This window comes from Zosterops lateralis (genome assembly GCF_965231275.1).
Source record: "Zosterops lateralis genome assembly, chromosome: 28".
NCBI lineage: Eukaryota > Metazoa > Chordata > Aves > Passeriformes > Zosteropidae > Zosterops > Zosterops lateralis.
Genome location: NC_139788.1, coordinates 5,306,886 through 5,358,218, shown reverse-complemented (window position 1 = coordinate 5,358,218; position 51,333 = coordinate 5,306,886). Strand labels below are relative to the sequence as shown.

Below are 51,333 nucleotides of genomic sequence, written 5' to 3'. Positions count from 1 at the left end.
GTGAGAAAGATGCATTTGGTGCGTTAATGGACTTGGGAGTGTTTGTAGTGATTTATGAGAAGATGCTCATGGTGATTAGCACTGACCCAAGAAGGAATTGGGTCTGCTTAACTGATAATGGGAATTGTGTAGCCTTTCCTTAGGACATGGGTTTGATGCTGAAAATGCTGTAAAATACTTTCTTTACCTCTTTTTATTATTCGACTACTTAATAGAAAGATGTTAAACTTCAAAGCCCTGATTGTGTCTGTACATTTGGCATCCTCACCTAAATACAGCACTTGGAGGAAAGCAACTCTGTAACCTCCAGTGCCCCGAGCATAAATTTCCTCAACTCAGGAAGTTAGGTAGTTGCTTGTCATAGGGATTTCAGATGGTGACAGGTGTTCCTCCCCTAGAAGGCGACCCAGCCCGCGGCGCCGGCCGTCCCCGCGCAGGAGGAGCCCGCCCCGGAGAATGCCTCCCCCACCCAGGCACAGGAGGAGCAGATCCCCCGTGAGGCGGTAAGAGCCCTGCTTTTTGAGACAGCTGCAAGTGCTAAACCTGGAGAGTTAAAGGGAACTGTAGCTGTGTTAGCAAAATCCCCTCATTCATCTCACCTTAGCGCTGGCAAGTGTGTGATGAGAGTGATGGAAAAACTGCGCTGTCACAATTCCTAAGTGTGTTGTGGGGGAATGCAGTTGCAGCTGTGAAATGGTTTCTTCTGAGTTAAGGTAGTGATGAGAATTCCACCTTTGTGAAAAGTGGCAATTTCAGAGCTTTTTTTCTTCTTGACTTCTTCAAATGGCTTTGGGTAGCTCCCAACACAGATTGACATGACATCTCTTAGGGCTTTTTTACTTAAGTTTAAGTACTTTTCTTTCCTGCCTGGGGAAAAAAATGAGAACAAGTAATTGAATTTTACTCCTTGGGAATTTTTAATTATGACTTGTATTTCTATCACTTAAAATTAAATTTCTACTTGAAATATGTTTCTTCTTCATGTTCTCTTACTTAAGATTCTTCAAGATTTGCCCTTTGGTGGTGAAAGTCACATTTTTCACAGCATAAGAATTGTTCTAGAGGCAAAGCTCTTAGCTGCCTTGCAAAGTAAATTATGTGCTTTTGGCAGTGTCAAAGTAGACATTTATCTTCATGGGGAGAGAACAGATTCTGATCCTCTTGATAGGAAGAGAATCAAAGTGATGTTTCTTGTGTACAGCAGTTGTTTTTGAGGAAGGAACACTTCTCTTCCTTTTTGTGACAAGGTGATGACTATTTCCTGAGTTTGTCAATATGTTCATTTCACACAGTTACTGGGAAAACTGTGAAAAGTATCAAACATGTATGTTGCAAGATGTACAAGAGCTCCCTTTCAGCAAATGTTTATCTCACTCAAGGTAGGGTTTCTTTTTTCCAGGTTCTCAGGAATTCTGCAGCCAAAGGTGGATTCTGCAGGTACACAATTGCAACAGAACTTGCCACAAATTTTGCCGCAGAATTCTGAGGCCCTACCTTTTAAAATTGCAAAGTAAAGATGAAAGACTAAAACATAAGGATGGATAGATGGATCCTGAATTGTTAAGTTGTTAAGTTGTCTGAAATTTTCACCTCCTGGTGTGAAACATTTTAGTGTCCTTGCACACTAAACTCTTACCCAGACCTGCTCTGGAGATCATTAAGTCACACGTGCTAACACAGACAATTCTCTTAACCGCCCAGAAGTTAGCAAGCCCAACCAAAACTAATTGTTTCCAAGGTTAAAGCTTAGCTGTAGCCTGTAGATGGACAGAAAGCCAGTGAAGGTGACACTAACAATTTTTAGCTCACTATTGTAGTTTAAGAATAACTGTGAAAGATTGGTCATTATCCTCCTCTTCTCCAAACCGAATGTCGCAGGCTGTCCACCATGTTTGGGAAGTGCTGTTGTTTGTGGCTCAGTGTCTGTGCTTGCAAACAACTGCAGTTCTTTGTTCTTTGTGCTGACATGTTCCCCTCTGTGGCCGGGCAGGACCTGATGCGAGCTTTGATTTGCAGGAGAAGACGCTCCTCGGCCTCGCTCTCCGGCAGCAGCTCCTCCTCATCCTCGTCGCGGTCCCGCTCTCCACCAAAGAAGCCTCCCAAGAGACCCGTGTCCAGCCCCCCCCGAAAAACGCGCCGGCTGTCCCCCTCAGCCAGCCCCCCCCGGCGCCGCCACCGGCCCTCGCCCCCCGCCAGCCCCCCGCCCAAGCCCCGCCGCTCGCCCACCCCGCAGCAGTCCAACCGCGCCCGCAAGAGCCGCGCCTCCGCCTCGCCCAGCAGGCCTTCAGGTGAGGGACCCCTCGGGGCTTCAGGTGAGGGACCCCCCCCGGGGGCTTCAGGTGAGGGACCCCCCCCTGGGGGCTTCAGGTGAGGGACCCCCCCCGGGGGCTTCAGGTGAGGGACCCCCCCCCCCCCCCGGGGGCTTCAGGTGAGGGACCCCCCCTGGGGGCTTCAGGTGAGGGACCCCCCCCGGGGGCTTCAGGTGAGGGACCCCCCCCTGGGGGCTTCAGGTGAGGGACTCCCCCTGGGGGCTTCATGTGAGGGACTCCCCCTCGGGGCTTCAGATGAGGGAACCCTCTCGGGGCTTCAGGTGAGAGACCCCCCCCGGGGCCTTCAGGAGAGGGACCCCTCAGGACTTCAGGTGAAAGACCTCTAGGGGCTTCAAATAAAAAAACCCTCAGGTGAAGGACCCTTCGGGTCTTCAGGTGAGGGACCCCTCAGGGGGTTCAGGTGAAGGACCCCTCGGGGCTTCAGGTGAGGAACCCCTCAGGGCTCGAGTTCCACATGGGGCTTCTGTTCCCTCAAAGAGCACGTGTGTGTTTTGTTGGGATGGGAAAATGTGAAGACATGGCGTGGATTGCAGCTGAGCTGTTTGGTTTTGTCTTGTAGCGCCCAAGCATAAGAGTACTGAGAAAAGAGAATCTCCTTCGCCAGCACCCAAGCCCAGGAAAGCAGAATTATCAGAATCAGGTACGGCTCTGGCTTCTCAGCTCTGCTCCTGGGTAGGGTTTTCAGTCAAAAATACTCAGTGCTGAGTCCTCCTGGAAGCCTGGCATTGAAAGCAAGAGTTTTCAGAACTCTAAAGATGAGCACTCCTACTGCCTCATTGTGGCCAAAATTGCTCAGAATAAAAGTTCAGCCAAAGTGTTCAGCCTTATGTTATCCTAAGATTTGAGTGGAGGAAAACCCCATACTTGGTTATGTGCTGTCCATAACTTTGCTTCTGCCTGCATAAGACAAACCTGTATCCTTGGTTTAAGTGGCCTGTCCTTGTGTGTCCTTTCAGAAGAAGACAAAGGAGGCAAAATGGCTGCAGCAGATTCTGTCCAACAGAGGCGCCAGTACAGGAGGCAAAATCAACAGTCTTCATCTGGTATGGAACACAGAAATTCCCTAAAACTGAGTTGTAGTTTACTTTTGCAAGAAGTAGTTAAGTTCAAATACAGATTAAAACTATGTGATCCGTGCTCTGCAGTGCTATTGTAAACTTAATTACAGATTTGCCACTCGTAATGAGGTCACTTTAATTATTGCTCAGGAAGAATAAAAGTATGACTTTTAAAGGTTATTACATCTTTTGTTAATGGGTTTTTTTATCTTTAAAGTCACGCTTCTAAACTCTCAACATCACACACAAATATTGTGTGCTGTGGATTACTTCATCTGTCCTTACTTTGGACTGTTATCCTTAAGATCAGTAAATTAATCTGGATATTTTTGTCCACATAGTTTCAAAAAGTAACTGCAGTTCACCTGTTAAATTATCCATCAAGCCAAATTTTATGGAGACAGTTAGCTCAGTGCAAGTATCTTTACCCATTTCTGGTAGATTTATTTATTACTTTAGTTCAACCTACACCTTTAGTTGATCTGCTTTTAAATTTTGGGCTCTCGTTTTGCGAGAGAGGGGGTTGCCTTGAACTGCAGCATTACCCTGTTAGTGAGCAGTGTCACAGGGATCATTTTGCAGAGAGTGATTCTTATACATTTGCAGATTCTGGTTCTTCGTCTTCCTCAGAAGAGGAGAGGCCCAAGAGGTCGAACGTGAAGAACGGGGAGGTGGGCAGGCGCCGCCGGCACTCGCACTCACGCAGCCCGTCGCCCTCGCCCCGCAAGCGCCAGAAGGAGTCCTCCCCTCGGTAACTGCCCAGCTTAACCCATCCCTTCCTCTTACTGAATGTTTATCTCTCTGCAACTCTCACCCAACGCACATTGAGTCATGCCCACTCTGCCCAGTCTTCTTTCAAAATTGCGTTCCCATTATACTCATTTGGTAAAAGTTGCTGTGACCTTTGATAGTGTTCATTTTTGCCTCAGATCCGTGGCAGATCTGTTTTTTGTTTTGTTTTCCCTCCACTGCTCTCAGGATGCAGATGGAAAAGAGGTGGCAATCACCAGTGATGAAAAGGTTGGTTAGAAATTCATCTCTTGAACAGGTTGTCATTTATTTTGGCATTGATATGCATTTGACATCCTTTGTCCTTTAGACTTGCACACTCACGGTGAGGGAGATTCAGACTGACCTGTTGGACCTGGAACCATTTCACTGGCAAAAAGAGAAGGAGCAGCACCTGCTCTGTTTCCCTCACTGCTCACCCCTTATTAATTCACATCAGCCTGTGACATCAATAACTTTGATGTTACATCTCACTGATAGCTGAAAACAGCTGAACACTTGTGTTCCTCAGGGGCTTCTCACTCCAGACACCCAGCTTTGGGTGAGCAGTGTTGGATTCCTGCTGCCACTGACTCACACCCTCCTCCACACTTCCAACAGGCAATTAAGATCTTGATCTTCTAGGTCAGAGATGATTGGAGTTTTCAAAACTCTCATTCCTCAGTTCATGAGATATTTGGAACTGCTGGAAGTAGACAATCAGTAAAACAGAAATGTCTTTTTTATTCGTGACACTTTTTGTTCTGTGTTGATCTAGGAATATAGAAAGGTGCAGGAAGCTTGATGGGTTTATTAATTGGATGTAATGACCCTTGAGCAGGCTGTAATTAAGCCCTAACTAGCAGATACTCACAGCACACATCATGATGTAGGAGATAAGGATGACTCCCTCACCAGTACAGACCTTCCTAATTATGGATCCTGTCAAACATTTCTATGGAAAACAGGTTGGGATTCAAAGGCTTTGGTCTTGTTTTGCAAAACACTGAATTCACGTACTGCCTGTTGCATAAATACATGTTTAATTAGGACAGTTAGTACATTTGAAGGCTGGGGGTTTTTTGGATCATAAAAGAACATTGTATTTTGGAGCAAACTCTTATCTATAAAAATGTGTTTCATTGCCTTGGGGAACAATACCCAGATATTTGAAATCAAATCTCACTTCGTGTAAATGAGCTGCTTTGCTTTTTAATTGCTCTCATTTTTCCCTTATCCAGTCATTTTATCTTAATTGCTTAAAAAAAAAAAAAAAAAAAATTCACTTTACCAATATTCCTCTCCTTTAAAATTCTATGCAAGTATGTGTTGGATTAAAATTCCCCCTTCCAGAAGTCTGTTGTAAACCCTGCAAAGCAGAAAATGGCTCATTTGGTGAGCAATTTTAATCCAGAGAGCTGCGGTTTAGAAACTGCTCTGGTTTCTTTCACTGCATTTCAAGAAATAAGTCATTTTGGATTTCAGATGGAGCACAGTTTCACACTGTGAAGAAAATTACCTCTACCCAAGGCAAAATCAGCACGTGATCCATCACTTATTCCAGCCATTTGGTCTTTCTCTGGCTACAGGGTGGTGATGGATCAGGTTGTGCAGATGTGGAATTGTGTCCTGGCTGATGTGGTGGGCTCAGGGTCACAGTGAGACACCCGTGGTGGGCTCAGGGTCACAGTCAGACACTCATTGTTTCACACTCCACAGAAAGATTTAAGCCCATTTCTTCCCATTAGCACTCCTGGTAGAATTCTATTTTAAGTTGCATAAAAGGAGCAGATTTTGTGCAGTGAAAGGAGAGCACGAAGCAGCTAGTGGCTCAGCTGGCAGTTCCCTGACCAGTGCCTGTTCTTTGCAGCAGGAGGAGGAGGAGCCCCTCGCCGCCTCCTGCGCGCCGGCGCCGCTCCCCTTCCCCGGCGCCCCCGCCCCGGCGCCGCCGCTCGCCGTCCCCGCCTCGCCGAAGGTACCACCATCCCGGGCAGCTCCTGCCTGCTCTGGGCTGGGGGAAAGGGCCCTGCTCCCAGTGCCTTCACTGGGAACCTCAGGGGGATGTCTTGTGCTGGTGAGGTTGGGGGTGGTGGGTGCATGGCCTGGATGTTGTTGGGTTGCTGGTGCAACTTCGGAATCGGGGAATCACAGGGTGGTTTGGGTTGGGAGGGTCTTTAAAGATCATCCAGTCCCATCTCCTGCCATGGGCAGGGACACCTTCCACTGGCGCAGGTTGCTCCAAGCTTTGTCTAGCCTGGCCTTGGACATTTCCAGGGATGGGGCAACCACAACCTTTCTGGAAAACAGCTTATAAATATTTTTATTTTAAACTCTTAAAACTTCTCAAGAATTCTAGTTTAAATTTTGAGAAGTTTAAAGAACTCTTTAAGAGTCCTTTTGCCCCTCTTTGGTGCACTGCTGACTGATTGCCATGCCTGGGTGGGCCCTGAACATTTGTTCTCTTTGCAGGTCTCCATCACCACCCCCGCGCAGACGTTCTCCCTCTCCACAGAGATACTCCCCCCCGATCCAGAGGCGATATTCCCCATCTCCCCCTCCCAAGAGGAGAACAGCTTCTCCTCCTCCCCCTCCCAAAAGAAGGGCCTCTCCTTCCCCCCAGTCCAAGCGCAGAGTCTCCCACTCCCCACCGCCAAAGCAGAGGAGCTCCCCTACTGCTAAACGGCGCTCCCCTTCCGTATCTTCCAAGCACAGGAAGGGGTCTCCTCCCAGCAGATCCAACAGGGAAACACGTTCTCCACCACAAAACAAAAGGCATTCACCTTCACCACGGCCTCGAGCTTCCCACCCCTCCTCCAGCCCTCCGCCGCCACGCCGGGGAGCGTCGGCGTCACCGCAGAGGAGACAGTCACCCTCACCCAGCAACAGGCCCATCAGGAGGGTGTCCAGAACACCAGAACCCAAGAAAACAAAGTAAAAAAAACCCTCTTGGTTGCTTTGGGTTTTATATGGGGTTGTTGTTTAGTTTTAATGCACTGAAAGTAGATGGGGAATCCTAGAATCCCAGGATGGTTTGGGTGGGAAGGGGCCTTAAAGCCCATCCTGTGCCACCCCAGGGACACCTTCCACTCTTCCAGGTTGCTCCAAGGCCTGTCCAGCCTGGCCTTGGGCACTGCCAGGGTTCCAGGGCAGCCACAGTTTCTCTGGGCACCCTGTGCCAGGGCCTGCCCACCCTCACAGGGAAGAATTCCTTCCCAATATCCCATCTAATTCTGCCCTCCGGCAGTGGGAAGCCATTCCCCCTTGTGCTGCCTGCATGAAAAGCCCCTCTCCCTCCTTTTTATATATATAAAAAAAAGGAATGCTGCCACGAGGTCTCCCCAGATCCATCCCTTTAATTGCTGGCTTTAAAGAAAACCTAACTTTGTCCTTAAACTGACTGTGGAGAGGACCAGTGCTTCTTACTAGCTCAGAAATAATTCCATAAGTGGTCATTCATGATAAACTGCTAAAATTCTAAATACTTCTGTCTTTAGTGAGATGCTGCTTTTCTGAGCTAACAGTGAAAAGTGTGGTGCTGGTTACTGATTTTTTTCAGAAGGGAAATGTAACTGGAAGGAAAGCCTTGCCTAATAAAATAGCATTGCTGTTCCCTTGACTTTTAATGTGATTATAACTTGGTTAAACCAGAAAAGCAGCAGTCATTTCTGAGCAGCAGCAGGGTTGTTTAACAGCTTTTCAGGCTGCATTATGGATCCATTCTGCAGTTGAATTGTTTTGCCTTTTATTATCTATTTTATTTTTTAAAATCAATTTAAATATTCTAAGTGCAGCTTGACCAAGTTAAAGCTCAGGTGTTCATTTGGCTCTTGTGTTGATACTGCCTTGTTTTGTGTCTCACCTGTGACTGTGACCCTTGTGTTCCCCAGGGCTTCCACCCCCAGCCCCCGGCGCGCGTCCTCGTCCCGGTCTGCGTCAGGCTCACCTGAGACAGCTCCCAAAAAGCACCAAGGACCTGCATCTCCTGCCCGCTCTCGCTCTCCTTCTGCAAACTGGTCACCTGCAAAAAAGGCCAAGAGCCCAACTCAGAGCCCATCACCTGCCAGGGTATTTGTCTGCTCATAAAGCAGCACTGCTTTGGGTCCTAGGGCAGGCTCTTGTTGAGAAGGCTGAGCTGCCGAGCAGCCCTGAGGGGGAAATTCACAGGGGGGAAACCTGCTTGGGGTCATTCTTCATAGTTAAGAACTTCTTAAAACAATTTGTAACGTAAATTTTTCAAGCTTAACATCCCCAAGTGTGGAAGGAAATGGTGTTCTGTAGAAAATCAGAAAAACTTCTGGGGAAAAGTCTGTCCTTTTTCATGAGTGCGCATGAGTTTCACGGTCAAAGTGAGGGGGGCTTATTTATGTTCAGTGTCCTACGTGCAAACTCAGAGTATTCCAGCAGATTGTTTGGTATCCTCACCTCTTCTTCTGAGGTGTTTCCCAGGGGCACTTCCATTCTTTGCCATAGAAGTTTGAAGCCTTAAAGATGAGTTGTAACATCTCTTGAATTATTTCTTACAGAATTCAGATCAAGAAGGTGGTGGCAAAAAGAAGAAGAAAAAGAAGGATAAGAAGCATAAAAAGGATAAAAAGCACAAGAAGCACAAAAAGCATAAGAAGGAGAAGGCAGCGGCGGCCGCAGCAGCTGCTGCTGTGGTTGCAGCAGACACCACCTCAGTGCAGGGAGACCAGGAAGCAGAAACAGAACCCAAAAAGGTGAGAATTTGGGACTTTGGAAAGGCCCAGTGTGAGCAAACAGGGTGGGCGTGCACTGCTCTGCTGGTGGGATTTGGGGTGTGTGGGATTTGGGGGGATTTCAGTGCTGGGAGGGCTCAGCCTGGCTGGGCCTGGTGTGTTTGAAGCAACTCTTTGTGTTTGTTTGAAGGAGACAGAAAGTGAACCCGAGGACAACCTGGATGACCTAGAAAAGCACCTGCGGGAGAAGGCCCTGAGGTCCATGAGGAAGGCGCAGGTGTCCCCCCCCTCCTAGGCCAACCCTTTGATATAATGTACATTTTATTTGGTTTGTACTCAGAATTCAATTTCAAAATTGCTAAATGTGTTTGAGCTTTAGAATATAACATTTGTTGTAATAATTGCTAGGTTGAGGTTCACCATGTACAAAGGGCATGGATTTACATTACAAAAGATGTCCACAGTGTACTAGTGACATTCTTTCATTGACAGCATAATTTCATTTAGAGTGAGACTTTCTAGAAGCAGTAGGAATTTGTTTTGGAGGTTTGAAACATGACCGTCAGTTCCCTCATTTATTTGAAATCCAACAGAGCCTTGAGCAGAGTTTGTGAGGGTCTCATTTGACTTCTTTTGTATCACTTACATGATGCTACTAACCTTTGTGGTTTGTAGGCTTGCCCAGGAGTAAAACCACTGCAGAATTCAAGGAAGTACATCTCTATTTTAATGCTTTCTACTGTTGCCTGTATAGTCTCCATTAAAGCCAATCAAGAATAGCAATTTAGAGTGGTACATAAATGAAAGCATGTTGTTTACCAGGACACTGTGGGTTTATATTGATGTAACATGTTGATTTGGAACACTGGAATTTCATTTGTATTTTTATGTTCTTTTTTTAAAGGGCAGTTTCCATGATCAGCAGTCCCAGAAAAAAAAATAATTCCTTCAGTTCCATAAATTTTGTTTGTGAGCTGTCGTTGCCCCATTCATAAATCTTGTCTCGTTACGGTTCTTCGGAATGGTCTGAGCAACTTTCAGAGCTGTGTTCTTTGAAAGTTTAGAGGAACCTGAACTTTGGATATTGTCATGTTTTCACTGTTCTTTGTTTTTGTTTTTTTAACTAAAGCTATATAAAGCTTGTGGATTAAACAAAATAAATTTCTAAATTTAAACAGATGTTGGCTATTTTTATCTGGACGTTTACATTTGCTAATCAGCTTTGTTTTCTGCAGGGCTAATGACTGCTCAGAGATGAGAAAGCATTTGATCTACTGTGCTGGCTCTGGAAAAATTGGGGCTTTTAACTGGCCTGGCAGAGCAGGAAAAGCCTTTTAATTAATGATGCTCCTGTGGAGTTCTTGCCAAGCAGAAGTCAAACAGCCTTACCTTGGGCAGTGTTGTGAGAGGATGGAGAAGCTTAAACTCAGTATTTGCTGTGAAAATTGCTGGTCAGAGCAAGTCAAGTGTTTCAAGGCCCTTCAAGAAATGGACAGCGGGTTTGATTAACTTGGAGAAGGAGCTGTGGTGGTGTGAGAGCTCATCTGAGGAGTCCTGGGGGCTCCCTGCCTTTCCATGATCATGGAATCAGAGAGTGGGTTGGGTTGGAAGGGACCTTACAAACCATCAATTCCAACCCCCTTTTAATCACACTGTAAACTTGCTGGGTTGCTGCTGTGGAATTTCTTGTAAAAACTCCAGCTGTGTTTCTAGAATCAGCTCAGTTCTGAAGCCTGAGGTTCCTCTGGAAGGAATTTTGAATTCTTTTGTGCAGTAGCTGTGATGTCCACAGTGAAGTGTGGAGATGGATGAGACTTTCCTTGCCTTTGTGCAGGGTTTACCTGAGGCAGGGCTGCTCCAGGTCCTGCCTGGGGAGGTTTCAGAGCAGCTCCTTCTGCACTTCCCTCTGTGCTGAATCTTTTGTTTCTTCACATGAATATCATTGTGCTCAAGTGCTTGTAAACATCCTCCAGCAGCTGGAATGCTGAGGATCACCTTTTAAAATGTGTGTGATAAATTCCAAGCAGCTTCTGGACAGAGCATTTTTTCAAAGTCCGTCCTTGTGAATTTGATGCTTGTGGTGCCACAGACCCAAAGTTGGGACGTGCTGTTCCTCATTCACTTGGGTTTTCCCTGGATGTCCCAGGCAGAGCCTGCAGGGGTGCAGCTCCCCAGGGTTTAATGCCTCCTCCTTTATCATCCTAATCTTGCTTCCACCCGGGTTTGGTGACCTCTGAGTGCCTTTTAATCTTAGCACTAATAGTTCTTTAAATACATTCAGGACCTGAGTCACTGCTTATCTTCCCTCACACCTATTTCCATCTCCTGCCTCCAGGGCTGATAAAGGACCTCTGCTGGGTTTGGATGGGTCAGGCCTCCCCTCCACCTTTCCATCTCCCTTGGAGTTCCTATTGGTGTTCCCTCTGCCTTTTTTTCCCATCTATCCATAAAGAATGGTGTAAGCTTAAAAAGAGCAATTAAATGCAGTGTTTTAAAAGAATGTAACTTCTGAATTGTGTTTAGCTTAGTATTTTAATTCCTTCCTACTTCTCCATTCAAGTACTAACATTTCATTTAAATGCCAATTGGGATAATGAGCCCTCTCCTCTCCTGAGTTGTCCCTGCACAGACTTTTCAGCACAGAATCTCTGCTGGGCTGGGTTCCATCTGTGTCTCTGCTGTTCATGACAGCCCTGAATTCACTACTGATCTTCTGATTGAGCTCCCCTCATCCAAACCCAAACTTGTCTGATCTCTTCTCCATCCCAGCTTCTTGGTTAACCTCTTCTCTCTGTTTTTAAGTCCTTGTATTTGTAGTTCAGAAATGACCCTGCAGGTGCCTGGTGTGATGAGGCAGGAGCTGCCTGGATCTCACTTACTTTTATCCTGAATCTGCTCATGCTGAATTTTGGCTTCTTGACCTAGGCCACCCTGGTGAAGTGACAGACATAGGGTCTAGGTAAGGGACTCGCTGCAATAATTGTATCCAACTCCACAAAAAGTTTAATTGGGCTGTGTAATTGGAATGGAACTGAGTCCTGAGGAGTGAGTGTGAGGCTGAGGTGAGTCACAGGTCAGTCTCTGTAGCTGCTTCTGAAGAAAGATGTGTTTGTTGTGTCAACAGGTAGGACAATGGCAGGTGTGTGTGTGCAACAGTTTCAAGCTTACAGAAACTCAGGGCTGGATTGTTAAATTTTTCCACTTGTGTGACTTTGACAATTTGCCTGGGAGTGCTGCGTGGAGCTCCTTGAGCCAGAGATTTACCCTGAATTGCCCCAGGACACAGAACTGCTTTGCTGCTGCCTGGGCAGGGCCTGCTGCTCCCTGCGAGCCCAGGGATAAATCCCAGCACCAGGGCAGAGTTCTATGCTGGGAGCCATCCCAAAACCTCCCTCCCCTGACACAAATTCATGTCCTGAGCAGTGAGGGCTGCAGGGAGGGCTTGGAGGAGCAGTTCTGCACTCTGAGTTCATTCCTGCAGCACCAAACTCCAAATCTCTGTGTTGGTGTAAAAAGAGCTCTGGGAGGAGCAGCTCAGCAGGGCCCAGAGCTGTATTTTGGGGGAGTTCCGTTCCAGCTGTTGTGTCTCATAACTTATGATTTGGTCCCTTGATCATAAACCCTTGATTTGTCTGCTTGAAGTCCATTGTGGATGTCACCAATGTCTCAAAGCACTGACAATTCAATGGAATTGTGTTTCTCTTAAATCAGGTCTTACTCATTCCAATAAATTACTATTGGAAGTAATTATCTCTTCCAGGACAATAAAAAGATGATTGAATCTCAGCACAATGGGATAGGGAGTTGTGTATTCCCAGACTAATCAGCAGTTTGACTTTGGAACTTTATGCAGCAATCCTGAATGAGTTCAGAGAGGCTGGAACTGCTGGAGTCCCTTCAGCTGGGTGTGAAACAACAGCTGGGGATGGAGGCAGAGGATGTCCTGGACCAGCCACTCTTATCTGGCTCAGGGATCAGATAGTCCCTGCTGAAAGTCCAGCAGGAACTGGATTCCTTCCTGCCCTGTGGCACTCTTAGGGTGACACAGCTCAGCTCTTCTGCAGCCCTGGGTTTGTTCTGGGGGAAAGAAGTGCTTGGCTTTGTTATCACTTGTTCAGTTTAGTTCTGACTTGAGCCAGAGCGTTTCCTTTTGATGTGAGCGGAGCTCAGGGAACATCCAACATGGTTAAAGATCTTCTGGTCCACTTGTGATGGTTTGTGTTTGCTGCCTTGGTGGCTGGAGGCAGTCAGGCAGATAGGTGGTGAATTTTTCATGTGTCCCATCCTGGGTGTGTAGATTAAGCCTTGGGAAGATGGCTGGGAAAAGTGAGGTTGATTTAATTGCTCTTAAAGTAGGAGAACAACCAATATAAAGAGGGAGGTGATGTTCAGAGAGAGGTCCCCAGTTCTCACTGCAGCTTTGTACCTAAACATCCCCAAGTGGCTTTGGTCTATCTCACCAGGCTGGAGATGGACTGGAAGCTGTTCCTGTAGGGATGAGGATCACAGTTTGTCATGGAGCTGGAAAGGAGGGTTTGGGGTTTTCTTCCCTTTTTCCCCCCAATCTTTTATTTAAAATCAAGTGCCACAAAGTGCCTCCTCTGGGTTTTGCTGGTGTCTTACGAGCAGCCAACGGGAGTTGTGTGGCTCCAGCCCATCTCCCAGGGAGAGAAAACGCTGCGAAATTCTTCCTTAGCTGGGAGTGTCGGATTCTGTGAAGGGAGGGGAGGCGGCCAGAGCTCCCGGGGCAGTGAGTCAGGCCTGACGCCCCAGCCCGGCTGGGTGAAGCCGGCACCGGAGCGCGGGTGACTCACCGTGACGCAGCCGCGGGGCCACCCGCACTCCTTCGTGCCGTGCTTTGGGGCTGTGCCGAGCCTGGTTTGGGGTTTGGATAATCCTAAAAACCAGCGCTGCGGGAGGGAACGTGCTGGCTCCCAAACCGGGGCTGGGAGTGCAGGAGCTCCCCACGGCCCGGGATTTGCTGCAGGGGGGAAGACTGAGCTTCCAGTGCGAGGTGTTTTAGTCACCAAGTCATTAATTATCTTCAGCGTTCGTGTTGTGGCAGATTCTGTAAGAATCTTGGGTTTTTCTCATTGGGGATCAATCCGTCGGGAATTGTGTGGTGAACACCTCCCAGGGCCAGGTGTGGGACTTGACCTCCGGGCCGGGGCCCGGGGGAGGTCAGGAAACCTTCTGAACTCCCACATCTGCTTCCCCGGGCCGGGGAGCTGAAGGCAGGAGGGATGTGGGGTCCGGGGCGTCCTTCCTCCCACACAAAGGCAGGATGGGGCCGCCCCGGGCAGCTCCCGGAGTCAACGCGGGCTTTGTGCGCCGAGCCTCGGGCAGGGACCGGCCCGGGGACTGCGGGGCTGCGGCTTCCACAGCGACCCCCTGGAGCCGGGGCTGCTCCTGCATGGAGCCGTTAAGTCCCGGCAAACGGAGAGGGACCTTGTCCGGCACATCCTGGAGAGCTCAGGATTTAAAATAAAATATTGGGGGAAAGGGAAGAAAACCCCAATCCCTCCTTTCCAGCTCTATGCCAAACTGTGATGCTCATGCCTTCAGGAACAGCTTCCAGTCCATCCCCAGCCTGGTGAGATAGACCGAAGCCACTTGCTTTTGGTGTGGGGCTGGTCCTTGTGCTGATCTGGGCGTGGGGGGAGAGATGTTCTGAATCCCTGGGAAATTCAGGATCCTTCTGTTTCACTTCAAAGAAAACACGGAAAACAGCTGTCCTGGGAAAGCAGCACTTTGGGGGGAAGGGAATTGTAGGGAATTGTTCGGTTCCCCCACAGAGGCTTTGTGTTCAGTCCAGGGGCAGAGCTGCAGCTCGTGTAAATTGTTGTGGCTATGAAATAAATGGAATTCTGCTGCCGACGTCGGCTGGGGAATGGCCCCTGGAGAGGAGGGTCAGCGTGAGGGGCTGGACTCTGCAGAGCGCGAGCAGTCCTTATCTGCTCAGCCAGAGCTTCCTCTGGCCTCTGTCCCACCCCTGACCTGTCCCGGGCCGTGTCCTGCCCCAAACGTACAAAGGCTCCAGCCCCTGACCCACACTGCGGTGGGAGAGGGGAATGTCTGTGGGGGCACAGCACGGGAAGTCGTCAGGAGGTTTTCTACCTGGAGGGTTTTTTGTAATTCCTTGTTCAGGCTTTAAAAGTCGAGCTTCAGATGAAACCAAAGCTGATGGAGCACTTGTGAGAAATGTGGATCCCTGTTAAGAATAACCCCCCATCAGGCTTCCCCTCTCCAGGAGGGAGGAAGCTCCCATTAAAAATTGATAGTCTCCCTGTCAGCTGGATTTTAATTCAGCAAGTGGATTTGACTACTGATGTGAAAAAAATTACCTTTGTCACCGTGCTGATATTTTTTTAATGAGACAGAAATGGTTTGGCACCTTTCCAGCTTATTAAAACCTTTGTGAGTCCACAAGGGGACGAGAAGGGAAAATTACATTAAGTGCATGATTGGCAAAACAAAATTGAGCTCTTTTTTATTTATTTATTTTTAATCTATTACAAGCCTGGGAATCAGTCGTCTATTATTTATGGGGGAGGATAAAGGGAGCCGTCCCTGTGTCTGCAGGCAGACTCCGCTTTCAGTTCAACTCTTCTTTCCAGACAGGGAAAGTGGACACCTGCTGTTATCCAGGACAGAGATAAGTGAAGGGAGCTGTGTGAAAAGAGAGAAATCCTCTTGTTCTGTGGGAGAACGGGGCCCTGGGGATGATTGCACTGGGTTTGTGTCAGTGGTCTGTGGGTTCCCAGCTCGCCACAGGGTGATTTTTTCCACAGGGATAAAAGCCTTTCTCCCTCCTCAGGGGATTAGACCCTTTCAGCCGCTGCATCCCACGAGCTGAGTGACCCCAGGACTCCATCCTGCCCTGGACCAGCTGCAGCCCCGAGGTTTTGCTGCTCAGGACCCGTCCCAAGGCCGGCCGTGTTGCCGGTGCGGATCTGGCCCCTCTCCAGCTCCGTTTCCTTCCCCCTGCCCTCACCCGGAGCCTTCCCCGCCCGTACGGCACCGCCGATGTTAATCCTGTTCCTGCTCCCTGCCCTCCTGGGGGGATTTTAGCGGGGAGAGGCCGAGCTGGGAATGCTGCCACACTGCGGGAATCCTCGTGGGATCCCCGTCCTGCCTCAGTGTCCCCTCAGAACCGCGCGTTCAGCATTCCCGGTGACGTAATGGAGATTCCTATTGATAGAGGGCTGGATGAAGCTCATGTGATGAACATTGTGTGCTGATAACCGAGACTCTTCCGGCAGCTCAGAGGCCGCTTTGCTGCACAGGGGCCGAGGAGGGGCTGGCCCTGCGGGTGCCAACCCCCGGAGAAGGGGAGAGAGGGGTTCCCCCTGCTGCCAGCAGAGGATTTGGGTTTATCCTCTCCGACTGCACATCCCACTATTAATGAGCGGCCAGGGAACCATTTGAATTTTAATGACATCACAGATGCAGCGCTGCTAATTGCTCATTTGCTTATCTGGAATGAGTTTTAAATCTGTGAAAGAAACCTGAATCACGGAAACCTCTTGTGCAGCTGATCAGGGCAAGGTTAGAAAAGGAGCTGCCCCTTTGTGGTTTAACCCCCTCGGTGGCAACTCCTCCCCTTTCCATCCCATTGCCCACCTTGCTGCACTGACCAGCTGGGATTCATGGCTGGGATAAAAGCAAACGATTTAAACGGGGAAATCTCCACAACCTTGGTACTCAGATGCTCTGAGACACTGGCTAGGTTTGGACATCCCTGGCCGGGCCGGGGGGCAGAGGGGTGGCTCCAGTCCTCAATTATCTCTCCCAGGTTTGTGCCTTAATTTTTGACTCTAACCGGCTCTTATCGTTACTCAGGAGGAGCCCGAAGAGCCTTACAGCAATCATTACACAGACAAACCACTGGGGTAAAGAGGTGATAATTAAAATTGCAAAAGCAAGTACCCGATGATCTGAAATACCAGAATTTCAGCCTGAGCAGGTCGAGCGTGTGCTGCAGATAAGGAGCAGGGAGATGGGAAGATTGGGGAACTCTTTGGTCCTGCCCCGCAGGATTGTTGTTGTTCTCTCCTTCTGCAGGGCACAGTGGCTGTGCCGGGGACCGCAGCTGCTCTTTGAGTCGGTGACTCAGGAGGTTTGGGTTCAGTTCCCCATCCTGCTGTGGGTATCCCAGGGATTTGGGATGTCATTGCCCTGGCAGTGCCTCAGGCTGCGAGGTTTGGAGAAAGTGGAGGAGTTTCTGTCGGCTGTGTTTGGAGAGCTGGAGCACTCCACGTGCTGCTGCAATGCAAATAACTTTATCAGAAAGATTATTTCTAAATCCTGGTAGAACTGTGAGATCTTGGCCTCTTGGTCCTGCCCACAATTCCTTTTCTTTCCTGAGTACTTGGAAAAAAAAAAATCTGGCTCCTTCCAGTGTGACTCAGGTAGGAGGAAATAAAGCCCACATTCATCATGTCACTGCTTGAGTCAGATCAGCATTTACGCCATCGGTCCGGAGCAGGGTGGCTCTGGGACAGGTGTTCCCTTTGTTCCTTGGCACAAATGCCATTCCCCCCCAGATGTGGACTTTGCCCAAAGAACCTCCTGGAAGGCTCGGGGGGTTTGGGATGCACAGCTCCACCCCACAGGCAGAGAGCAGAGATGTGAAACTTCAGGTGGTGCCCAGCTGGACAGAAGTGGTTTTGGCTTTGTGAAGGTGGCAGTCCTGCCCCAGACTGGGATGGATTATCAGGTGCCTGCTCTGATGGAATCAGAGAATCATGGAATGGTTTAGGATGGAAGAGACCTTAAAGATGATCCAGTTCCACCCTGCCATGGGCAGGGACACCTTCCACTATCCCTGATTGCTCATCCTTGGACACTCGCAGGGATCCAGGGGCAGCTTCTCTGAACAACCTGTGCCAGGGCCTCCCCACCCTCACAAGGAAGAATTTTTTCCTAATATGGTTTTGGATCAAGCCAGCCTGGAGATAAAGAGGGTTTGTGCTAGACTTTTTTTTTTTTTTTTTTGTGGATCTTTTTCTCTCTGATGTTGGGCTGCACCTCAGAGAGAAAGCAGAGCATCCTGGTGTCATTGCTGTGACTGGATTGACCCCTGCAGATCCACGGGAGGGTGGCGGGAAGCTGGGGAGGAGCTGCTGCTTCCCTTTCCCCACACACAAACACACAGGTAGCACCTCTGCCTTTCCACAGCTCTCCTTCCCTGGGTCCCTCAGCCCATTAAAAACCCACAGCAAACAGAGTTTCTGCCATTTCAGCTCCACGAACCCCAGCTAGGATATAATGGACAGGGCTCATTAGGGGAGCCCTCAGCTACCAGCAACTTGCAGGCTTTTCAGATGGTGGGAAGTCAGCAGGAAACCTCGGTGGTGGCATTTGATTGCTGCTGCAGGGGAGTGTGGCTGATTTAACCACTCAATCAACCTCAGCCAGGCGAAGCTGGGGTTGTTATTTTGGGAGAAGCAGGTTGTGTAGTGCTTTTTTTCTTCCCCAAATCTCCTTATCAGCCCAGGTGTTTGAATCACCGAGGGACTAACCTTAAAAGAAAACAGTCAATACCTGAATTTATTTACTTTCAAGCAACTTCTATACATAAAGGTGGGGAAATATAGATTTTAATCAGGCTTGCAAAACTGTCTTTTTCTTTTTTTTTTTTTTCTCAAATAACCTTTCTAACCAGGAATGCAGTGGATTTGTGTTTTTTATTCAAGGCCTCCTTGTGTGTGTGCATCTGCACAGCGCTGCCATAGGAAGGTTTCCCAGCACTCAGATCCAGCTCCATTTTTGCCTCTTTACCCTTTCCAGGTCTCTTCCTGCAGAAGGGAGAAGCCCAAATCTCCATTTCCTGATGCTCACAGCAGAGGACAGGCTGATATGTGAATTTGGAAAGTAGGGCAGCGAGAAACCTCGGGCAGAGCACTGCAACAGCCTCCTGCTGAAAGGGGAGAGTCAGGCATTCAATTACTCCCGTCGTGTGTGTGGTCCTAGGAGCCAACTTTCCTTTTCCTCCTCGGGTATCACCTCCGAAGGCAGGGAGGTGACAAGCACTTCAACTTCCCCCGTGTTCCAAAGGAAGCGAGGTGAAAACTGCCTGTGTCAGCATTCCCAAAAAGCTGCCCCCGGTGGCTCTGAGGAGGGACCCACAGCAAAGGAAAACCTGCAGACAATGCCTGCTTTGTCCCCTCCCTGCGTCTCGGGCGCCCTGAGATGCTGAGTCCAAACATTTAACCTCAAAATGCATTAATTACCATCCAGCTCCCCGGGGAAAGGACCATATGCCAGTAACCAGGGGAAACAAAAAAAGGAAGAAGCACAGAAAGCCCACAGATTGTTAAATGACTCCAAGTGCAATTACTGCCACTGACAGTTCTTGATGAACATTTCCTAGAAACTTCGAGTTCTCCAACCTCTGTGCTCGGAGTGGTGCTAACTCGGACCAGGGAACAGAGGAGTGACCCAGAAACTGTGGGATGAAGTCACCTTCCCACATAACAACACGGGATGTGTCCTGTGCTGCTCTAACTGCCTCAGCCCACAGCACAGAGCTGTTTTCCATGCATTTCTTTCTCCCCAGTGGCAGCTGTGAGCTCCGGGGCCGGCTCCATGCGTGTCCTCAGCTGCTCATTGCAGCTAATCCTAAAGTTTGGCAGCCACTCCGGAGGAAAATGAGCCATCCAGGGACAGCTGGTTGGGAATCACAGCAAACTGCAAACAGTCTGACACCGGCAGAAGTTGGATTTCCCCCGCAATCCTGGGAAATCTGGCGAGATCCTGCCTTCCCAGCAGCTCCAAACCAAACTCTGCTCGACGTGGAGGAAATAAAAGAGGAATGAGCCATAACAAATTTACCCTCCCAGGAAGCAGGTGATGGATGGAGCCCAAAATCCCTCTGGATGGGAAGGAGGAACGTGGAGCTCCTGGGTTACTCGAAGGGGGCAGGAGCTCAGCAGAGCATCTGTGACACCAGGGCTGGGCCTGCGCTTCCGCTGCTGCATCCCAGCCCCGGATCCCGAATTAGCTGTGGAATGGGAATGCTGGTATTTATAACCAGGGTGTGTCAGGGCTGCCTTTCCTTTAATAGGTGTCCCTGGGCAGGTTCTTGTCCCAGCTGCGTCCAGCTTGGCTGGCAGGAGCTCTAATGAACCCGACAGTCAGGACAGGCTCCTGCTTCCAGCCACAGCCAGCACGGGATGCTCTCCTTCCCAAACCTCCTCAGCATCTTCCTCCTCACAGCAGTTTCATCATAATTAATAAAATGGGATGTTCATACATGTGTCCCACTGAGTGACAACATGACCTGTATGCTGAGCTCCTCCCATGCCTGAAAAATTCCCCGTTAAAGTAAAAACCCATTTTTGAGCCCTGGGGTCAGCGTGGCAGCAAATTCCACCAGAGGAACACGCACAGCCAGGGCAGGAGAGGGCCTGCTTTGATATCTTTAACATCTGAGGCCTCCAGTTTCAAAAGTACTCGGAAAGCTGGGGATGGAAAAACTGCCACAGAAAGGCCAAAAATGCCGGAGAAGTGAAACAATCCCACGTTGTTTTGCTGCTCTGCCAAATAGGAATGAAGCTCCTGAATGCAGCATAAAATAATATTGAGGGAGTGACCCACTGAGCACACGTGGGGGGCCAGGGTTGCTTTGTTCCCACTCGGTGGCTCAGTGCAAAATTAGCTTTGGGTAAGTCACTGAACTTCCCTGACTCATTCCTCACTGCTGTTAAAGGTGGGTGATGCTCATTTCCCTATGGATTGCTAGGAGCACTGGTGATTTATTATGTAAAGCGTGGACAAATTAATTCTAAGTGTTATAAAAAAGAAATAAATAAACCCAGAATAATACAAGCAGCAATTACTGAAGGAGGAAAGGATCAAGAGCTTTCAGGCTGAGCACTGTCAGAGGTTCCATTTGAACAGGGAGCATGAGGGGTTTGGTAAGTGGCAGCTGGAAACCAGGAAAATGTCATCTGAAAGTGAAATAATTGAAAAGATATTAAAGCAGAGCCAGGGCTGCTGCAGCTGGGTATAAATGAAATAAAGCTATTAGCTGCTCTGCGAGATACCAGCAGGGGAGAGCTTTTGTTAGAGCAGAAATGCAGCAGTGGTGAGGGAAAAACGGCCCTGGCAGCTCCTTTGTGGGGCTGGGAAACATAAAAAGGCCCCGAGTGCCTCACAGACCTCAAATTTGTTGCTCTACACCCACCTTTGTGGGCGCTGTGGGAGAGCTGCTTCTTTGTGCTAAACCACTGCCTCTTCTCAAGCAGGTGGGTCTGTGCTGTGGGGAGCCCTGGAAAGGTCTGAAAGTTTGACAAAACCCTGGGAATTTTAAACTTTTTGGTGAAGCAGAGAAGGAGGCTCAGTCCTTGGCTCAGAGGGAGTACCTGGCTCAGCATTCCTTGTCCTGGAATAAGGACTCAGCTCCTTCCTTTTCCAGCAGACAGAGGATCCAACTTTCCTTTGCCCATCGTTAAATCAGTCCCTGAATCCACATTTGGCCCCAGCTGGTGCAAATTTCTTACTCTGCCATGGAAAGCCTAAGACAGATGCTTGTGGAGTCTCCAGGACAAGCCCATTTAAGGGAAAATTTATTCCTTCCCTTCTGCTGGAACCCACTTTCCAACAACAACAGCAACAGTGGAACAGTGTCCTTTGTGGTACAGGCTGCAATTAATTAATGGGTAATTGCCAAGGGAGGTTCCTGTCCGGGGCTGGACTGCACAGCCCCACATCAGTTTGGTTCCAGTGACACACTGATTTCCAGCCCAGGCTGTCCCACCCCATGAATCAGTGAGATTCCTCAGACTCTAAACCAAACAGGGATGGATATTCCACTGGCTCCTGGGGAGCTGGGGCTGTCCAGAAGCTGCAGGAAAGGGAATGAAAAGGACTTTGTCACATCGATGGCCCAGCCCTGTCAGCTCCGGAGAGGGGCTCGCAGCAGTTTTTCCTGCTCCAGATGAATTCAAGGGCATTCAAAGCTGATATTTATGTAAAGACATCTGGTTATGCAGAACCCAGGGCAGTGAACGCCTGGGGAGAAGGAGGTTTTGTTATTAGCAGCGAGGGCTCCGTTGGTAACCATCCATCCCGCGTGGAGCCATCCCGGGCTGCATTTGGGTACAAATTACAGGGAGGCTCATCCCGGGTCACAGACGGCATTGAAGTCACTCCGTGTCACCTCGGGGGATGCCACAGCCCCGGCCTGTCCTGGGAACGGCTCTGCCGAGACGCTCAGGTGCAGCTCCACTCAGACTTATTAAAAACAGGAGTCTGGGCTCCAGCAGGAGAGCGCGGGCCGGGAGCGGGCGGGAGGCGCCGGGGGTGAACGCCGCTCTGCCGCCCAGGGCCCGGCTCCGCAGGGGGAAAATGTGATCACAGGCGCTGCTCTTTTGGTGGAAAGGCTGGAAAAAGCGCGGTTTCCTCTCCTCCAGTTCTCCCGCAATTCTTCTTTCTCCGGCTCCTCAGTCCCTGACCTTAATAACGAAGGGAAAATTAGGCTGGAGACTCATCTGCCTCTTGGGATGGGTTTTTTTCCCTGACGGGAACGGAGCTGTTCGTGCCGCTCTGGTGTGATGGGTCTGTGAGGGGGAAGTTTCTAGATTTTAAATTTTTCACTTGAGGGTGAGGCAGGCTGAGCAGATAGAGGGGGGGACACATACCTCGACCCCCTTCCCGGGGCTGTGGCCCCACCAAGGCCGCTCCCAAACGCTGTCACCGAGCACGGCACCAGCAGCGGGCGGTGGCTCAGCCCGGGGAGCCCATGGCGGACACGGGGGTGTCCCCGCCGCCACGGGCGGGACCGTGGGGACCCCCGGCCCTGAGGGGACCCCACGGCCGGAGCCGGCCCCTCACACTGTCCCCTCACGGCGGCCACGCCCCCTCCGCAGAAACCACGCCCCCCTCCAATCTTGTCCCGCCCCCTCCCGCGGCCCCGCCCCCCCGCGCGGCCCCGGCGGGCTCCGGGCGCGGGGCGGGGCCGCCCTCAGTCGCGCGCAGGGCGGGTGAGGGGAGCGGAGCGGCGTCGCCGTCCCGGCTGTGGCAGCGGCGGGCGAGGCGGGGCAGGGCAGGGGCTGCAGCAGCGAGAGCAATGGCGCTGTCCGTGCCGGTCAACGGGCTGAAGGAAAGCGACAAGGAGCCCGTCATCGAGCTCTTCGTCAAGGTACGGCCGAGGGGAGGCTGAAGGAGGGGAGATGTGGGGCGGGGGAGCCTCGTCCCGTCTGGGCGCCGAGAGCGCGCGCGCGCCGCGACCGTTGGGCGCTCCCCCCGCTCCCCCCGCTCCCCCCGCTCCCCCCGCCCGCCGCTTTCCCGCCCGGGGGCTCCGGGCCCCTCACGGCTCCCTCGGGCCGCGCCCCCCGGACCCCGCGGACCCGCTCCCCGCCGGCACCGTGTGCCGAGCCCCTCCCAACAGCCCGCGGGCGCGGGGGGCTCCGCTCGGGGCGGCTCCCGGCGCGGTGCGGGCACAAAAGCGGAGCCCAGGGCGTGTGCCCGGCGCCGGGAGGGGAGTGCGGGAGCCGCGGTGAGTCAGAGCGCGCAGATGGAGCGGGCGATAGCGCCGGCGGACCTCAAGGAAAGTCACTTTTTTGGGGCGAAAAGTGAGGCCCGGGTGAGGTTTTTGCTGGAAGATTCTCCGCCCGGAGCGGAGGGCGCCGGGAGCGGGGCAGCCCGCGGGCAGCGCTGGCACAAAGGGACCCCTCGCCCGGCTTTGTGTGCCCGGCAAAAAGGCACCGCCACCACGAGTTTACTGCTCGCTCCCCGCCCCAAAAGTCTACTTTTTATGACGGGAAGACAATATGTAAAGTAACACCAGGTTTTTATCCAAACTAGAAGAATGAGCATGTGTTGTACTGCCCTTATCTGGCAAAGATACCATATGGTATCTCCACATGTTTTGCATTCATTTATTGCTGTATGATGCAATATTTTGCATCCTCCGGGGCTCTGGTGATGCAGCATCTTGCTTTTACTTCATATCAAAAGTGACACCAATTACTCCGTGCAATCTTCTCTTTCTGTGCTTAAACGTCCTTTAATGAAAGCCTCTGCAGAAAAGTGTTTAAATTCTTCAGATGAAGTTTCCTCTAATTGCAGTGAGAAAATCAGAGATCCCTTCTTCTGGGAGCTTGGGAATTGCTTTGTATAAAAGCAACAATGACAGACGTGAAAAATTTCAGCCAGAGCTTTGAAAAGAAGTTATTAAATATAGATTTTATTTCTTATATGATACTCTAAAAGTGTTGAAGTTTTCCTTTTTTCATGGTTCTTCATAATAGAATCAAGAGGCAGTAACAAAACCCAGGGAGAGTATTGCAGTGGTGGATTTCAGACCTGATTTTGGTCAGAATATTTAGGCTTTTAGTGTAGAGGTTAGAATTTACAACTGCAGCAATTAAGTTGCACATTACTTTGAATTATTTATAGCAGTGGATCTTTAGTATAAGATGCCAATTTATCTTCATCTGTCCTGAAGTTCATCAGCTGATTTTTCTTATTTTTAAACAAATTCAAGCAGTGATTGATGGTAGAATGATTTGGGGGCAGAGGGAAATCAGCTCTGTGGGTATGTTTAAAGGGAATATTTTATGCATGAGGAGTGGCATGGAAGAAGCTGTAAAAATAGTTTTGAGAGACATGTGTTCATTCTGATTCAATCAGAATTGGACCAATAAAGGTGTGAAATGATATGAAAGGGGGAAAATCAGGGAATTTTTCTCTCCTTTTCAGTTGAAATTTCTTTGTTGACATGGGTTTAAGAAGGCTAAATTTGGGGTTATCAGTGAGCATTTTTTCCCTCAAGGAAACCTTTTCCCATTGTTATGGATGACTGCTGCAGCTGAGCACTGTCTGCCCTAAGGACAAAGTACAGGTTAAAATAAGAAGTTATTCTTGCCTGCCTTCACCAGGTGAAGGTTATTTCCTGTAAAATCCTTCAGATAAAGAACAACCCCCAGCAGACAAACCAAAATAGTTGTCTCACCTGGGTGTCACTGCCTGTCCCACACTTTATTGAAGCTGTTGAGGATTATCAGAACAGAGTTTTTGTAAAGCTAATGCAATCTTGATTTCTGACTTATTTAGATGCTCACTTCAGAAATTGCTAGCAGAATATGTTTATTGAAGAGAACCAACTGTGTCTGTCTAGAGGAGCATGAAATTTGGATTTTAGTGATTATTTTTTCCCTCTGTAATGAGACGCTCCCTTGCAGTTTTTCCACATGGTTGTGAGTGCAATCTAGAAAAAAACCTGAAGTTCCTGAAAGTTTCTCCACACAGATAATCACTTTTCAGGCCATGTCTGGGATCTACCTGTGCCCTGTTAGCCAGGGAAGCTCTTCAGGCAGGGATAGTGGAAAAAGTCCTGGACCCAACTGGAGCTCTGAGCCCGCGGCCCAGGGGCGGTGACTGCATGACCTGAGCACAAAGGATTGTAGCAGCCAGACCTGAGATGAAACAAAGGTAGGGATTAAAGCTTGAGAAACAAACCTGTGAAGCAGGAGAAAGGGTCTGGCTCTGTGCCCAAACCGTGGGGTTTGAGCCTTATTAAATTGTGATCAGTAACAGAATAGGATGGGCACGGCACGGGGAGGAGCACACACACGGCTGGTTCAGTCAGGAATTACTCGGGCTGGGTGTTGTCACCAGCAGATTGATAGGATTTTTTCCACAAGACGATGTATCAGTCTGCTGTAACTTGTATTTTCCTGGTCTGTGAGAGAGGGTACTTAGGTAAGAAAATCTGTTACAGTGGCGATTCTGTTTCTTGGTGTCACAATGAAAACTTTCAGCACGTTTTTATTCCAGAGCCGGTGGGCTGCCTGTGGTCTCTCCTAAACCAAGTGTAAATATTTTCCCAGTCTTTTCTCTTGAGAGCTGATTAGGACAAAACCAGTCATGTATCTGATTTCATTTCGTTTCCTTGTCTGTCCCATGTTTTATTAACGAGCGAGGCTTCCATTGTCTAACAGGAATATTTCTATGTGCCCTAGTGGCATTTCAGAGCAGTGTAGGCTGCATCGTGGTGGATGTGCTCGGAGAAACTTGAGCTCTGGGATTTGAGTGCAGCTCAGACAGGGCACTTGGAATAATAACTCCGCTTTAGTTGATGGCATGTGGAATTTTATTGTAAATAGAAAACGTGGTGAAGTGACTTGGTCAAATAGAGCCAGTCACCTGTTGAAAACACAGGACAGAGTTACAAAACTGCCTATGCAGTTCCTGTAAGGGAGTGTGTGAGGATGGAGCTGCTGAAAGCTCAGCCCTGGGCATTCTGGAGGGCACTCAGTGATTGCATCCTCTGATTATACCGAGGTGAAGACACAGAGGGTCAACAAGTTCAGTGTTAAAGAAAACAAACAGCAGACTCCACAAACAAGAAATTCAGAGTTGTGTATCTCTGCTGGCATGGCATCGGTTGGAGCAGATGCAGGGAACCAGTGAGGAAAGGTTCCCCTCTCCACTGGATAACGTGTGTGTACTTGCTAATTAATCAGACCTTGGATTTCTGGCAGCTCTCAAATAAGATGTCGTTGCGAAATGGGGCACCTGTGTTGAAAATCAGATAGAGTCTGCTATCTGTTTACCCTTGAATTGCCTGTCAGTACAAAAGAAAAAGCTGTGATTTCACCTTTAATAAATACCCCACTCTGAAACACTCCCAGTGATTGTAGCAGAAGCTTGTCTCTGTTTTTGTGTGTCTGAACCAAACAGAGATTTGGCAGGTGAACTGTTTGTCTTCCGGCCTCGGGGTCTGTTTTGTTCAGTGCAGTGCTGGGCCCAGGCAGGAAGGGGATGTGGGCATCTCCAGCAGCAGCTCCATGGGATGGATTTGTGTGGATTCAGGTCTGCCTTTGTCTCACCCTGTGCTCATTCCCTTATGTAAGCTCTGCTGTGCCACCCTGGAGTCCTGTAGCTTTGTACATTGGTTTAGAACAAGCCATCCCTGAGCTTCTCTGTCATCAGTTTTGGTGGTGTTTTTTTTTTTTTTTTTTTTTTTTTTTTTTTTTTTTTTTCACCCACAGAGTAGCTGTACAACTTAAAGGCACATCAGTAGAAGGAAATAACAGGACTGGAGACATGCAGTGCTGCTTCTCAGAGACAGTCTTGGCAGGGTTATTGCTTGATAATCTTATTAGATAAGTCTCCTCCTTATGCACCAGATCATCCTTGGAGGGTTTGATGTAACCTCAGCAGCTGAGAACCTCCTCAGCCTGTCTCTGATATGTGTTTGGTGCAGACAGCAAAATGTCATGTGAGGGTTATTTCTTGGGAGTGTTGTAAAGGAGCCCTTTGTAAACTGAGGTGTAACCATTTAGTTATATCCTGTGCTCAGTGGGTATAAATCAGGCTTTTCCTTCTCTGGCCAGCAAACTGTAATTCCTTTAAATTCTGCCTGGGAAAGTCCTCACAGGCAGAAACATCCTCAGCTTTTTCATTTGAGTCTGGTTGGTGGTACAGGAACTGTGCTCTTGGTACAGAGCTGTTTAAAAGTACAGAGATAGTCTCAAGTGTAAATGTTACAAAGTTTTTTGGTTTTTTTTTTTTTTTTTGCAAATCATTGGTAAGTAAGCCTAAAACCTCCTGGCAATAATTTCCAGAGGGATTACACAGTTGAGTTAGCTTTCCTTTAGTCAGGAATTGCGTCTGAGTAATGGTTGTATTCCCTGGCATCCCTTCTCTCCTTCCCAATAATTAACATCCAGACAGCTCTGATTGTCAGGAGAGCTTGTGTTTGATTTCACAGCTGAAATGTGTCTTAACACTCAGGCACTTTCTCTCCTTTCCCCTCAGAGGGATCTAAGAGCTGTGTGAATTCCCAAATTTCAGCTGGTGGCCCTTCAGGGCTGAGGGTTGGGCTGTGTGGCCACGGGCAGTGGTGCCTGTGAGTCACTCCCTCCGTGGGCCACATGCCATGGACACATTCCTGCAACACTCATCCTGCTACAAAAGACAGCTCTGTCCTCAGTTTTCCCAGCTGGGATTTCTCAGCTTGGAGTGGAAGGAAAAGCCTGTATGTCAGAGCACATGTTGAGGGGCAAACTTTAGGGCCTGGAGGATGTCAGAAGTCAAGGGTAAAGGAACACTGAGGATCCAGGCCTTGTCCTGATGTTGTGTGTGTCAGCCTGTGACAGGCTGAGTGTGCAGGGATGAGTTCACCAGGCAGGGCAGGGCACGGTGAACACCAGCATTCCTGTGAAAATGTGTAAAGAGAGGGAGATCCTCTTGTGTGGACATAAAGATACTTGATTATTGAGAAGTAAGGAGATACCAGAAATCCTTACATCAACTTAGGGAGTGGGTGGGAGGCCCTGCTAATCTGGCAGTGGGCAGCACTGGGACAGGATTAGCACGCTGAGAAGTTGGTAATCGTCATCTCCCTCCCAGCCTGGAGTGACTCACGGCACTGTCTGCTCCTTCCATGGCTGTCCTGACCTCATCTTGGGCATGGAAAGAGTTCTTTATTTGAGGAGCAAGCCTGTCTATCCTGGAATGGGGAGAGCAGAGAAACTGTTGGTTCTCTGGTCGTGGATTTTTGAAGGCTAAGTTGTCCCTTCCAGAAATCCGTGTTTGGAAGAATCTAATTGGGGAATTCCTTGAACTCCAAGCTAAACAGTAAGCTGTGTACCCTGGGAAGCGACTGTTGGACTCTAAAGTTTGATTTTTTTAAACTGTTCATTAGCTCAAAGGGACAAAAAAAAAAAAGCTCCCTGGACTGTTATTTTCTCACCAGTGTGTGCTCAGATTGTGTTTAAGTGAAACATTTCTTGTGATGTGACAAACACAAGGCCTGCAAGCTTTTGTTACAATGCCTGCATCAATCCCAGCTTCTGGCTGGGCTGGACATAGCACTTAAAAATCCACAAGAACGAGTTTTAAGAGTGGCTAACTGTACTTGGCAGTAATTGGATTTGTTGCCTTGTTTTGGTAGATGTTCTCTTTTCCCAGTGAACTGAGCAGTGCAGTTCTGTAAAGCCTGAACTGGACAGTGTGGGAGAAAACAAGGTGGTTTTTGTCTGCCAGGGGAGGCACTTAGTTTGTCTAAGACAATGGAATTTAATTAAGGTGGTGGTTGGTTGCAAATTGATGGTTCGTGGAAAAATACGTTACATCTGTATTTGTTATCCATCTAATTTGATTTTTATCTTCAAAGTTCTTGGTAAATAACCCATAACAAACAGCTTATTGTCCTAATCAGGTTTGGGGTTTTTTTTCTCCTGCATATTCTTTAGTGTGGAATAATATAGTTTTAGTCTTAAAACAGATGCTAGGTACTCTCTTGTGGCATCAAGAATTTGTGCATATTTTAACAGTCAAAACACCCAAACCCAAAATTCTTATGTTGTCTTCACAGGAGTTTCAACAGAGGTTTGACTTCAGGAGCTTTAAATCCTTTATTTAGAATATTTTCCTCTAAAAAAAAAGGAAAATATAACAGTTAATTCTTTTAGGTTTGCTTTCAGTAGTTTGGGGTTTTTAATTCAGGTCAAATTCATTTGTGGCACAATCTGGATTTTTAGGGTGTTTGTTTCTGCTGAAGTGAAAAACATAAGCTAAACTGCTGTTAATTACAAACATCTTTGTGTGGGAATTCTCTGAGAGTCCAGACTTATTCCTTGTATTGTTGGCCAGACAAAGGGCAAGGAACTAACCCGAGGAAAGGAAATGACTGAGTTCTGCACACCACTGAATCTCCATATTAGGTATAAACTAAATATAGGAGTGTAATCCAGGAGTGAAGTCATATCTGTATATTTTCCTGAGAAGAGCTAATGGGAGCAGTCAGTGCTACTGGACCAGCCTCAGAGTTTTTTGGCTCTCTTGGAACTTTATTATTTTGGCTGGACTTTGCTGCTCTCTCCTTAGGAGAGCTGCTTTTCTGAAATAGAGGAAATGTTTTTTTTTTACGTGGTTTTATCTAATAATAAAATCAAAGCAAGCCTAAGGAGCTTTCTGTGGTCTTTCAGGGTGCTGCATTAGGTGCCCTGGTGAGACACGGAGCTCAGGGAGATAAGGACACATGTCCCAGAGGAGAAACTCAGATCCCACCTCCCAGGGAAGGGGGAATTCAGTCAGGGATGTGCCTTTTAGTTGTGCATTGCTTGTGTTGGGGAGGCCAAGCCTTCCCCAAACCCTTCATTCTGAAATAAAAACTCCAGCCCCACTTTTGGTGTCAGTTTTGCCTCCCCAGAGCTTCTGAATGTGCTGCCAGCAGGGGAAGAGGTTCAGGACTGTGCTGGTTTTTGTGAGGCTGCTGAGAATTTGGGCAGTTTGTGTCTTCACTGGCACCTCCTGTGGGCCCTGCTGCTCACAGCCCAGGCTGGAGGCACCTGTGGTTTTAGCTGCACATCCTGTGTCTCACCAGCCTTTGAAGCTCCCAGCTGGTGCCTTTTGGGCTGGGATTTTGACATGGAACTGCTCTGGGGTTTGCTGCCCCTGGGAGGGCTCAGTCCAAGTCAGCCAGGCTGGAATGACCTGGAGGAGGAGGAGCAGCCCAGGGTGAAGCTGGAGCAGCTCTTGGTTGTTCTCTCTGCTCATCTGCCCAGCCCCTGGCTCATCTCTTTCTAAATGCGGTTATAAAATACCACAAACACAGCTCTGCCTTTTCCTGTCTCACGGAAGTGATGCACAGGCAGAGGTTTATTTGAAGAGCTCTGAAATGCCACAGATCCAGATTTGACTCAGTTCTTGTGAGCCCCAATGACAGAATTTCCAGTTCTTTCCTCTCACTTTGGTGCTTCATTTTGGTGGGGGAGGTTTGGAAATGGGTCTCTTGGGCTGTAGCCAAGGCACACACTGTACTTCAACAAATTTAATAAGTCCAGGGAGAGAAAATCACTGTCATGAACAATTCCTGCTCTGGGTTTATGTGCTAGAGACCCAAAGGCAACTCTCAGGCAGTGTAAAAGAAACCCTCAGTGCTGCAGAGTTAATTGTCTGCTCACATTTTACTACCAGAATATTGTGTCAAGATGTTACCCAGCACATTTTAGGCAGTGTGGCCCTGCTGATAGTCTGGGGTTTGTTCACCACGAGCTCTCTGTTCAAGGTATTGCCACAGCAGAGATGCCAGGCTTGTGCCATTAGGGAATAATTGGATTTTCCTGTGCCAGGGCAGGAAGTGTCCTGAGTCTGTCCACGGTAAAGCCAGGGGTTTGTGTTCCTGTCATTAGGATAATTTCTTCACTGAACAAAATGGTGATTTGTATTTAAAGCAGGTTTGGGACTCTCCATCTGATTCTCCCCGAGAATGAGCATGGAATAATTCCTGTTCTCCAAAGGACTAGAAGCACTTAATTAAATTCTGCTGAACTGTGAATTTACTTCGATAAATCATGAGGATCCCACAGCATTTTCCAAAAGCTTTTCAGTGAGGATTGGGCAGCAATGAGCAGGAGTTGCAGGAAACTGTGCAGGACCAGTCTGCTAATTATTTTCTTGGGAGCAGCATCACAAGGCTAAAAACAGCATCATCCTAAACTGGTCAGTGGCTGTTCCAGCCCAGTGTGTGACACAGTGGGGACTTATCAGAAAGGTAATGGCTTAAGAGGCTGCTCGGATGGGCTGACAAACATTCCTTTCCCTGCTGAAAGAGCCAGATCTCAAGTCAACTCAGGGACTTGAGTTAATTATTTTGAAGTATTTTTTGAATTTAAAGGAATTTCAGCTGAAGTGGAACTTGGGTTGGTTACAAATGGTGATAGGGGTCATGAGAGGCAGTGGTAACTCAGGTTGGTTTTGCCCTGGGTGTGTTGATGTCAGTCAGCATATATCATATATACACTAATTATCTTCGGCTAATTCTCTTAGAGAATTCCAGGTGTGAGCACTGACCTGATGCTTTTTGTTTTCCGGTTTCCTGTGTTTTTCTCAAAGGAATGGCTGTTTAAAGTAGCAGTGATGGCCTAAGTTGTTCAGTAAAGCTAAATTTGGGCAGGGTGTGGTGGTTGTGACTGGAGAGTTTACCTTCACACAGCATTACCAAATTAAAAATTCACTTTCAAAAGGTATTTCTGATCTCCTGAACCCTCTGCAGGATGCACTATTGGTTTTTTCTCCCAAATTCCCACCTTTCTTGATTTTGTTCACCGTGGCAGGGAAGTCCTTTGGGCTGTCAGCCCCGTTTTGGTGCTGAAATGTTCTGCTCATCTGTGCTCTGCCTGGTGGCACAGGGAAAAGCTTCGCCCTGGGGGTGGTGGCCCCAGCTGTGCCCCATCCTGGACAGGCAGAGGTGACAGCAGGAAGTGTCCCTGTCACTTAGATTAGATCTGGTTGAACTGGATTTAGTCAGGGCCTGACTCTGCCTTGCTCCCTGACCTGTTCCTCCCCTAAAAACACAAACCACCTCCCTTCTCAAACTGCAGGTCTGGGAAGGTGACAGGGAGTGGAACACTGTTGCAGATAAGCTTTTCCAGCCCTGCACCTCACTACCTTGCCACTTGTTTTGCTCTTTGAATCAGAGGAAAACATCAATATTCATCAATACTTGAGCCACTGGGGGCCTTTAAGGTCTGTTTTGGTTTGCAGAGTGCACAGAGCATCCCTGAGCTCATCCATCCACTGCCTGAGCGCATGGAACACTTGGGATAATGGCACTGTGGGGAGTGTTTGTCACATCCATTACTGTCACTCCTTCCATGGGTGGAAATCTTTACACCTTATCTGAAAACACCCTCAGTCAGCACCATGGAATTCTGTCTGTTCAGCTGGGCAAGGTAAAGGTCCAAGGATTTGGGCTGATGCAGCCAGAGCCTTTTCATGCGTGGGACATCAAACCATTCCTTTGTGTATCCTCTGTTCCTTTATCTCAGACCTTGGAATTGCTGCAGGTTTTTAACTTGAATCGCTTTGTTAGTTCACCTTAAACCATTTCCTCTCCAAACAGTAATCCTTAAAGGATTATTATTAATTACTCAGTTTTGGAATGAGCTTACTGCTCATTAAACATGCAAAATTGATCGTTATCTGCTGGTTTGAGGCAATGGCTTTGCATCATGCTGGGTTGCTCATGCAGTTTTCTCAGCAGGTTTGATTTTCATTGTTAGAACTCAAGACATATTTCAGAATTACTGAGTTAGAATTTGAACATTCTCTCATTTACTTTCATTTTCCCCCAATCTGTTTATTGGCTGGAACATTATTCTTCTAGACTTGGCAGAGTGCAGATTTCCCCCCGGGGGAGTGGGGATTTCCTTGGTGCTGCAGTCAGATGGCTCCAGTTGTTGTCTTTGGTGAAAAGTCTTCTGTGAGATGCTTCTAAAATGTCTTTATCCCTCTTCATCCAAACTTCTTCTACCACTTCTGGTATGCCAGATCTGGGAGAAATTCCCTTGAGAGCTTTGGGTAAATTAAGAAATGGTCTTCTGGTGTTCTGCCCTTTTGTTTTATTTTTGCACGCAGAGGCTGAGCTGTATTACGATGCACTTTGACTTTATTGTTTTTCCACAGTTATTTGATCCAGTTTGGGGAACTTGTAGTGGACTCCTTTTAACTGGTTAATATTTGATTAATACAATTTTGCAGAAATCTTTGGGACCAAGGTTTTGTAGAATTTGCAGATCTGTGCTGTGTAAGAAAGGTTTTGTGCCCTTTTAATGTTTCTTTGCTTGTCTGGCTTTTTGTTAGTCTTGCAATAAACTTCAGCACTCCCTTGCTAAGGTAAATCCACGCAGCTTCTCGTGTCAGGTCTCAGGTTAATTTTTATGCAGCTGTAAAGACAAACATTTCACAATTTAATGGATTTTTTTCCCCTTCCCTTAGCTTGTTCAGCCACTGAAACAGATGTTTGATTACTTGTAGTCTCTGGGGTTTTGTTTTTTTGCAAAAACAGTCTCGTTTGAATGAAGTCACTGCTCAGGGGAAGAGAAAGGGAGGAGGTGGCTTCTAAGCTAAGCTCAGACTTGCAGACAGACACTGGGATAAGTCAATTTCTGGGGGTTTTTCCCTGTCCAAAGGGCTGAACTCCTCCATGGGCTGAACTGCTGGGCACTGGGAGTTCCAGGAGTTCCACTGTGGCTTCACAAACCAGGCTGAGCTCTCAATGAGCAGCTGATCTGTGTGACTGCCCTGTAACTCTGCCATTCTTGTTTGAACTTCCTTTCTTATTGAATGCTTCTTTAAAAATAGCTTTATTTGTTTTCATAGAGCACTGTAGAGCAGAGCTCTGGTGGGTGTGTGCTCTGCCTGTGCCACGTCTTACAATTAACAAGGTCCTTTTTGTCACCTTCTCAGAAGTTTTTTGAATTCAATTCAGTTCATAGAGGGTAACACACAAGTGAAAAATTCCATGTTTCCTCGCTGTGTGAGAGGTGTGGCACTTTTGTTTCCTCTGTCTGGTCCTAATCCCTACAATTACAAACCTGAAATTCAGTGAAATTAGATACATGGTGAGGTTTTGGAATACATATCCTTCAGTGGGTGATGGTAGAATTGGAAATCAGCCCTTTTCGCAGGCAGTTTGGCATTAATAATATCACCAATATTACTGGTAACAAAGAGTTTCAGACTGGTTTTAAAAAGAATTTGAAATAAAACCCCAAAGCTTCTCAGTGACTATAACCTTGTTAAATAACAACCTATGCTGAGGTTAGTGCAAAGAAGTCAACATTTAATATTTGCTTTACTCTGAAGGTGATGAGGATTAGACACTGAAGAGATCCTGGAATTTTATGGCCTGAATTCAAAGACAGGCAACAATTATTCTGTGATTAACCCCCTGCACGACAAATCGTGCCAGATTTCAGAATATTCTCATGATATGTAAAGTTGAGAGTTTACTGCCAGCACAACTCTGTTCTAGCAGAGAAAATCAGAGCCAGGAGTGACTCTTGCAGGAGCATCCACTAAAGTGGTGACCCTGGGAAGAGAATCCATGGATTGAGAGAGAATCCAGAGCTGTGCATCAAACACAGAGACACAGAATGGGCCTCTCAGGCAAACAGTTACAGAGCAGAATTCCTTGGCTCCAGAGCACTGGAGCCAGAGTTTTCTTGGCGTTCTGAGTGCATTCCTTTTCCAGTATGTGCTCAGAATAACTTGGGACTTTTTGGAGCAGAAGTGGGACAAACGTTTGCAGACAGAAAAGTCTGGGCTCCGTTTGGGCTTTGAGAGTACATCAGGGTTTGTTCATAGCACTGAGTGTTGTTGGGCTCTAATCCCCTCTTCTGACTCAAATAGTCCAAAAAGCCTGTCTTAAACTAAAGCAGATACTGTTAGTTGGTTGTTCACTTTGAATGTTGTACTTGTGTTGGGAGAGAAGGAAAGGTTCGGGATGAGTAAAAGCATTTGACCTTTTTTGGTCACTTTGATTTTGGCTTAGGAGGATGGACATTGATAAAAGCCACAGGTCACTGCTAGGCCTGAAATTTTAAGCAACTTTTTGTGCAGTTCTATGATTTTAAAGTAGCTTTGGTTTGGATTCCAGTAGGCCAAATTTAATGGGATGGGGATTTCAGCCTGTGCTGTTACTGCAGTGTAACTCAGGCTTTGCTTGAAGTTTGAAGAATCAGATCAGTTCTGAGTCAAAGAATTATTTCATGCTTCCTTAGATGGGATGCAGTGTTGTGTTTTTCAATCCCTTTTTTCCAAAGGTAGATCAGATCTGACACGTGGCAGCAGAAAAAGCAGATGAGTAGAAATCTGTAATTTACCTGTGAGAAATGTCAGTTCCAGTGTAAACACGGGGATGTAACTGTTGGGAATTTCTGGAATCCAGCCTGCTGTCTGCAGGGACAGAAATGGGTTAAATATTAACATTTAAAGCCCTGCTGCTGGATGGAGAGTGCAGAGTGGAGTCAGTGCTGGTGGGAGTGTGGGGATGGGGCAGGAGCTGAGCTCCTCACACAGGTACAGAGTTTATCCTTTATCTGTTTATCCTTTTTCTGGATGCTTCCAGAGCTCAGTCTCCTGAGCACACACATGGCAGAGTTTAAGGCAATCCGTGAGCAGTAATATCCTGCAAGTTTGGCTCTACTATCCAAAGATAAAGCAGGCAATTTGTAATTTATGGCAGAATAACAATTTCCTTTCTCTTTCAAGTCTTCATTAATGACACTAATAAAGGTTTGAAGGAAACTGACTCTGTATCTACAGCAGGTCTTTGGAAGCTCTGATAGGAGGGATACTTGCAGAAATTAGTCCATAAGCTGTAGGAACATTAATTAATTTATAAATCCTCAACAGCTGTTAGAGACTCAGCTTTATCTGCAAAAGCCCCATGATTTTATAAAAACCAAAACAGCTTTCTGAATTTAAGATAGTTTCACTGAAAAACTTTCTATTTTCCTGGGCCTTTGAAAATCCTGTTATTCCTCTTAACTTGCAAAGTCTTTCTGAATTCTCCTCATTGTGATGATGAAAGAATTTGAGATTTGGCTTTGAGAATTGCACTGATGAAAATCATTCTTGGAAGGACTCTAATAATAATAATAAGCAAAATCAATTGAAACTCATCTACTATAAAGTACATGTCAGGATAATCTGACATATTTGGCTGCTTTAAGCACTGAGCCAGTTCTCAGAGAATTGAATTTTATAACAAAGGTTTCCAGTGCCTCATTCTAGCCCAGTAGAAACCAAAGTTTTCCAACTCAGCAATGCATCCTTCATTGTCAGAGCGATGATGAGATGTGTGCTATCACTGGGGAGCTCACTGCTGCTTTCTAATGGGCCTTTGTTGTGCTAGGACAAAGACTGATTGATAAATTGCCTATAAAAAGTGGCTTTGGGATATTATTTAATTGTCAGTGAAGTCTCTATGTACTCACAGTTATGTCTTTCCTCACAACACCTGCAGTACAATCAATTCTCAGTTCCTGGCTGCAGTTGGCTCCCTGGAGCACTGCACAGGGAGAGATAGAAGCACTGAACTGCAAGATGACTCCAATTAATTAGCCATGGCTTGGAGAAGAAAGAAAAAAGAATAATAAAGAGCAAAGAACAGCATTGACATTGGAGAAGTGCCATCAGAAGGTGTGGCTGCTCACAGGAGGATGTTCAGCTGCCAAGGGCAGCTGCAGCATTGTCAGTGTCAAAGAGAACTGAAATGTTGCTCTCTGCATCATTTGAGCAGCTGGAGGACATGACAAGTGAAAACTTGACAAATGTGGCAATTTCAGTTGTACTGAGTTTGTGTTTCAGTAAAGATGTTGCAGTGTTTGTGAGGTGGCACAGCCCTGCCCACATTAATGCTCTGCTCTGTCCTGCAGGCTGGCAGTGATGGTGAGAGCATAGGAAACTGTCCCTTCTCCCAGAGACTCTTCATGATCCTGTGGCTGAAGGGAGTCGTGTTCAGTGTCACAACAGTGGACCTGAAAAGGTAAGAAATACTTGATTTATTGGGCCAGCAGGAGTTCAGCACCCTTGGTGGAACAAAGCTTTTATGGCTCACAGGCTGGTTTTCTGAAATTAAAGTCTGTCCTAATAAGTGACTGAGGCAACCTGGATGTAAATGGTGCATTCATTGATGGTTTAACCAAAAATGATGGGTCTGGGAAGTTCTCCTGGATTTGTTCAGTGATGCTCTTCTGTAAAACTCACACAAAGTCTTTTATAATTGAATATTGACTCTTCCTTTACTGATTTCACATCAAGATCCCCTAAGTGGGGATGGATATTTTTAGTCAACCACCCTCTGGTCACATCTCCAGTGATGAATAATTGTCACAATCAACATGCAGCCTCCTCCTTTTCTTAACATTTTTAAGATCATTTTGCTTTTTGTGCAATAATAATAAAAATACCTGCCCATGAGGTAAATCCAAGTGAAATGGGTAGGAATAAAATGTAGAATTTTCTGCCTTTGTTCAGTGTCAGCCAAATAAGTCCTGAAGCTGTCACCTAAATTGCAACTTCTCCTCTATGAAATGAGTACCTTGGTTGTTAAAAGCAGTGAGAAGTGAATCCAGGAGTCTGAATTTCCTCGGGCTGGGCATTCTTTTTTATGAAAGTGCTAAATTCAGCAGGGGCCTTGTGTTTGCTTTGGGTGTGAAGTCATGTTTTCCCAGCACTGATGGAAAACTCTGTTGGTCACAGCTCTGCAGAGAGGGGAGGCTGCCAGTGCCTCTAAACCTGAATTTCAGGAATAAAGCCAACAGAAACACAGTGTTCTGCACTGAATCCAACATAGAAGGGAGAAATCACCCTGCTGGGCTTCACCTCTTGTGATTTTTTTTTTTTTGAGGGAGATGACTTGTTTGGGTTTTATAAACCACTGGAGTTGCTGCTTCAGTGCTGGCAAGGAGTGTTAAAGACTTCCATGTGTGGTAAGGGGCAGAAAGCAGCTTTTGTCAGCTCTGGGTGCATTTGGAGCTGCTCAAAGAGCTTTTCTGGCCACTGTGGGATTTCCCTGCAAATATTGGTGCTGCCAGCCCCATAAACCAAATGTGTCACATCTTCCACCGAGCCCTGCCTGTGGTTTGTGCAAACTCAGGAGCAGAACTTGTGCTTGTGGGCTCTTGGTAGTTTGGGATTTCCTTTTCCTTTAATGATGGGGTTGTTTAACCTCTTGCAGTTACTGGGGTGGGCAGGAGGAGGAGGAGGTGGACAGGGATATTTTAGGATTGGAAGGCTTTTTACTGCTGAACCAGTTAAGATATCATTAAAATGCCAAATATTCCTGATGAACTGGCTTTATTTTGTGTCCCCTTGGCAACTTGGAGTTAACTGGATGGGGGAATGGGATGTAAGACTAACTTTTAGCATATAAATTGGTTGCAGATGTGTAAGGAAGGTCAACTTTAAACAAGGAAAGCTTTCTTTCAGATTTTTTTTTTCCTGTTGAGGAGAGGAAAACACAAAATAAGTGCAAAATTAAAGATCTGCAGGGGAATAGGTCAAATAAACCACCTTTGTGTTGTGCACTGAAGGGGTTCTCTGAGAAAAGAAAAAAAGGACCACTGAAGCTAATTCAGCTTGGAATAGATATTGATACAAACTTAATTCCTTTTAGACTTTATTTAAATGTCCATAAATACAACTTTAACACTGTGGATTGGTCAATACCCATTGGCAGAGCAGTGCAGCTTGCAGAACATCACATCCAGCTGAGTGCTTAAAGGAAATGTTTGGTATCAGATGGAACTGTTTTCCCTTGTTATCACTACCAGAATGATAATAGATGTTAGGTGGTGCCTTAATATTGCCACAAGAAACTGCTTTTATGAGCACATTGTTCAAGCCAATTATCTCCTCTGCTCTTTGTTCCTGTTAGACACAAACTCCGAGAGCAGAGCAGGAATTGTTTCAAACAACTGAATTTCTTTTGTTGGCCAAAACCAGAAAAGAAGGCTTTGCTTGCCTCTGCCTCATAACATCAGTGCTGCACAACAGCAAGGCCAGCTCTGTCTGTTTGTGAGCCTGAAAAGGCCATGGGTGGGTACAAAAGTTCACAAGTGAGGGACTTGAGACACAGGAAAATCTGAGCCTGCCTTGCCTGGCTGTGCCATGTGTTTTCCCCTCCATGACTGCCTCATAACAAAGGCACATTCTGCAGCCCTAAACTCTGCTCTCAACGCACAAAATATGCACATAGGCAAAGGAGGAGGGCAGTCCCACCCTCTGCAAGGAATCAGGCATTTCTTCCCTCTCTTTGGGCACACAGAGGCTTCATTCTTCCCTTCTGGGCAGCAGCATTTCAGTGCTCAGAGCTCTGGCTTGTTCTGGAGGCCAGAGCAGAGCTGCAGTGCACAAACCATTTGTTGGGCTTGGAACAGCACTCAGGGCCAGCTTGCCTTCAGCTGAGGGCTGAAATCCTCTTTGAAGCATCTTCATTTGGAGTTTTTGCAGTTCTTTTGACAGGCAAAGGTTAAATCATGATATGAAATATTAAAATTAAATATTAAAGACCACCCAGAGGTGAGTCCAACTTCAGCAGTGTGAAATACTGCTGAGCCACTGGGGTTTCAGTGCTGACTTTTCCCCATGTTACTCTTCGGATCCTCAGTGCAGTATTTGTGTAATTTATACATGTATTACATTTGGGGGCTGGATTTTGTCTGCTCTACAAGAAATAATTTGCATGCTAATTACTATTCTGGTTTGTGGCACAGCCATGAGATGTTTACACCTTAACTCTGGAGGTGGTGATGGCCAGATAATTAATGTGGTCCTGCCTCCCAAACCCCTGGTAAACTTTGGGGTAGGCACAAACCATCTTGGAGTTATTTGGAGTGGTTACAGAAGGGTTTTTTTGTTTGGGTTTGGTTTGTTTTTTAAGCTCTCCAGCTTTATCTCTGAAGCAAAACGTCACTGTTACATTAATTACCTCCTTGTTTGACTGTTAAGGGAATTTGTACTCTGAGCCTTTTAAGGCTGTTCCTGTGTGCTTGTGCTAAAGCAGAACTTGTTTAGAATCTCCTGGCAGGAGCAGCAAACTGGAAGTCAAGCCCTAAATTATGTTTGGGCCTGGGCTGTGGGATCTTAATTTCTCTTTCTCTTGAAAGATCCAGGTGGTCTGACTGGAGGAATAAAGTGCTCTGAGATACTCCCTGGTTCTTTGGAGAACTTTTTTGGTTAGTTCTTTGGAATGATCTGGTTTTGAACTAAATCTTGCCTTTGATAGTATTCCTGCAGATCCGGTGGTCTTGCCCTTTTGTTTGTTTTTAAAATAACATTCCTTTTGAGGAATTTTATCTGGCCAACATGGGGAACTGGAAGGGAGCCACGATGACTTCCTGTAATTGTTGGGAGTTACAAAGCTGTATTTAAATGAAGTGTTAAGCTACTTAAAGCATTACCCGATGACAGACTTTAAATCCTAAAAGTGAGAGAGTAGTGGCAACTCTTAGTGAGAAATTACTTCTCGGAAGCTTAAAAATTGAAAAAGAGTTAAATTCGTGTATTCATAAGGTTTCCATCCCCTGGATTAAAGCAGGGTGTGGAATATTCTAAAGTATGAAAATCACTTTTCTCATTCAGTCTTACAAGTAAGCACACTTTGGCTCTATAAAAGGGGCAGCAGTGGGCAGGACATGAAATTCTGGCAGGGGTTCTTAATTTTGTAATAAATGGAAAACAAGCTAGACTTGTAAGCTGGGCTCAGTTTAGAGTCCAGCTCCTCTCTCTGAACATGCTGCTTTCTCATACTGCCCTGCAGGACTGGATTTGTGGATGTTGAGTTTCCCTGTCTGGTGCTGTCAGGAGGATTTCTGGAACTGCAGCTCATTTCCAGTAAATCCAGTTCCTGCATTCCTGCAGCTGCCTCAGGAACGTGGCCACGCTGGACAAGGCTCAGCCCCAGCTCTGGGTTTATGGTCCAGTCTGGCTTTGTTCACACAGGAACCAAGGGGCAGCTTTACCTTGGCAGAGTTTTCAGCTGGGCCAGCAGGAGGCGGTTTTTTTCATTTCCAGCCTGAGGGAAATGTTAGTTAGAAATAGAGTTAGAAATGGCTGAGTATTTCAGCTTTTTGCTGTTTCTCTCACATCTAATCCTAATGTGGGGATTCCTCTCTCAGGTGTGCTGCTCTTGTTTGTAAATACCTTTTTTTTTTTTTCTTCTTTCCCACCGAGGGAAACTGAAGCTTAATTTTAAATATTTTTAACATTAATTTTAACATTTTAAACATTCAAGCATCTGTCAGCCTGCCTGGAACCAAACTCCCTGGGCGCATAATAAATGGTTTATACACTGGGCTGTATCAGAGTTGCTTCTTTCCAGAGCAGCTCTGTGTGAGGGGGGGAGGATTAGCACAGATTATGCTATTTATAAACTGTTCTGTAGGGCTGGGGAAAGAGGGAGAGTGTGTGGTGTGTGTATAGATATCCCTCTTCTAATTCAACATTGTATTGATTTGAGAATAGACACAGCCAGGGGTAGGAGAAAATTGTTTTTAACTGTTTCAAATTAATTGTTAGCAGGTGTATTCAAATTGTTTAGTTGTAAACTCACTTTTTAGAAAGAAAACTGGCGGTGTCTATTTAAAACTGAGGGTGTGAAAACCTCAGCAGTGCTTTTGTGGTTGCAGCAATGCAATTTTGCCCCTTGTTTACTCTTTATGGGTTTGCATCTCACCCCAGGAAACCAGCAGACCTTCAGAATCTGGCTCCAGGCACTCACCCACCCTTCATCACATACAACGGGGAAGTGAGAACAGATGTGAACAAGATTGAAGAGTTCCTGGAAGATGTTCTGGCCCCACCCAAGTAAGTGTTAAACTGATGATTTGTCACCTCAGATAGGCACAGTTCTCACAGACATTTCTGCCCTAATTGAGATGTTCTGCAGCATCAATAAACTGAAGACATGGAAGTTCTTGCTTGTCATACCTTTCCCCCCTCAGCTCCCTCATCTTTATATCAAACTGATTTCTCTTCAAGATTATTTTAAAATTATCCTTTATATACCCCAGTCATCCTTTCTGCACTTTCAAACTCTCCCTTTTAGTGACAGACACATTTGTGTCCAAATAATGCAAATGAAGACGAGTCTGCTGTACAAACTTAGTCCTAAACTATAGTGAGAATGTCTTTAAATGAGTTCACACTTCCTCCAGACTCTTGGCTTTCTACTCTTCAGCTCCAGGCAGAACCAGACACTGCCTTTAACAGACTGAACTGTTTGTCTTTTTAGCATGGCAAAACCTCAGATTTTTGTTAAAAGATGTGGAGTCCATAATTCTCTGGTGTTAACTGAGATGGAAAACTCTGTATTTTGCTTACAGATGTGTGATGTGCACCCTTGGCAGCACTGGATTAATTCTGGTGCCCCTGGGCTGCCTCAGACACTCTGCTTGTACCAAACCTCTGGAGAGGGTTTAAAAATTTTATATGTGGTACTGCACTTCAGAAGCAAGTCTGGAAAAGCATAAATTAGTACCAAAGTACCATTTTGTGCTAGTTAATAGATAATGAGCACCATTCTGCTAAATGGGCTGTAGATCTGTTCCTTGCTGCTTTGCAGGTACCTGAAACTCTCACCAAAGCATCCAGAATCCAACACTGCTGGAATGGATATATTTGCCAAATTTTCTGCATTTATCAAGAACTCAAGACCAGAAGCTAATGAAGGTGGGACACTGGGGGGACAGTGCACTCCTGCTTTCCCTGGCTTGTGTTTTTCAGAGCAGCTTTGTGGGAAGGGCCTCCCTGACAGATTTAGCTGCATGAGACACTTGAGAGTCTCACAAATTAAAATCTTCTTTAAATGTAATGCCAAAGATTTCAACATTGGAAAGAGAACTTCAATTAGAATTTCAGTGCATGGTTTGTGAATATCCCTGGCATTGGATCATCTCTGTGCAACAGTCACCCAAAACTTTTGAATGAAGGATAAATATTTCAACACCCAGAAGCAAATTTCAGGCAGAGTTTGTGTCATGTCCCAGTGGTTAAATTTCTGTGCATTTTCTGCTCTTATTTCACCTCTCTAGGACTGAGGGCTCCCATTCAGAGTTCTGAGCTAAGCTTAGTTGTGTCACTTCCATGAAAGGATTAAAACCTTTCTGTGTGGAGGGAAAACAGGAGATTTCACATGAGGGATCAAAAAGTGGTAAAGAACTCACAGCTGGGCCTTTAAGTAGTTCAGTACAAATCAATTTTGTCTTCAAAGTTCATGGAGGGAAAACCAAACTCAGGGAATCAGAATTCCTTCCTGCTGCACTTCAAAGGGAGAGATGCAAAATATTTGTAAAGAGTTGGGAAGTAAAGGGGGATTTTATGGGGTGTGCTGCCCTCTGCTGCTGCATTCCATGAAGCTGCTGTTACATCCCACACCCTGCTCTATTCCAGCATCAGCCTGGGTGCTCTGGGTTTGGTTAGCATGTGACATTAAACAGATTATGTTTAAATGTATATAAACCCCAGCATAGCTTAATTCTAATCAGTTTAAGCCAGTTAGGCGCAGTCTTAAGAAACTGACATAAGCCACTTTTTAAACCAAAAATAAACCCTTGTGGACAGTCTTACAGTATTTTAAATTAGTGCAAACTCCTGTATTAGCCAGCTTTTAAATAACCTGCATTTGTGGGATATTTAAAGAGATTCTGATCCAGTTTCAGTGTTCTGGTGAGCACAGAGGCAGCTCCATCAGTGCTGTGGCCACAAAAACTGACCAAAGGTTACAAACCTTTCAGTGTTTCTGGGCAGCACAGGGATGTGGGGTTTGTATTTCAGGTCTGGCCCCAGTCTCAGTTTAATATTTGTTTTGGGATCATCCCTTCCTGTGCAGCCTTAGAACGTGGCCTGTTGAAAACCCTGCAGAAGCTGGATGAGTACCTGAACTCCCCTCTCCCTGACGAGATCGATGAGAACAGCCTGGAGGACGTCACCGTCTCCACCCGCAAGTTCCTGGACGGCAATGAGATGACCTTGGCCGACTGCAACCTGCTGCCCAAACTGCACATTGTCAAGGTGAAACCTGCAGGCTTCCCAGGGAAAATATTTGTGGTTTGTGACATTCCTGAGCACAGCTAATTTCAGCTGTCTGGAAGCTCAGCTGTGCTGCTGACACCTGAAATTGTGCAAGGTTTGAGTTGCTCACAAGAGCTCTGAGCAGAGGAGTTCAGTGCAGGGGTGAAGCTGTGAGCAGGTTGAGCAGCAGAGGGTCGGAATGGCAGCAGCCAAACCCCATCTCTCTCACTGACTCCATGGTCTCAGGGAGCTGCGGAGCTCACAAAAAGGAGGAAGGTGAAGATAATATGGCTGAAGTGAGTGTGCTCACTTCCATAGAAGAAACTGCTCCAGAACAAAGCAAATGACACAGTGGGAAATAAAGGGATTGTATAAAAAAACCAATGTGAAATCTTGGAAGAGGCAGCCTGGGATAACCACAGGAGTGCAGCTGTGCCTGCAGCAGTGTGGTTTGATTCCTCTCCCTGCCTGCAGTGTGGTCTGTGTCAGTTCTGTACTGCAGATGGAGCCACAGGCTCAGTTTCTGCCTGGCTGCAGAAGAGTCCCTGGGTGAGGATGAGCCCAAAGGGAGCCAGGCAGGAGCAGCCCTGAGGACCAGCCAGGCCAGGAGCATCCCTCAGGAATAGCCTCTGGAAACTTCAGGAGTCATTCCAAGTGTCCCAAGTTGGAAGCATAACTTCACAAGAGAGTGACAAGGGCTGGAAAAGTGTTTTAAGTTAAGGATGTAAAATCATAATGTAATTCTCTCATTCCAGGTGGTGGCCAAAAAATACCGCAACTTCGAGATTCCCAAGGAAATGACGGGGATCTGGAGATACCTGACAAATGCTTACAGCAGGGATGAGTTCACCAACACCTGTCCTGGAGACAAGGAGATTGAAATAGCTTACAGTGATGTAGCCAAGAGACTCACCAAGTAATCAGCACTTGCAAAGGATGACGTCCTGCATATCCCATAACAATGCTTCTAACAGACTGCTCTTTTCATATCCAATAGCAATTGTTTTGTGCATGAACTCGCAGTTACTCCAAGTCACGGTGGATAGACCAGGTACAGTAATTACCTAAAGTTTGCAGACTTTAATTACAGGCTTGTCATTTCCTGACCTCCTCTTCACAGCCTTTGAATATGATCGATGCAGTCGTGTTCCTGTTGCACTGGGGTGACTCCGGAATTCTTCAGTGTGAAGGGTTGTCTTGGCCCTGCTGCTTTTCTCTGTAAACATTTGGTCCATGATTTGTCCAGGAATTGGTTTAGGATCCTGTCTCACTGTATGGTACAAGGAATATTTATGTATTTTGGGATTTATTGCTTTTCCAGAAGATCTGAACACACCTGTCATACCTGTGACACACTGAACTGTACCTGCTTGTCTATCCTATTTACATAGAGAAGGGAACTTAGTAGCCAAAAGAGCCATTTGCAAAATACTTGGCCATGTTTTGTTGGTTTGTTTTGTTGTATTTTTTTCTTTTTTAATCTCTTGGATTTGAAGTCATGGTAATGGTTGAGAATGGACTCGATGTGAACCTTGGATTTGAATGACCTCAGCATCAGGGAAGTTTGAATCCAGGCTTGAGAGCAGGAAGCTCAAAGCTCAGAGCTGATGTTTATTGTGTCTTCAAGAGCTTGAGGACATTAAATAACCTCCATTGTCTGAATTTTGAGTTGCAGCAAAGAAATATTTGTCAGGATTTACCATCAGGAAACAGCAGAGTTGGAAGCTGCCCTCTTGTTCACCTTAAGAATTGCAAGTGGCTTTCTTTTTGGTAGTTAAGAGCCTTTTTGTTTTGTATAGGTCTTTTTGGTGATTTTTACTTAAAAATCTGTTCTGTCATAGCCCAAATCCATGGAAACTGTAGTGTCCTAACTCTGGGTGGGGAATAGCAGTGCAATGATTAGTGATGCAAAATGGACTGAGAGCCATGAAATGGGAAATTTTAATGCCCTTTCTTCCCTGAAGAAAGCTAAAGTGACCTTTAAAGAGAACATTTGCCTTAAATGATAGTAGAGTTGTTGGGTTTTTTTTTCCTGAAAGAAAATTTGGGAATTTTGTAAAGAAATGGTGGTGGAATCCAGTCCTTTCCATTGAATTTATCCCAGTTGTTTCTGTGCACCTGGACTGCAGTTTTGCATACTCATAATCATTGCACTACTATACTTAAATCTTTTTACAGCAACACTGAGGAATAGCACTACAATTTTTTTAAAAGCAATTTTCAAATGTTTCTAAACCAGGGAATAGTTTTCTTGTTTAAAATTAATGGTTTTGATGCACGAAATAAACTGCTAGGTTATTTTTAAAAGACCATCATAAACAACTCCAAAGAATTCTAGACTTATATGCCTATTTTTTTGTAAAGATACTTTTATATTTAACTGATTTTAGAAGCTGGAAAGTGCTATTCCTGCTAGGTTGTTCTTGGAATATTTAACATTCTGCAATAACGTGGAAATGCTCACATAAACACTTTTATACACTAATTTTTTTTTTTTTTTTTTTTTTTTTTTTTTTTTTTGGTAAGCACTGGCTTTGTGAAAACCAGCCTGACTTTTCTAAGCATCCTGCTTTTGCTACTTTATGTACCCATGGAGTTAGTTGGACATAGAAGAGGTAGAGAACCAGACCCATATTTGTATACCTGGCTTGTGGTGCCTTGCCTTGCCTTCCTCTAGAGCTAGAATTCCAATGTAAAGGCACTTAGCAGTCCTGTCACAGCTCTTTCAAAGGCAACTCTCTTAGATACACTTCATCCCTGTTCTGGTTTGTTACAGGAATGTTTAGGCACAGAGGGGAAATCCTGGGGAGGGACCTGGTTAGGAGAACCTGAACTGTAGCCCTTAAATAATTACTGTATTCTAATGTCACATTCCCCTCCTGAACAAAGTTCCTCAGTAGTAAGAATCCTCTGTAGGGCTTCAATCTCTGCTATAATGTGACATTTAGAAAAAGGAATTACTTTTTAAATTTAAATAACAGTATTTTTAATGACACATAGGGTGAAAAAACCCCAAACCCAGCCCTCCTTGGTTTGGTGCTCTTTGCCATGAGTAGAGTTCACAGAGCTGCAGGAGGCATGTGCTTGTGGGCATATCTTTGTTCAGTTTTTAGGTCTCCTTTCAAAAATAGTTTAGGATGGCCCCTGGAAGTTGTGTTGATGGGGTTGTAGGAGTCAGGCTGTGCTCCCTTTCCCAGGGAATTATCCCTGGAGTGCAGAGTCCACCCACAGCCAGGAGTTCCTGGGCTGCTGCAAGCAAACCCCCACCTCCTTAAACACCAGCTCTGGCTTCTGGAGATAATCCGTTCCCTCTGCTGCTCAGGCAGCCTTCAAACCATTCTCCTTCTCCCTCAGTGTCTTAATTGTGTCTGAGAGCTTGTAAACAGAGCTCAGGCTCTGTCTGTGACCAGTGGATTCCTTATCTGGGCTCAGCGGAGCCTTTCCCTGGGAGGTGGAATTCCAGTGAGCACCAGCTTGGCACTGTGAGCTGTCCTGGCTGTCTCTCCGGCTTCCTGCTGCAGTTTTGTTGTGGCAGGAGCTGCCCAGCCCCTCCTGGCTGGGGCAGGGAGCAGGAATCTGGTGGAGAGGAGCAGCTCCCAGCTCCGTAGGTGATCCCTGCAGAGCAGCGGGGAAAGGCAGCGTCTGGTGTGGGCAGAGCACTTTCATCTGGCCCCAATCACCAGCTCCACACTAATTAAAAAAAGCCCTTTCATAACTATGTAAATTCTTGACTTCTGTCAACTTGTTTACAATCTGATCTTTAAATGCATTTTTAATTTCATCAAACAGCAATTAATCTACCCCCTGTTTAAATTTAAAATGCTGCTTCTAGCCCCTTCTCCAATTTAAAAACAGCAGTTACCCTTTCAAGTAGGCATTCCAGTTTGCAAGTTGGTTGCATGTATTAGCATGCTGAATAACTTACTTTATTCTCAAGCTGAAATATGCTTAAATTCGCATTAAAACAGGTGACTTGTGTATTTCCTGAACACAAAGGGAAAATCCATCACCTGCACCCTGTTTTTGTGTGGGAGAACAGATTATCCTAGGTGCATTCTTATGTTATTTTTTCCCCTTAACTAAGCTTTCCTTCTTGAAGAGATCCCTGCTGTGGAAAGGCTGCCTGCTGAACAAGAGGTGCGTGGGGCTTGTGAAATAATTCCATCCCCTCCACAGCCTCCCTGTCCATCTCTTTCTTGCATGTCCCACACAGGCAGTCTCAGCTTTTAGCTTTGCATTTTCCCATAAAATCCCTCTTTTCTCCACACTGGGCATGTCCAAACTGATCGAGAGCTGCGTGCAGCTCCGTGATAAGGAGAGAGATGTAATCAAATTTTTATGCTAAAGCAGCAAATTAGCATTTGGTATCAAAGGAGCACAGACAGGAATAAATGGGAGCTGCTGGAGCCAAACCCACCGATGCCTATCTGGGTGCAGAACAAAAAAGTGGTGAAGTGCAGCCAACTCTGCTCTTTGCCACTCAGAACCAGCTGAACACATCCAGAGAATTATTTTTTTCAGGAGAAGGCTGTAACCCAAGTGAGAAATGCTCCATCTGCCTCAGACCCTTGTGCCACCAACTCTTGTGTTCTATTTCTGGAGGGAGTGGGAGCAGGAGGAGGGGATGGAGACTCCCCAGACAGGACATCAAGGATTGGAGCATGGTTTGCAGAAATACTTGAAGAGTTGACACAATTTGTTGTAGTTTGCTTATGTCTTTCACTTTCTGGAACATCTTTTACAGATATACCAGTATACTGCTGGCAGCTATTGTTAAATAAAATTATATTTTCACTACCAAGCAGATCTTTCTCTTATTTCTGAAGGTTTTGTGGGTAATCCAGGACTGTAGAGGTGATGGGCTGAACTACTCAACACAACTTATTAGTAATTATAATTCACCATTTTTGGCCTTCAGGTTTAGGGTTTTTTCAGTGATGATGTGATTTAAGGCAGAATTAGTGTTATTTCTAACATTATAACCAGCTGCGGTGCCCCTGAAAATTTAGAACTTCCTTAAAATTAAGAAAAATAATGACTTTCTACAATTTCTTTAGGAAAAGTGAGAGGTTTTTTGTTTTTGGTTTTTTTTTCAGATTTTTCAGTGGAAAGTTAAGAACAGATCATGGTAGCTTGATTTTCTATGGAATACAGATTTTCAGAGATGTGTGAGATTGGATTAAAAAGACATAAAAAAAAATATCTCAAGCTTGGATCAACTTTATCCTCTGAGTGTCCATTTCAGCAGTTGAGGTTGAATTGATCCCATTACAGAATTCCTGGATTTCAGAGCTCATGTTCTGAGTTCCAGATGGGTTTCTTTGCTGTCTTTTCCTTTCAAATGAAATGCAGCAGCTCTGGCAGCACCAAAGTGTTTTTTAATCTGGGTTGGTGTTTTTCCAGGACTGCCAAAAACTGTGACTGAGCGAGCTGGGGTCGTGATGGACACGTTTAAAAGTAATCACAGTCATGGAGGTGAATTACTCATGAGGTAATTAATGAAAAGCTTTAATTTCAGGGGACAGCCAGAGCCTGGCATGGATGAGGGGAGCAGCCCTTCTCCCCACTGGGCCTGGATAAATTTGGGATGAGCTCTCCAGGCTGATGCTGGATGTTTTCCAGAGCTGGGAGAAGAGAACTCATGATTCTTTGACTCAAGAGAAGAACTGCTGTGTTCTTACCACCGGACAGGGAGATGAAAACAGTTGCTAAACAAAGATCAAACATGTGAACTTTATAAATAAACAAACAAAATTGATGCTAAGGGACGTCTCAACTCCTTGCCTACGGCAAAGGGCTTGGCAGGACCTAGGGAATGACTTTGTCAGTTTGCACACGGAATTCTTATTTTAAAGAGGCTGATTAAAGTGATACTGCTCCTCTTAATGAGTCTGGAGGCAGCTCTGGTGAAAACATCCCTGTCCACGTGCGGGGGGAGCATGGGGGAGAGGAGAAATCATCTCTAGGTGCAGAGCACAGCAGTGCTCTAAATCTAAATGATCTCCAGTGATTAAAAATGCTGATTGGGGCAGTCAGACACTGAGGGCAGCAGGCTGAGGAGGCAGCCAAGGAGGGAGCTGGGCAGGGCTCAGCAGCAGGGGCTGCTTTGGTCTGCTGTGCATTCCCAGCCCTGGCCAGGCCTGCACAGGGGGGGTTTGGGACCTGGACCATGCAAGGATTGCTCAATGTCTTACAGAAAGTTGGTGCTTGGAGTGGGAGCAGAACAAGCAGCAAAACCAGTTATTTGTAGTTTTCTTCCTTCTGTCCAGGGGGACAAGAACTGCTGTGGGTCAGAGTCTCCCCAGCATGGAGACTGCTCAGTCCTGGCTCCCCATCCCAGCATCAAGAACTCTCCATCCTCAGCTTCTCCTGGTTTTCTCCCTTGCTTCCATGACTTTGCTGCTGCCTCTACCCAGATGTTTGTGACACAGAGCAGCCCTAGGGGGGTTCCTCCTGCAGGGAGCCCAGGAGCTCCAAGCAGTTTCTCCCAGCTGCTCTGTGCTCATCCTGCTGCGTGCACTCAGCTCTCCCGGGAGAACTCCAGCTCCTGGACACTCCTGCCACTGGGGGCTGCCAGAAAAAAGATGAAGAGACCCCCCAGTTGTGTTCCTGAGCCATTTCCTGCCTGAGGCTTTGCTGCCTTTAAACACAGAGCAGCAGAGCTGGATCCTGTGAACAGCCACGAGGAGCTCCTGCACAGCTGTTGGAGGTTGTTTTTGGGGTGAAGTTCTTGTTGGGAAGAGCCTGGTGAGGAATGAGATGATCTGGATCCCTGGAGTTGACTTTTGAGGCCACGAGTTCATTTCTTGTCTGTGTCAGGCAGGCTGTTCCCATTTGTCGTGGAAATGTGGGGTAATTAAAATGTGGGGTGAACTATTCCCCTTTCTTTGATTGGCTGTTTTTTTCCATTTCAGTTAATTTCATTTCAGAAATTCAAAGTGATCATTTCCTTTGGAAGATTTTGGTGGGATTTCCCATCTGTAGGTGGAATCATCTCCCTCTGGGAGCTGAGTGGGGACCCTTTGGAGGGCAGAGCTGGAGCTGCCCTGGCCCAAACCCTCATGTGTGGCTCCAGACGAGTCCCAGCACTGCTGCACCTCCTGCCAGGAGCCTCCTGGGGTGAAGAGGGGACCTGAGGTCGCTGCCCTGGAGGCTGCC

General features: G+C 46.7%; 2 protein-coding genes across 4 annotated transcripts in view; both read left to right on the top strand.

Moving 5' to 3' along the window:
• Nucleotides 1–10,023, top strand: part of SRRM1 (serine and arginine repetitive matrix 1) — a 17,428-nt gene extending 7,405 nt beyond the window's left edge. For all 3 annotated transcript variants that reach the window (XM_083879517.1, XM_083879519.1, XM_083879518.1), the window contains 10 exons: nucleotides 399–503; nucleotides 2,017–2,288; nucleotides 2,890–2,970; nucleotides 3,287–3,373; nucleotides 3,995–4,139; nucleotides 6,027–6,131; nucleotides 6,626–7,087; nucleotides 8,044–8,221; nucleotides 8,680–8,874; nucleotides 9,044–10,023. In XM_083879517.1, the coding sequence (XP_083735643.1) occupies nucleotides 399–503; nucleotides 2,017–2,288; nucleotides 2,890–2,970; nucleotides 3,287–3,373; nucleotides 3,995–4,139; nucleotides 6,027–6,131; nucleotides 6,626–7,087; nucleotides 8,044–8,221; nucleotides 8,680–8,874; nucleotides 9,044–9,148 (1,735 nt within the window). In that variant the 3' untranslated portion in view covers nucleotides 9,149–10,023. The remainder of the gene's footprint in view (nucleotides 1–398; nucleotides 504–2,016; nucleotides 2,289–2,889; nucleotides 2,971–3,286; nucleotides 3,374–3,994; nucleotides 4,140–6,026; nucleotides 6,132–6,625; nucleotides 7,088–8,043; nucleotides 8,222–8,679; nucleotides 8,875–9,043) is intronic.
• Nucleotides 10,024–22,867: 12,844 nt separating this feature from the next.
• Nucleotides 22,868–46,507, top strand: CLIC4 (chloride intracellular channel 4). Its single transcript, XM_083879579.1, has 6 exons — nucleotides 22,868–22,999; nucleotides 37,038–37,147; nucleotides 41,845–41,970; nucleotides 42,728–42,834; nucleotides 43,994–44,175; nucleotides 44,931–46,507. The coding sequence occupies exons 1-6, from the start codon at nucleotides 22,928–22,930 to the stop codon at nucleotides 45,093–45,095; spliced, it is 762 nt and encodes a 253-aa protein (XP_083735705.1). The 5' UTR covers nucleotides 22,868–22,927; the 3' UTR covers nucleotides 45,096–46,507.
• The last annotated feature ends 4,826 nt before the right edge of the window (nucleotides 46,508–51,333 follow it).

Coding starts and splice junctions, on each gene's coding strand:
- CLIC4 (XM_083879579.1), top strand. CDS start 22,928: ATGGCGCTGTCCGTGCCGGTCAACGGGCTGAAGGAAAGCGACAAGGAG. Junction 23,000..37,037: donor TCATCGAGCTCTTCGTCAAG/GTACGGCCGAGG, acceptor TCTGTCCTGCAG/GCTGGCAGTGATGGTGAGAG. Junction 44,176..44,930: donor CCAAACTGCACATTGTCAAG/GTGAAACCTGCA, acceptor CTCTCATTCCAG/GTGGTGGCCAAAAAATACCG.